This window comes from Calidris pugnax, unplaced genomic scaffold, assembly GCF_001431845.1.
Source record: "Calidris pugnax isolate Ruff unplaced genomic scaffold, ASM143184v1 scaffold17, whole genome shotgun sequence".
NCBI lineage: Eukaryota > Metazoa > Chordata > Aves > Charadriiformes > Scolopacidae > Calidris > Calidris pugnax.
In genome coordinates, this window is record NW_015090794.1 from 1,510,786 (window position 1) to 1,581,328 (window position 70,543).

A 70,543-nucleotide genomic window follows, 5' to 3' on the forward strand; every position below is an offset into this window, starting at 1 on the left:
GGGGGGGGTGTCCCCGGCGGCGTTTGGTCCGCGGTGTCCGTCACCTCGCCTCTGCCTTATTAACCTTCATCGTGGCGGTGTGGGGTTTACTCTATTTTTCCACTAATAACGTCGGTTTGGAAGATGTGTAGTAGTGCTTTTAATTATTTTATTTTTTTTAAGTTTTTTTATTTTAATACATACATTTTTTCAGTCTTTGCCCGCAGTACACGGTACAGATTGGTCTTGGGTAATCAGTGTGCTGCATTATGTTAAGCATTATTGTTGTGAAGTCTGTTGAAGAAAGAATTATCGCAGGTTACCCACAATGGAAGTTCCCTCTTTTAAAGCCAGAAGACATATTGATAGCGTTTGGTCTCAGTTTTATTTGACCAAGGGGTATGTAATGCTTCCCCCCTCCCCCTTCTTAAGTATGGCATCATCAATGGTCTGAAAAGCTAAGTTACATTTTAAATTTATATCAATTGGACACGTTTGCTTTCCTTAATCTACTAAGAAAATATCCTGAATGGTCTACACACACATCCATTTTCAACAGGAGGCCTACAGTACTTATTCAGGTTGTTAAGGTGTGTTGCGGATGTTACGGGCTGTAGAGGCTGACTGTAGGAGTTCAAAATGCAAATCAGGCCACAAGATTAAGTTTTATTATTCTCTCCACTGGAATACATGTTTTATGGTAATATGGAACTCTTGCATAATTCCAGTGTGTTGCTGTGTTTTGTGAGAGACAAGGTCATAGAAAATTGAATTGTTAGGATGTAAAATATGGGATGTTAGAATGATTTTTGATTAAGAAATACAAATATATAGCAATGATATCTTTAGCAAAATACAGCCTATTTAGGAAGTACTTTTAAAGATGTTTGTCTTGGCTGATTCTCAGATAAATTATTTTCTAACAAACTCGTATATAATGTTTTATTGTGAAGAATCAAAACTTTTGATAAATTTTCTTTTATGAACTCAATGTAATGGTAAACTAGCTAGATAGAGTTTCAAAGATAATCTCCCATATATTAAATATTTAACTATGTTATCAAAAAATATCAAGTACAAATTAACCATGAGTATGCATTCCTCAAGACGAATTCTGATAAGGCCGAATTTACTGCAAGTTAAATTTCAGGAAGTTTGACTTGGGGGTGCTGATTGGAACTTCCTTGATGCCATAAAGTAACTATGTGAGGTCATCCTGCTGTGACAACAGTTCTCCTGTGTGGTAGCTTGACTTTTATACGTGCTGACCAATATAAAGCTGATATCTGCCTTTAAGAAATGAAATATAATGAGATACCAACAGGACGAACCTCTCGCTTTAGAAAAAAAATAATTGACCTGTTCCCTAGGTAGGGGCTAAGTAGTGTTGGATAATATTTGGTCAAGAAAAGTCCCATCTGTGAGTTACCTGGTGGTCCTATCCTAATAGGAGAAGAGGTACCTGAGGCCTGGGTGTTGGGTACGCTGGATGGTAATGTTCATGCTGTTTTTCACGTCTATTGCTCTTACAGTCATTTTTAATGAATAGTTGACAAACATCTGATGTCCAGTGCAAGCAGTGCTGTATAATGCAATGAGCATAAATGAATTCAGCTTGTACTGACCGCATCATTATTTACATAACTGGTTAATCATGCTAATTTTGTTCCAGCTGTCAGCCATTCGATTGCTTAAAAAACTTGCAGCTTTTAAGAAGCCTCAAATCTTGGATCACTGCTGTGAAATGCCAAAGGCTTAATTTGTTACTTCATAAAAACGCTGATAGTCTTCCTTGATACAGAAATTGGTGGTTTGGTTTTTGGGGGTTTTTTTTGAGAGAGAAATCATTAAATGATAATCTGTGTTAGTAGAAATACATTACAGAGGAGTTAAGGTATTGATGATCTTGCTTTTCTTAGGTCTCCTATGTAGGATGGGAAAATGACTATTGGTTTTACCTGATCTAGAAGAATGTAAGTTATTCTAGAATCTTTATTTAATGACTGGTACTCAGGAAGCAACTTCCCAGTCTTCCAGTGCCATATTTGCAGAGCGCTAAATTGTCCCTTGGGATCTGGCTAATAGAAAATGAAAGGTGCCTGGTTTGTGTGAACGTCTGTAAATGTTCTTTTTCTACTTTGCCTCTCTCTGATCTGTGCAGGGAAAGTATCGAAACGTACTAGTATCCTGCTGTCTTAAGTGCTTCAAAGAACAGCGGGTTTTTTTGTGTGTTTCAGTAGCCTGGCTGCTCATTAAGAAGGCATGAGACACCATGGAGGAGAACAACATGTATGCTGTCCTCTAGAATAAAACCTGCTAGGTCTAATTGTAGGTCTGCTAGCGTCGGTATACTTCAGTTTGGTTGCATACTGGTATGTGCTGAATAGTAGACCATAAAAAGTCCCAGAATTAATCACTTCAGGTGGCCGTTAAATGGTTGCTTTCCTGTTCTGGACGGGTGAGGGGAATTTAGAATGCTTGTGTGTCTGAATAAGTGAATTCAGAGAGGGTAAGATTCAGAATCTAGAACTAGGTGGTTGTTGCAGTTGAGCCTCTTGGTGGGTGGTGCAGAAGGTAGAAAGCTACACAAAAGCTGGTATTGCTTATTTATCATTTTGCAAATAACACTTTTGTCTCTGGTTTTCATCAAATTTGGAATTTGGTTGACTTTATGACAGTGTTCCAAACTATTGATAAAAGGCAAAATACTTGGATTAAACAGTTCTAAAGTGTGTTTTGTGGGTAACGGGAGGTTGTAGGCAGTTTTTAATGAAAGAGTAGCTTAAATTACTGAGATTGAGTTCCTTCAAACTGTAGTATGTGTGTTCAGAGTTACCACAAGAAGTTAAATGTGTGTAAATATCTAATAGTGGACTTTGTATGAATGATTATATTAATTAGAAAATTAGTATAAGAGTCTTTTGTGTTTTCTAGTTGCAATGTCACTGACAACTGGAGATATTTACCAGAATTTGAGTTGTAATCTACTAATGTGCATTTTTATATGGAAATACTACTTTGAATGGCTATGCTTAGCGAAATGCTTTTCTTCTGTATAGAGAATTTTTAGGTCTTTTTTTTTTTTTTGGTGTTGTTACAAAAATTGAACTTAAAAAATCGATCTCGGAACCAAGTCCCTGTACTGTGTTAATTGTTAATGGTGTGTATATCTGTTTTCGTGTCACCCGGGGCTGTTAACATAAATGCCTCTGACTAGTGCCTTGAGCTTGCGTTCAAGGTCAGACTCGGTCTGTTCTGTTCGCGCTGCCTGTGCCTTGGCTTGTGCCCCGACTCGCAGGAGCCAGCTCTTTCCAGGTGGGGAAACACGAGTTTGCAGCAGAGGAGAGAGAGCTCAGGCACGAACAGGTCCCCTCTGGCAGCGCCAGCGCAGGCGGCTCCAGCAGCGTGACTGGGTAAAACCAGTCCCAGCCCAGAACTGGGTACGTCTCTGCGTTGGAGGCTCCGCTTATCTAAGTTTTATGGTGGAGGTGGCTGGGTAAAGTTCTCCAGAATCTCAAAGTCAGTATGTTTCATTGTCCTGATGCATACAATTTTATTTCCAAGTATTAATTCTCTTCCCATGGTTAGGAGTGGAGCTCCCTGAGCTGCCTAAAGTAATTAGTTGAAATTTTTGCATGAGGCCTCTGCAGTTTTCTTCCACACTGTTGACTGCTCCTGTCTTTCCTCCAAGTGCTGTTTTATTAATGTTGTCTACAGTTGCTGAGTCTTCTATCATGTAACTGTATAATAAATACTAAATGTACAAGGCATGAGAAGTAGAATAGCTCTGGAGGGTGACCCAGGCAGAACACTTGCATGCAATCTGCTTCTGTAGATGTGGTACAAACCTGTTTTTTCTCTTTTAGTCTTCTCTCTATCTCCTCCTCCTTTCTTGCCCTCATAATTACCTTGTACTTTGCACAGGTATCTGTCTGTTTTAGTGCTTGTTTGAATAGCAGTCCTGGTTCCTCTCTCCAGTCAGGTCATACACGTTTCCTGTGGCGTGGATTTGATCACCTTTAGACCCAATCTCTTGGTGGATGTTCTTTTTCAATGGAAATTTCTGATCTTATCCCTTGTAGTAAAATATTAATCTGTGAATCATTTGCTCTTTTATGCTTATAGTGCAGCGTTTATGAACAATACAAATTAAGTAAATTTTTTTTTAAATTCAGAGCTGCTTGTTAGTTTAAAAACATGCCAGGCACCTTACCTAGAGGTGTTTTCTGTCCATCCTTCAAGATAGAAATCAGAAGACTGACTTGCCTTGTTTGTTTTTCGGTGCAGCAGTAGTTACACTCATGGTCCATGTCATTCTAGAATTGACTACTTAAAGATAGATGGTGGAGTCTGGGGGTCATGGCTGAGATGCCACATCTGTTCCTCTAGAGGAATTCAACAGCCAGACGTTGATTTAATCTCCCTGCAGGATAACCTTATAGAGACTTTCCTGCAGTTCTGAGGCTGTCACTTACATAATGTAATGTCTTCTAAAATCAAGTGGCCAGTTTTCATTATTTAAAGGCAGAAACCCAAGCAGGGGGAGATCTCTACTTCTGCTTGTTGGGCCCGTTCTCTTTGGTTGAGTTTTGCCACCGAGAAATGGTACAATCTACGTTGTACTCATGGTAGTTAAAAATGTCAGCATGGGCGACAAAGGTGCTAATGATGTCAGGGAAGTTCTTTTACATTTTTTTTCTTTACTCACTTTGAAATCATATTAATTTCTAGATTTGACATCAATTTAGTAGTTTCTGAACCTTTACAAGGGCAATGGTTTTTTCATAGCTTTGCTTGAACAAAGACATTTTAAGAATCTTAATAGAGAATCGTATAATCTTATTACAACTGCTCCTGACTGTTTAAATCACTTCCTTGTACTTAAATAACAATCTGTCACCAGCTATTTCTTGATTGTAGTTTTTGTCAGATGCAATTTATCCCCCTCTGTGTTTTTGTTTAATTTTTTTTTCTGATTGTGCAACCCTTAGGTTGGCAAGCAATTTCTTTCCCGAACAGTTCTTCTGACTTCATTGGGACTAATCGCATGAGTAATTGCTCACTGTTGTAAGGGTTGTGCAGTTCACAAATAAGACCTTTGTTTGTAGGACCTCATGGACAAAATAACTGATATACACAGTTCTAATATTCCTTAGGGAACATCAAGTATTTTTAAAGGTAACTTCCTCCCCTGAAACACAGATGTGAAGACTCCCTCAAACATGTTTCCTTGTCAGTAGGAAATCTGTTCTCCAGTGGCTAGTTGTGTGTCGCTGACTGGGTGAACAGGCCCCAAGCAGCATTTTAGTTCTGTCATTCTCCTGATTTTTATTTATTTATTTTTTTTCTTTTAATAGTGAGGATTCCTTCAGCCAAATCTGTTGACCCAATTGCTGCTGCAGCTGCCTTTCTACTAACTTTCAGCTCTGTTTTGGACAGGGATGAGGCTTGTGACAACAGCAGTAGGCATAGATGTTTGATCCAACCTATGAAATCAGCCAAAATTTAAAATCATTAATTAATCCTTATCATTTGGTTCTAAATTGAACTATTTTAATATGCATGTTCTCTAATGGACGGTCAAGTAGAATGTACTCTGGCATGTGGTAAATGTAAAGGAAAGCACTTCAATAATTATTTGAAAAACAGAACTTTAATGTTTTTAATTATTCAGTTAGCTAATTAATCGGTGAAACACCCTGCCATTTTGTGACATTGCTTGAATGTGACTAGTAATGTCCATCTAGAGGGAGATCTGAATCATGCATTACCAGCAGTATTCCCATCCAGGGAAGATCTGGAGAACCTTTAAAACATCCCTGCCCCAGGTATTTCATCATTTGATCTATAATGACCATTTGAAAGCCTAAGACTCACATATGTTCTGTTATCTAATGAAATATTTGCCTTCTGAGCTCATGCTGGCTTATTGCAGGGCTTTATGATTGCTTCTTGCAGTGATTTTATTATCTATTCCTTCATTTATTTATTTATTTATTTATGAAAGGGCTTGGAATGCTTATTACTGATGGGAAATGTTACTATTTTTTTGTTGCTGTTGTTGAGCAGAGTTCATCAAGTTAAACTTTGTCTACCAATTTAGGAGAGTGTTTCTCAAAGTGAAGATAATGCCTCTGTTGGAATGTTTTTTGATAAATGGCATAGGTGACACCAAGTACTTTTCTTTGAAGTATGCAAATGCAGATCAGAAATCAATATTTAATATTGTAATTGTAGTTTTTGAGAAGCTCTACAGCTTATGTATATTTTTAAAGCAGAAATTTCTACATGCTACTCAGAAGAACAGGAAGACTATAATTATTACTAGACAGCAATTATGCGGCCCATGTCTTTTATACTTTTTCAGCAAAGCAACTGCTTTCTGAAGATTTTAAGAGATTGGTAGCTGGGTGGCTCCTTTGAAAGATATTTGTGTTTGTATGTTTACTGCTTGTTTTGGGAAGATTAAATAAGGAAGTAAAATACAGAAATGTTTATAATTGGTTTTACTTGGCTTTCAGAATTTTTAAATTTTAGAGAAGCTGAAGTATAAAAGCTTATGTGGCAGCAAAATCACTTTTAAACTATTTCATTGCAGAGAAGCACTGAGGTATATAATGAAAGGATGTGAGGGTTTTTTTAGTCTGCAAAACTGCTTAAGTGTTGCATTTAAAATTTACAAATCGCTGACCCTTTTGTGAAACACTGAGACAGACTGAAACGTCTGCCTTTTTTATACGTTTGGCTACCTAGTGAATAATCTCCTTTTGCCTATCCTGCTGCTTTAAGCACACTGAGTATTATAATTGACATTTTGGTGTCTATGTGCCAACTAATAGTGTCTGCATATATTTAATTTCACAACAATATGAGCATATGATGCCTCCAAGAGAGTATTTACATCGGCTTTAAAAGACAGAACGTGTTCCAGATCTGAAGATGTGTGATACTGGGGAGGGTTTGGAACTCTCTGCTGATGTTGGAGGCTGCTGAAATGTTGAAGAGGTGAAGAACAGCAGGATAATTTTCTCATCTATCTTCATTATACTGGTTTTAATATGCTTTATGAGGGGCTTTCTGTTCCACACTTTTTGGTCTGGATCAGGCAAAGTCTGTAAGCACGTACTTCACTATGAACGTGGGAGGGATTTGTGGATCTGGAACTGGTCGTTGACTTACAGTCAATGCTCAACACGGCACGTGGTTTCTTAGTGCTGTTAGCTTTCCAGGTGTAAATGCAAGAAAACGTGCTGGAACATCCTGAATGCAGAAATATTTTTGTTATGTACATGCCAGCACAAAATTGTGTCTGGATTCTGGATGCCTTGGGACAGAGCCAGATTTTTAATCTTTTTTTTTTTTTAATCAGCTTGGATAGTGTATATATACTATAGTGCCTTTTCCTGTCTCTGGAAATACTGATTTTTCATTTTATTTTAAGAATGGGTTTAATTTTCTTATTAAGATGAAAAATAAACTTTAAAGGAGGAGGAAAGTCTTGTGCTTGTTGTTTGTTTTTTTTTCCTTGTTTTTGTCTTTTCTCGGTTTCTGCTTTATAGAAAGGCCTGAAATATGCCAGCAAGACTTTGTCTCTTTTGTCTCACAAATTCAAAGTTGAGAAATTGGGGTCTGGAGGTGGTGAGGGTAAGAGAAGGGGAGAAACATGCTGGTATAAGTTGCCTTGGTATTGGTACAAGGTGGAACTTTCACCAGGGAGCAGGACCGGTAAGTTACGTGTGTGTGTGTATGTCTGTGTAGATGCGTGTACATATAAACCAGAGCTTTAGCTGATCAAATCTATAATGGTAATGTTGTTAGTACAGGTAAAGCTCAAACCTTTACAATTAAAAAGCATTCAGTGCCTATCAAGATGCATGAAACGGTTGCGTCTTTAAATGCCCTAAGGCTTGTGCTTCTCTGAAACCAGAGTAGTCTTTTGTCAAAACCCCTATTTTAACTGTTTTAATAAAATATGGTGACTTTTGCATTTTCTCCTTTCATGGGAAACCAGAGTAGAAGAGAATTAAGCCCCGCCTGCTGCTTACATGCTAAACAGATGCAAATAAGAGCCCCCTCCCTTCTGGTTGCATCCTCTCTCCTCATGGGTTTCTACATTGTTTTGATTAAAGCGGTTCTATTGCCAACTCCCAGCCCAGAGGGCAGGTGAGAGGAAAAAAATCCTTGATTACAGCTCAGTGATTAACATATCTTTTTGAGTTTGTAATGTCATCATTTCACAGAAAACAAAGTTCCAGCAGCTTCAGAGTACAGCGTTTGTCAGGAAGGCAAACATCAAAGTGGAAAAAAAAAAAAGAGGAGTTTATTTAAAATATAGTAGAAAGACTTAAAACATTTGTGCTAACCTATGAGAGCTATTAAAAATTAAAAAAAGCCTTTGAAGCTAAGCATTAAAGATTTAATAGTATTAATTGAATTAAGCCGTGGGAGTTAAGGATATGTAGACACATGTGTAAGTGTATGTATTCTAAGACATTATCTATATTAAGGAAGCTAAGGTATTGAAAGTTGAATTAATTGTACTTGGTTTATAAAGGCTACCTTAACAAAAACCTTTTTATTCTTGGACTTAATTAGGCTAGACACCATTATAACTGAAAGTGTAAACAAAAGTGCAGTGTACTTACTATCATTTTAAAACCTGCAGTGAGGCAGAGGAGACCAGACTTGGCATACCCGAACAAGGCAAAACAAGCAGAGGACTTTCTAATCTACACTTTAAGGATAATTAAGTCTGTTTTTTTAAAAAAACAAACAAAAAACCCTTTTCACTGTTACGAGAACAATAACTTAAAACCATTGTACTCCATAATATGGTTTTGTCTCTTTTTTACCCCATGATTCTCTGTAGTTGCAGCCCGGTTTCGTCCCTCCTCTTTTACCCCATGATTCTCTGTAGTTGCAGCCACAGGGGTGGGCTTTTTTTGGTAGCAGCACTTTCATGTTAGTTCATAATGTGTTTTCTCTTAAGATTGACTGATTTTGGTTGTTTTCAGCTTTTCTTATGTTTAGAACTTCTCACTGTTCAGAAAACTCCTTGCTCAAGGAGGAAGATGGTCTCTCCATAGCTTTGTAAATAGGTAACAAAGGAAAAATGAGGGTCAAGTCACTGGCACTGTAACAATCACAGTAGCCTGGTGTTGAGGGAACAACATGTAGGGGTTTCTGGGTTGGTTTTTTTAATTTGCAAATTGAAAACTCAATTTAAAACTTACCATATTTGACCTGGACGTTAATGAGCAGGGAAAAGCCAGGTCCTTACATCGTTTGCAGAACAATGAGCAATGAAAGCTTCTTGCAAGTGTGCAGGTGGCTTGGCTGAGGAAGCTGATGTCCAGAGGGGAGCAACACCAGATGGGATTTGATTGGGATGGAAATACTCGTGTGTAGAGACACCACCAACCTCATGAAGAGGGATAACAAAATTGAGGGTGATCTTAATACATTCATTTTTTCCTCCTTCAGGAAGATGGTTGCTGACAGCGTAGGGCTGGTTGTTTGAGCTCTTCTTGCTGTAAATGTAGTTACTAAATGATTCAGCATGATACTGTACCCACGCATTTTAGCAATATTGATGAATTCATTACCCTTCTGTTAGCTGATGGATGTTAATGGGCTAGAATTTCTTCTGTGCATTTGGACTAGATGGAATGCTCTTGAAAAATGATTAGAAAATGGAGTGGGTGAGGTTTTAAGTCGCTTTCATGTTCTGTTTATAAATCTAAAGAGAGAGAATGTTTTTAATGACTTCCCTTAAAACAGTGGCTTAAAGAATAATCAACAGTGCAGGGATATCAGGCAGCTATGGGAGGTACAGATAGTAGTAGTACTACACAGGGGATTTACTTGCCTTTTTTTTTTATTTTTACATGTCTCAAGCTATAATCAACTGCTTCAGAAATATCAGAGGCTTGAATTTTGGATTACAAGTGGTAGGTATTGTCTTCTACAGTTGGACTTCTTAGGGAGTATGTGGAGTCCTAAGGACACGCATGGAGTTGCTGGTTCCAGGGTATCAAAGCTAAGAGGGTATAACATGTTCTGTGCAAGAGCCCACTGGAAGAAAATGACCTTTAATAATGGAACAGGCACAGATGCTTTTTAGTAACAAGTCTTTGTCATCCTCTTTGAGAAGAGCAAGCTAACTCCCACTCAAATAATTTTCCGTCTAAATATCCAGAATAGATAAGAGAGTAGGTAGAATATTACTGCTGAAGGATAGATTCAGAAGGAGAGAGGAATTTTTATGATGACAGCTGAGAATTTCTGTATATCTGCATGGGAGAGTGTGGGATTCACTGGTATCTTCCAGCCATATTTTTCTTTTCCTAATTCCACAAAAATCTACAAAATAATAATAAACCAAAATAGTAACAAATCTTTGCATTTGTATGTAGGGATGATTCTTGTTAGTGCCTGAATCAAGGAATTGGAAAGTGCTAAGCAGCATAACGAAGAAAAATCCTTATATGAAATGTGCTGAATTTTTTTTTTTTTTGGTCTTTTAGTGACTCACTTCCATCAAAGATGAACTTAAGAATATAGCTCAAAATCGGGAACTGGGGCAGCACAGAAGTAGAGCAAAGTGACTAGCAGGATTTTTGAGTGCTGTTTCCTGGTAAGCATGACCCAGACTAAATCTAGGCTGCTGATGGCAGGGTTGCTGTGCCCTCTCCTCTGACTACACGTACTTTCTGCCCAGCAGCACTCCTTGGGGTGGAATTGCTTCTCCTGCCGGGGTGGTGATGGTAGACAGCTCTGCTAGGAAGAGAGAAAAGAGGTAGGGTTGTTTGGAAAAGATTTTGGAAACTGTGGTGTGTAGAGAATGAAAAGGTAAAAGGTATGGAGGAATAAGAGGGGAAGCTGAACAGCAAGTGTTGCAGGACAGACAGGGAAAATCAGTGTGTAAGAAGGGTGGGACCAGGTTTTTAAGATGTTAGCCAATTTTGAAAGAGTAAACAACCAAATTTTCTTTTCTGTGGCTGTCTTCAACACCAAACAAAATGGATATGTTACTGTTACAAGCACCTACATAGGAAAAGATTTCCCAGAAAACCCAGTTCGCTGTTCTTGCACTGTTACCTACTGAAAGCAAACCCCAAATCTAAGCCATCGTCTTTAACTTTACCACCAATTTGAGCTTTCAAGGTGCAGCTTTACATTTTGCCTCGTGAAATGTAACTGTAGATTGCTGTTGGAACGAGTGTTACTTCCTCTATTTGTGGTGTACTTTAAAGTAATTAGAGTGACCTTGGGATTAATTGGTTTGGTGACCTGATCTGTCAGAAAACCCAGCTCTCCATCTCCCCCTCGCCTCCCCCGGTTTGTCAGATCAGCTCACTGAACCCATTCTATCTCCCGATCTGGCGTGAGGGGCAGGAGGTGACGTGTGACGCAGAGCAGGTAGGAGCGGGACGTGCCGTGGGGAGCAGCCCTCAGCCAGCTGAGAATCCACTCTAACGTGAAGCCACGTCCTCAGTTCCTCTCTCAGCCCGGCTGCTTGGCTGTAAAGCCTCGTGTAAAACCCTGGGGTTTGGCCAAAACATTCCTCCAGTGGGGTGCAGAGAGGATTTTTAGGATATATGTTTCCTGCTTTACAATTTTATAGCGATTTAATTAGTCGTGAGCATACAACTTCATGCAGCTTGATTTCTGAGGGTTAAACTAACCTTACGTTAATTGTTACAGGTTATGATAGTTGAATTAAGACCGTGTTTTGACTTTCAAGGTGAGTATGAAAGTATGGTGGCTCTGAGGATGGCACTTGAAGTTTTATGCCATGAATGGACCTCCATGAATATACGTAGGATATTAAATCAGTCTCCTTTTTTTTTTTTACAAGCTTGTAGTTTGTGCTGGCAGCCAGTAGACTTAATTTAAACTGCAGAAAATAGTATTGTTTTGCATGTATAGACAGACACAGCTTTGCAGATCTTGCACTGTTCCTTGAACAATCCTTTTTATTAGAAATTCGTATCATAAAGTATAAGTATTAATTATTCTCTTGGCTTCTACCAGTAGTAACATGGAGAGTTAAGCTGTTTTTTCTTCTCTGTGATCTTTGTCATACTGAGCATTTGCCTTTGGCCTACTGAATTTATTAATGTGGTTTCATGTCTGTGGTGTGTAGGTGGAGAGGAGAAACTGCACATGGTGACGTCTGCTTCGTAATAATGAAGTGCAAACTGAATTTAGTTAATGAAATCATTGGGTAATTGTAAGTAGCAGGTACCTTCCCAAAATACCAAGTCTGATATGTGAGCACAGATATGTATGAATATGGTAGTTCTTGTCAGCTTTGGATTTTAAAAATTGCAATTGTGTAACAAAACACTGTGGCCTAAAGAACGTAGCTCACATTTTGTGGTCTTGCAAGCTTTTAGGTTGTATTATTTGCAGTTCTTCCTGTGTTAAAGCTATCTATCAGGGCTCTGAGCTGTTGGGAAAGAAGATAGAATGGCTTCCCTTTGGCAGGTGCTTGTCACCCAGTAAGCAGCCTAAGTGACAAGGCTGGACTTTTCTAATTAGTAATAAATTCTAAGACCCACCCTCTGGCAAGAATATCAGATATCTTCCTCCCTTCCAAAATGAAAATATAGAAGGAGAAGTGTCTCCTGCTGTCTTTAATTCAGTTGAAAATGCTGCTCAAACATACCTGGTAAACTGAATTTGAACTGTTACCTTTTTAAGGCACACGTTGGGTGATTTAGTTGGTTTTTTTAATTTTCCCTACTCTATTTGTGCAAATAAAAGAGGAAGTGCTTTCATTCAAGTAGGTAATCCCCAGAGAACAAACTCCTTTTGAGAATTTGGGTAGGTATTTTCACTGCTGTGTTGGATTAATTTGCATTTAGAATTTCTGGTTCAGTGCGTAATGGCTTGACCTTACGCAGTTTTGTAATTCTGCAATATTCTGTTATTTATTATGCACCCGGTACTTGCTGTATTACCAGTGAAAAAATAAACTGAGATCTGCTGCGTAAAATGCAGGTAGTACTGTTGATGACACTTGACCCAGCCATAGAAGGAGGAATGTGTTATTTTTAAAGAGATGTTGTCAAAGCTTGTAATCCTAAAATTAGACCTGCAGTGTAGGTCGGATTTGGATCGTTTGCGGTGATCTGCAGGGCTCTCACAGAGGCTGTATTTGCAGTTAATTCCCACACCATCGATGATTCCAGCTGCAAAGTCAAATGGAATTGCAAATGTGAAAGCACCAGCAATTTTGGGTTGGTGGGTCCCCCAGTAAAGTGTCCAGGTAGCTCTGCTGTGTGACTGTGAGACCAAAGTTAGATTTCTGCTCCTTCCCCCCCTTCTTCCCCCCTTTCTCTAGACTCTGCGAGTAATGAGATAAGCTCTCCATTGAGCTCAAATGCTGCCCTGGTAATTTAAGTAGACACATAATAAGAAAAGGTGTTCTGAAGAAAACTTAAACAATTTTGTGTTTATAAATCTCTTCTACAGCTAAATGGTCGTACAAGCTGGAGTTAGTTTTTCTCTGAGTCTGAGGCGTGACTGTAAAAATCAGTGTAGAATCTAACCTTGGGATTCATGAATATGCATAAATTTGAAGGAGAATTATCTTTCAGCATTAACTCTTTAAATAAAGAAATAATTTGGCCACCTGCTGTCTCTGAAAGCTGACCTTGTTCTCTCATTTGTAAAAGGGAGTGGAAAGCTTCCAAAACTTTTAATTTTGAACCATTTCCTCTTCTCAGAAATTACACTGAAGAAGACAAGCATTTAAGCCGTGAAAAATGGAAATTAAACCTTTCTTCTGGAGTTAGCCCTGTTCTTCAAACTAATTGCCAATCTGTATTTGTAGCTCATTTCCTAAATAACTTTGAAGGTTGAGGAAAGGCATTGATGGTAATTTCAGTGTCTTCATTTTACTGTTTTATTCTCATGAATTGCTGTTTTCTCTGCTGTACAATAGCAAGAGAGAGCTAATAAGTATGCTACTTGTTGGCTTTTATGTATAGTGCCAAGCTTCTTCGCTCCTTTAGTACTCTTCTCCAACTGACCACAATGTACACTTGCCCCTCTTCCTGTTTGGTTTTGGGAACAATATTTGTGTTACAGTAGGATATTATATTGTAGGCAGTGTAATGATAGCTTCTGGTCATCCAGTTATTCTGTAAGAATTATTTATGAAGGGGGGGAGAGCAAAAGAAAATTAACTGTGTTTGAAAATTTCTCTAGAAGCGTGGGATTCAGCATAAGAAAAATCTTTCCTATTACTTTTTCTGGATTATTGTATTATTGAATTTTAAATAAAGGCTTGTGCTGAATTTTTTTTTTGTCAAAGATTTTTGGTTCCTGTTTGTGGAAAATGAAGTTTTCTAAATGCACAGGGGGTTTGGATTTGTACACATAACGAGCTATCCCAAGAAAACTGGGATGTGAATTTACAGTGGCAGGCAGTGGGAATCCTTTTTCTTTGCCATAAATAGAAGCTGACTTAGTGTTACGGTTGGGGTTGTGTTTGAGTGTGTGCTTTTTGCTCGGTGCAGGTGTGGTGTCAGTGTCTGTCTGCCTGGGGGAACTTCTGCCTTAGTCAGCATCTGGCAATGCTTTCCTCTCAGCCTGGTTCTTTGCAGACTGGCAAGAAGCACTCTCCAGGCCCTGGGTTCTCCGATTTATCCTGGAATACAGGTCCTCGAGGATTGCCTGCCTCTATCATTCCACCCTGATAGCAAGGAGAGCAGATCTCTAGCTATTTGTGCAAATTCACACCTTAGAGGTAAGGCACATGCTTTGGCTTTAGACATGGTGGAACTTCTCATAGCAGCTGCTTCAGCATGTCTTGGGTAGGAGAGGATCTTGGTGGCTCTTTACAGATTTATATTTCACTTATGTTCCTTTGAAATTATAGGGGGGTGCAAACATCCCACATGGTACTCTTTGGATCCCTTGATACTGAGGGTGTGCTTTCATAACACAGAGCTGTTCAGTAGCACAGCTGGCTTGAGATAGCCCACCTGTGCCCCCAGTGTTGCAGGGTTTTGGTCTCTTGGTTGCCAGCATCGCTGTTGAGAACACTCATGAGAACCTGCTTGGGCTGTTTGAGTGTATTTTCTGGTGATGACCACAAAAATCTCTTTGTGTAATTGTTTTATGAATCTTTGGATGAAAACTTGTAGTGATCTTCCTATGTATTTAGAATCATAGAATGGTTAGAGTTGGAAGGGACCTTAAAGATCATAAAGTTCCAACCCCTCTGCCCTGGGCAGGGACACCTCCCGCCAGACCAGGTTGCTCCAAGCCCCATCCAGCCTGGCCTTGAACTCCTCCAGGGATGGGGCAGCCACAGCTTCTCTGGGCAACCTGGGCCAGGCTCTCACCACCTTCACAGCAAAGAATTTCTTTCTGGTATTTAATCTAAATCTCCCCTCTTCTGATTTAAAACCACTACCCCTCGTCCTGTCACTCCACTCCCTGACAAAGAGTCCCTCCCCAGCTCTCCTGTAGCTCCCTTCAGACACTGGAAAGGGCTCTAAGGTCTCCTCGGAGCCTTCTCTTCTCCAGGCTGAACAACCCCAGCTCTCTCAGCCTGTCTTCATAGCAGAGGTGCTCCAGCCTGATCATCTGCGTGGCCGTCTCCTGGACCCTTTCCAACAGGTCCATGTCCTTCCATGTATTTCATGAAAGGGGGGATATTTTTATGTAATTAAGAGACTGCCTCGAAGTTACAGATTCACTGAATTAATAACTCTTCCCAGAAATTTGCTTTTTATGCATGTTACTTACAGTAAATGTCTAATTTAACATAGATGTTGTCTATAATGTTAATTAAAATTTTATGCAAATTTCTGGTGAACTGCTTATGTTTAATGTTAATTTTCACACTTTTTATTGGCCACTTGGTATTGAAGGCTTTTCAGATATTTCCAGTCCATATTTAGCTGGACTATGTATATATTTACCTTCAGGATATGAAGGGCATTCTATCAGTGCAGACAAACCCTGGTTTGAGTTTTACATTCCAAAGATCTGAATGGATTCTGCTGAAAGCCTCTGTAAGGTGGATTTGTATGGCTCTTTCTTTCAACTAAGTTTATTAAGGACTTTGTGGCTTGGCCTCATTTCTGTGTTAGTCTTAGCAAATTAAAGATGGTTTCCTCATGTAGATTTCATTTACTGAATTTAATCTCTTGTGAGGGAGAGTTGTTGAGAAGTTCAGTCAAGAATTCCTTTCTGTCTGCGTATTTTATCTAAAAAAGCACCAGGAGAATTCGTGGGGGTTATTTGTGTAATAGAATTATTGGAATGGGAATAAAGAAATGGGATACTCCTCTCCAGGTTGCCCTTGATAGTACAGGTAAGCTTCACCCTCTTGTCTACAGAACTCTGTGTTTGCTGTTCTATCTATTTAAAGCTGACAAGCTAATTATAAAACAGAGAAAATGGCTTGTAGGTACCAGGGGAGAGAAAATGAGGAAGACTCACCTTAACTGAACACGACCAACAACTCTCTCTTCCCCTCTCTGCTTAACCATTTAAAGAATTTTTTTTTCAAGCTGATCACCTTTCTCCTGTCATTAGAAAGAAACGGCAGCTTTATTCAACTAGTCTTACTTTGTGCTTTTTTTGCAACTGTACTGTTAAAAATGCAAACTCAGATTTTTGCTGAAGTTGCAAGTGCATTGTACTTCCTTGTGGTTTGTTGTGAGAAGTTAATTCACTGAGGTCTCTGGAAAAAAGAAGTCTAAACATTTGATGTGAGTACGTGATCATGCGTTAGGAATGGTTTCTCACTTCTATGCAGTAGGGATATTTGGCTTTTTGATCTCTTTAACCTTAAGATAGGCTGTTATGGTGCTCCACGACCTGTAATAATGGAGTAAAATGTATCCTTGGTGGAGTGTAGAAGCAGAGAGTTTGTAAAGCAGATGCTGAAAGGCATACAGAGCTCTCAGTGCTCTTGGGTTTCGCTTTGTTGGTAATTCAACTTATAAATCCTAAACATAAACCTAAGCATTTCTCAAATACAGGGTTCTCTCCAAACCATTTCTACGGTTTTGCTTTGTTGGTAATTCAACTTATAAATCCTAAACATAAACCTAAGCATTTCTCAAATACAGGGTTCTCTCCAAACCATTTCTGCTCTGAGTGAGGCTATGGTTTTTATTTTGCTTCTTGCCTGTCTTTTGCAGCAAAACCAGCAATATTTTTCCTTCATTTGGTTAAGCCTGTGTGGAAAACACTTTGGTTTCTCCTCTGAAACCAGGTGTGCGGGTTCCTAGTGTGTGTGATGTAGTTGGTCATAACAAAGGTTCTTCATTTCTGGTGCTGTTTTTTGGAGTTTGATGGCTTTATTTTATGTTTAATCAGCTCCTTCAAAAGTGAGGCCAGTGTTGGATGGTCTTTGCTCTTCTCACAGTCTGCCTTGCTGCAAAGCTTGTGACAGTGTCGCTGTGTGGCCTGATCAGCTCACCAATGTGACAGAAAACAAACCAATGCTAAAAAGCTAATTTTCTATGAGATTATAAGTTGATTAGTTTTGCTGTGCTGCTGTGTAATTGCTAGATTTGAGGCGAGAGAGAAAGAGGAAGCGGTTGGAGGGTTGGGAGGCCACTGGGTTTGGTGCTGCCTGACCATGAGCTTGGGATGGCTGAGAAATTGCACCCTCGTTGTCTGTGTGCCTGCTTGTGTTGTGATTGTGATTAATTCTTTGGGTATTTATTTCATTGGCCAAAGTTAGTGTTGTTTAGGACTAGTAGGTGTTCCCACGTACTGTAAAATACACCTTTCCAAATATTATGTGTGGTATTAAACTGATTTTTTTTCAAAAGCTTTATGCAGTTTTAACAAGTAATAAAGCAAACTTCTATTTATTTTTTTCCTTTGCTTGAGGAGATACACGTAGGTGAGGCAATTGCTTGTATTACTTGACTTTGAAAAACATTTCAGTAAAGCCTCTCATCCCTGGCCTTTAAAGAAACAAAATTGTCATAAGAATGTTTTTCGTAGATTTATAGTGGGTTAAAGGACAGGAAACAGGGTTAGGAGTAAATGGTTGGTTCTCACAATGAAGGATTTTACCCAGTGAAGGATCCTGCCAGAGGTCAGTGCTCTTGCAAATACTTCAATTTCCAGATCATTTCTAAATAATAAGGTGGCCAAATTGAACCAAAAAAGTCAAGTTTGAAACGAATCTTGAACTGAAAGGAAGGAAGAAAGATTGAGATCTGCTGAGTGATACAATGGCAGATGAAATGACCTCAATACATTTGCATTGGGAGAAGAAATGACCCTGTTTCATGTGCACGAGTAAAGGCACAACTACCAAAAGGCAAATAGACTTCATAAAGGATTTGATAAAGAATGGGAAACCCAAAGCAGTAAGTGACTATGTTGTGAGATAAACTTTTATTACTGCCAAATCTGAAATGTGAAGTGCTTGGAACTGCATATATCTCAAGAAATAGAAATGTAACAGATGCATGGAAAGACATCAGGGATGATTGGAGATACGGAGCAGCTTCTAATTAGAGGGACTGAATTTCAGAAGAGGAGCCTCGGTTCAAGAGGTTCAAGAGAAGGCCAATTTCTCTGAAATCACGAGTAACATAAAGAAGCTGAAGGTGACTTGCTCTTTGTTAAAAAGCATGCCCTCTGTCTACAGCTCAGGGAATAAATGTCCAAGTTTAAAATAAGCTGAAGTACCTGTTTGTGCAGCGTGGTCACTGCCCCGCTGCCGCGTACTGGCTGAGGGTGAAACTGGAAGTACAAGTGGCTTCACAAAAGGGCTTGGTAGAGACACTGTGCCCGTCACTGGCTGGACACAGGTTGAATCTACGATGTCTAAGCTGCTGGTAATATAAAGCAAGGGAATATAGATGTTCTTTTCTATACTCTTTACATGAGGGTTTATGTCTGAGGATGTTGGGCTTGGTGGACTTCTTATCTAACTGGTTTAGGAGGTTTCGTAGTTCTCATGGTTTTGATTTTTTTCATGGTTTTTACAGCTTTTCTGGTTGGGTGACGTGCTCAGTCCCTATGGGGGGGTTGCATTTTTCTGATCTGGGATCCATATCATCAGTATAGCCGTGTTCATGTTTAGGTTGGCACTTGTTTCCTCTGCTGGCTCTGGTTTTACCAGATAAAGAAGTTGTTGCCTGCAGCCTGCTCTCAGTTCTTTGTGACCATCTTTCTACCAGATGCTGCCACCTCCTTGCATGACTTGTTTCAGCTTTGTCTGTGAACTCCATTATTGAAAAAAGGAAATGATTTAGGTTAAATAAGTAGTGTGTATGTGTTTGGGGGGAGGTTAATTAGTTTTATTGCTGCCCCAGCTTTTGGGACTGATACATTAGAGAGAGACCACAAGGGTGGGTGAGCCAGCAGGTTTGGACAATGTTAACTTTTGGAGAGAAGCAGCACTTGTGAGAACCTGGGAGTATTTATATAGGATCATCCTGTTCAAATTCTGCGTTTATAATGCACAGACCTGTAAATGCCCTGGGAGAAGATTTCTGTTGCTACTAGCCATCTGACAAGACATCAACAATCTTCTACAGCTGGCTTTAAATATTGGGGAAAACACCAGGATGATGCAGTTTACGGAAACTTTAGTGTTGATCTCACTTAAAAGTAGTTTGCCATGATGCCATAGTAGTTTTTTATTCTGCCAAAAATTAACTTTAGCGGAACAAAATAAAATACAGTAACTCATTGGGCCTGTTCTGTAGTAGTTTAACTACAGAATTAACAGAATGGTTTTCTAGGAAGGGTTTATGTCTTTATGCTGAGCGAGTCATAGAGCTGCATGTTGACCGGGTTGACACGTAGTTCTGTTTTCGTTCTAAGTGGCACAGTAGTCATTTGAAGAATGATAATAACGTTAGTCTTGAGATCTGTGCTTTCCTTCTTTCCCCTGTCTTTTGTAAGTGATACTGTTGCTTCTGGGAAGTGTTTGGAGGAATGTTATTAGAGGACATCTTGAACGCACAAGCTGGGGTAACGTGGCAAGTTCCATTATAGAATCGGTGCTTAGTGTTCATGCAACTGGTGAATATCAAAGACTATTCTGTCTTAATGCAATAGCAAAATCTGCCAGTTTACTCAAGTAATGTATTCTAAAGCTTAATAGGCCTCTGTTTACTTGAAACAGTGACCTTAAATAAATAACTGAAACAGCTTTCCCTACAGAGCTTGTCCTTGGGTTTTCTTGCCAGTCGTTTTGGTTTTACGATTCCATTTTCATATAATTAAAAATTCTTCTGTGCTGTGTGAAAGACACACAGAGCAGAAACTGTAGATCTGATGAGTGTTGTCAAATGTACAAAATAAATACATTTGGGAAAAAAAAAATCCCCTCTAATCTGCTTAGCATTAAAGGTCACCTTGAGTTGGAATGTGTCGTTCTGGTGCTTGGTTCTCTTCCCTCGGCCTCAGCTGGATGCAGGGCACTGTTCAAGAGCTCTGCCCTGAAACTGAGCCTGCTTTAAACTCACCTGAAGTTTCAGAAATTGCTTGGTTAATTTTTAGGAAGTTTGCTGCTTCTCTCAGTACACAGATTCCTAGAGCAGTGGTACCAAAAGGCAGTTGTCAACTGCTAAAGGGCAGCTAATGGCTCCAAAATAGGGATTTTCCAATGTAGTTTCACCTCAGCTCTGCAAGCTAGCATTGGAATTCTATAATTAAAAATTCTAGGTAGGTTTTACCTTGTTGGAAACTAAATCCAAAAGTCGTTTCTTGGACTTTGCTTCTGTTTTGCTTGTCAAATTTTGCATTTGCATCAAGGTGAATGTTTCTTTGCTTTGGTCTTGTTCAGCTGTTCAGGTTTTTTAATCTTCAGTGTTTAATATTACTTGTGAGAAGAGCAAGTTGTTTTCCAAATCAGATGTCCTGAAGAAATCCATGGAGAAAATTCATCAGTTAACTCTAGCAAAATGTCTCAAGGGTGTATATAGATTGCTTTCCATGTAGGATTAATTAGAGACGCAACTAACGTGCTTTGTTTTCTTTCCTTACACAGGTTCTGCTTTTCATTTTCTCATGTCGTCCTCTTGAAGAGAGGAAATGATTGCAGTGGAACGTGTTACAAATCAGCCACTGATACGGAGCCTTCGCAGTTCAGAAACGTTCATAGAAGAGCAAATATAGCCCTTTTTTGTTTGTGTTCTGGAATCTGTCTTGTTAAAAAAGGGAAATAAAAATGACGACTTCGTCTATTAGACGGCAGATGAAGAACATTGTGAACAATTATTCAGAGGCCGAAATAAAAGTTCGGGAAGCGACCTCTAATGACCCCTGGGGTCCCTCCAGTTCTTTAATGACTGAAATAGCCGATCTGACTTACAATGTTGTGGCCTTTTCTGAAATTATGAGCATGATCTGGAAACGACTGAATGACCACGGCAAGAACTGGCGACATGTATACAAGGCCCTTACTCTGTTAGATTACCTGATTAAAACTGGTTCCGAGAGAGTGGCACAGCAGTGTAAAGAGAATATTTTTGCTATCCAGACGTTGAAAGATTTTCAGTATATCGATCGAGATGGTAAAGACCAGGGCATCAATGTGAGGGAGAAATCCAAGCAGCTAGTGTCCCTGCTGAAGGATGATGAGCGACTCAAGACAGAGAGGGCCCAAGCCCTGAAGACCAAAGAACGCATGGCTCAGGTGGCCACTGGAGTGGGTAGCAATCAAATCACCTTTGGCCGAGGCTCCAGTCAGCCAAACCTATCCACCAGCTACTCGGAGCAAGAATATGGAAAGTCTGGAGGATCCCCAGCATCTTACCATGGCTGTAAGTACAAGCAAGCATACATAAAAGAAGTTTGGTTTTTTTCCCTTTTCTTTTGAGAAATTGTGGTTTTCTGATTTGCCATCGGGCATGAGAGTAAATGGTGCCTGTTAGGAGGATTAATACACTGACTGCAAGGGGCTTTTTGCAGTGGCTGGCTCTTTATAGGTCTGGTCGGTGGCACTAATGTCTTCAAATGACTGGTTAAATGTTTATTTTGTAGAGAATGTGTGTGTTGACGTAAATCAATTTAAGAAGCAGTTGTTTACTGTCAATTCCCAAAGGTAGCATTGTCAAGCTGCTTTTGTGAATGTGTTCCAGTGTTTGATGTGATAGGCCCCTAGTCTCAGTAGGGAGATTGTTAATGGATTTTTTTGGTTTGTTTCTAGTTTTAAAAGGATTGCTTGAAAAATTTGTTATGTTGAGGGTCTTTTTGTTAAGCATAATTCAATAAAAAAAAAGAATATTTTCTGGATCACTTTGCTAGATGTTTTCATTATGTTGCTGCTATTTTATTTTAGGAAGAACATTGGTGTTTGATTTCCTTTGTTGCTTGCTCAGCAGTTCTTGGAGGAGTAACTCTTTGAATATATATCAGTGTTTAAATATTTAAACTATCGGCATTTGGTATGCAAGTATCAGTACTAAATACTATATTTCATTCTTAAAATACAGTGATGCGGGAAGAATGGATTCTTTATACCACTGCTTGGGGGAACTCCCTGTCATGTTAGGAAGAGGCCTGATTTGGCACTAAATCCTTCTTAATATAAGTAATGATCTGATGAAAGCTGCTTTGGCTGGAATGTCGGTGGTTGTGGTCTAATTCTGAAGGAAAATCTTTTCTTTAAATGAATACTTATAGTGTGTGGAGGACTGTAGCTGAGCCAGTGTGGTGAATCGATTGAACACCAGTTTTTAGGAATCTTAAGTTTGTCATGTCCTGTGTCCCAAAGTGCTTCTCAAATTATAAATACGTGAATGGTGTCAGTACCCCTGACAAGTACAGACGTTTTCTGTGGAAGGCAGTAGGAGGCAGCAGGAAAATTGAAGCTGGGATAGAGAAAATCTCTCTATATATAAAGCTTTGGAGAAGAGTAGGAAAAATTATTTTTTTCAAACAGAAATTTTTTTAGGATGCGGGCTTCAGAAACAGTGCATGAAGGTTTCCAGGTATGAGAGTTTTTATTTTGTCTCTTAATTAGCAGTGGAATAACAAATGTCTTAGTTTTCTGTAATAACCATATTTGAGCATTGATTCAGGGTGACTTTCTAAATATATAAAGCTTTGGAGAAGAGTAGGAAAAATTATTTTTTTCAAACAGAAATTTTTTTAGGATGCGGGCTTCAGAAACAGTGCATGAAGGTTTCCAGGTATGAGAGTTTTTATTTTGTCTCTTAATTAGCAGTGGAATAACAAATGTCTTAGTTTTCTAATTTGAGCATTGATTCAGGGTGACTTTCTAAAGAAGAACATGTATGTTGTTATCACAACAATAATTTTTTTTTTGAGGTATGTAGACCTCTGTCAACTACAACAAAAGTTCCTAATTTAAGAGAGAGCTTGAAATATTGTTGTTTTTAACTTATGCTGATGGATTGAAATAGTAGTCACTAAGGTATGCTGAGCACACCTTTGGTTTGTTCCACAGGGTTATTTCTTCATCAGCGCTAAACTTTAATTAGAGCATGTAACTATTGTTTGTCATTTTAAATGCTACCAGAGGCTTCAAGCTATTCCTCACAGCGAGGATTGAGCAATGCAGGGTGTGTTTTGAGTTTCTGAATTGGTGTTCCTTGGACATTTTAAGAATTTTGATGAGGGACTAGATATCAAGAAGCAAGTTTGGTTTTTCTTTCGGTACAAAGTGTTGATTTACTGCATCCTCCCATTTGCCTGCATATGACTTTGCTGTGTATTCCTATTTGCAGGATTATTTTTGAAGTAATGATTTCTTAATCTTTTTTTTTTTCTTTCTCCTTCCCCCTAAGCATGTATCTAAGAAGCTTTAAAAATCTCAGACTTTTTTTTTTTCTTGTTTAGGTTCTTCCTCTGTTGTAGACTCTACTGGACTTAAAGTTCTATCAGCAAAAATACAGATAGCTGTTAGTTTTTATGATCTGTATCTTCTGAAGTTTCAATATGTTTTTTATATGGCTTAATAGAGTATAGCAAAGGAAACCAGCACCTTTCAGAACAGCTGTGCTAAGTGCTTCCGATAATGGAAAACTTTCTGTAGAGCTTTGTCCTTTATCCTAGGAAACGAGGAAGGAGTTTCGTCAAAATCCAGACATTTAATCTGTTACATAAATGTAGGGTTATTCTTGTGCCTTCTAAATTTAATAGAAAAGATGCTTTTCATTATTTAAAGTGAAAGAGATTGTATCCATCATGTTTTCTGTTATTCTCTTAATGTTGCCCTTCTTTTGTTCTGAAAATGTGGATTCAGTGAAATATGTAAAAGGAATTAAGTTATGCTGAGCTCCTGGGAAATACTCTCCTTATAACAGTTTTAAGATGCTGTAGTGTATATTCTGGTAGAATTGTCTTTCATTCCTCTGAGCCTTTGAAGAGGAGATCAGAGGCATTTTGATTTGCAATCTATAGCATGAGATTTGCCTATTAAAAATGTACATCTACCTTCTTGGCTAAATATTTAGCATGTCTTATTAACATTCAAATCTAAATAAAGTTTGAGAGAGTGTGACAGCCTTTTACCAACACAGCGAAACGAAATGTTTCATCTCTCAGTGTTTTGGTATTAGCAGATTTTACTTCTCCTTGCTCTGTGCGATGGGTGGGGATTGCAGATTTTGCGATTTCTTGGCTGAATGCCTTCCCCTTACTTGAAAAGATTTGTTTGGCTGTAAAATCTCCTCATTTTTAATACTTTCTTGTGGAATAAAAGAAGCCTGAGCTGGCTGAAAGAGCTTAATAGTTTCTCCAGGACAGATCACTAGGGGAACAAGTAACTTCCAGTGGATAATGTGTCGGGATTGTGTGTGGGGGATCTCTTCCCCCTTCTGTCAGTTACTGAAAGTGCAATATTGAGTAAGTCAGGACCCTTTTTTGTTGAGTTTCTTCAGAATGTTGAATTAGCTGCACTGTACAGCATTGACTGTAAACACTGCAATGCTCAAACTACTGCTCTTTAGCTTCTTAAGCATATGTGTAGGCTTGTGTCTGAGAGCACATGTAAGAATTGGGTTTTGTATTTGATGTTGAGCCAGAAAGGCTTTTCTTGTAGAGTTGCTGGTCTTTGTGTCCTACACTTATCCCTTATGAAAAAATAAAAGCAGTATTGATAGTCTGTATAGAGTGAGAGAATTCAAGATGGAGAAGGATCTCTTGACTGTTGTGCCATGGTCCCTCGCTGCTGCAGACAAGGCACACTGGCAAATAAGGACATTTTCCCCATTTCCTTGCAGATATTTTCATCTCGTCTCCAACAGTCCTTTAGAAACTGTGGAAAGTGTAATGGTGAAGCATGATAGTTTTTAATAAAATCCTTTCCCCCAAAGCTTTGCCTTAATGACTCTGTTGGGCCTGAAGATCTCTGTGCTGTAAAGCTTGTATAATTCTAGAGAGTGCATTATGGCATGTGAATGTTACTGACTGTTGACTCAAACATTTGTAAAAGTATTAGTGTGTTTTTACTATCTAGTCTCATAATCTGTAAATGGAAGCCGAGAGAGACATTGTAAAGCTAAAAGCAAAAATAAAGCTCCTCCCAACCTCCAGCTTGTAGCAATTTCTGACATACTGGGGACAGCTGGCTATTTTCCAGCCTAAACCTGGGGGTAGTGAATGTTCAGGTTAGGAGCTAATAAATATTCCATGACAAAATACATAAAAGTTTTTATTTATTTTGGGGAATGTGTAAATTGTATGGAGTTGCAGGAAATCTGGTAGGTTTTATTTCACGCTAAGGAAATGTTCTTGTGGTGGTGCTGGAACTTAAACCTACTGGGGAGAGGAAGGAATATAAGATTAATATTTGAAATATTTTGGAGCAGTAGTTTCCCACCTCTAATCTGGTTTTGTGTCTAAATACTGTCGCTGGACAACAGTCACACAGTTTTGAAAATTAGGCCTCTTATTGCTCGCCTTGTTTCATCTACAGCTGCCAATGACCACTTAAATAGGATTCTGGATTTATGGTCGCATGGGGAAAAGTAGGGTGTTCTTAATATAGACCTCTTAAGTCTGAACTGTGATTCTGTTTCAAGCCTGGGAGTGCATTTCTTAGAGTTACTGGTCTTGATAAAGTCCTTTATTGAGGAAATATCTTTTTAAAGTATTCTTTTAGTGGAGGTTTACACAGGAATATTACTCAGTTGCTGCGCTGGAGCCATCAGCATGTCAGGAGCGTAACCCACAGTCACTGCTGTGGGCCAGACAGTTTCAGGTACTTGCAAAACACTTTGCTCAAGCACCTTGGGCCTGTGGAAGCTCTTAGGAGTCAGGGCAGGAGTGTAGGAACTTGACTTACCTTATTCTTTCTGAGCTGTCCTGGGGACAGGTCAGTTGTGCTGCCTTCAGCAGACCTGTCCAGGCTTGTCACAGTTGAGCCGTGGCCGCTCAGAAGGCAGGCAGGGAGGTCTGCTGCAGCTCCTTATGGCTGCAGGAGTCAGAAAAATGATGGAAAAATCCTCAACCTGGAGGGAAGTGACTGATCCAGCCAATTCTTTGACACCCCTACTCCCAGCAGATACTATGTTTGAATGTTTCAACTTTAAAGGACCCCAGGAAAATACAATTCCTCTCCCTGCACTACCTTCATGTTTTCAAACCAAATTTATTGAAGCCTCATTTTTTAAAGAGATCCAATCCTAATATGCTTAAACCAGGACCTACCTATGCTATTTCAGGTTGTGCACGTGGCCTTTCCTTTGGCCATCTGCTGCTTTGGGTTTGGGTTACACTTAGAAATGTTGGCAGAGCCAGACTGGTGTGTGTTTTAATGCCCTGATTTCATTTACACAAACTCAGCAGAGTAGGGAACAACGCAACGTGCACACTGTGACCTGATTTTAGAGGAGCACTTTGCCTGGAGGTAGGCTGCTTGGCTGAGAAATCATATTCATTATACATACAGCCTATTTGATAAAAGATTGGTGAAAGATGGACTGAAAAAGGCTTTTATGGATCTTGTGAGATGTCACGTCTGTTAACCTTACCTGTAAAGAGTTTTGGGAGCAGTTGTCTTTAGCTGAAATGAGGGGTTTTAATATTTCCAGTAATTATTCACATTAAGTTGACTCATTATTTAAAAACAGCTTTGTGAAGCATCAGTAAATTGGTGTTTACTCATCTATTTCAGCTTTGTCTCCCTTTTTGCTTGGAGTAGATAAAATTCAGAGGAATTACTAATTCGGGTTTGACATCACAGGAAGTTCAGAATGCTCCTTTTTAAAGTTGCCTTATAATCTGTTCTGCATCTTTGCAGGTTGGAATACGTCTCTGGCCTTCCATCTTAGTCAGGGATATGGCATATCATCCAGCGCTGAATCTGGCTGAGCTGCCTGAATAATTTCTGTAGTTTGAGGTGTTGAAGGAATTTGGTTGACTCCTGTGTTATCTGACAGGTGTCCCTTGACAACTTGATTTAATCCTCTTGGCATACTTTTGTTTTTCTGGTGCTCTAAGCCAAGGTGGGAGATGCAGTCGGTATAATCAGGCTTCTGTAGTTGCAATAAATTACCTAACTATGTTTATTAAGATGAGTGTAGTGATCACCTGAGAGAAAAAATGTTCTTTGACTGAAACAAGCCTTAAGGATTTGTTCAGTATTAAGTGAATTTCACAAGTGCTCTGTCTGCTTCAGTGCAAGTAGGAATCGTGCAGTAGAATGATCAGCTCCACCTTGTTGCAATAATAGGTCCTATTAATTTTCATGTTTTATTTGAAAGGTCTCTGTAATTCCCAATGGAAAGGTGAATTACACAATTCCTTCTAGATTAAGCAGTTTGCACATAGCCTTTCATGAATTGAGAGGTTAGATTGGCTTTTTGAAAGTATCCCACCTTTATTTGAATAGTCTTTCATTTGAAGACTAGCAAATGGGATCTCTGCTTCGTTCCCAAGTGAATTGCTATCAGTTTCTAAGTTCTTACCTTGATATTATTCTAATTTTTCAAGTAGACCTCGGTTTTGTCTACTTGTGTAGGTGTACTGATTGAGGAAGCAGCTTTCCTGAGCAAATGTGGCTAAGAATTCTGGTTTTAAGAATGCTGGCTGCAAATTATAATACTGGGACTTACTTTCCATGGTGCTCTGTGTCATCACCTGGTGTAGAGTGACATTTAAAAAAAAACAAAAACAAACAAACAAAAAAGTAAACCAAAACAAAAAGACCAAGTGCATACTTCTGAATTAAAATACCCAGTCTGATTTTTATCATTAGTGCAGGGATTGACTGCTTTCTGGCTGGGTATTGTATATAAGCTTTAACTCACCAACTTAACCAAACCTATAGATGTCTACAGAGGGCTTTTAAAATAGCCAAAAATATTGTAAATTACCAGTGAGTACATCTGAAATACGTCATAGCCTGTTCTAGAGGCAGATGGCGGAGCCGAATCCTGCTTTAGTGATTAACTGAGGTTGGAGATGATTTCCTTGCGCTGCAGCTAGAGCCTTGGTGAGAAGAGAGCCCTGGTGACACGTCTCCCTGCAGCAGATCCCCTCACGGTTCTCTCCTGGGGGGTGCTGAGATCTCCAAATTCTCAAAGCAGTGACAAAGCGGGGTTTAGCAGGTCAGAATTGATCTATTGAGTCCCATCTTACATAAACATCTGAGTTAACTGTCATGTGCTGGGGGATAAGAGATTCTTTGTGTGGCAGTGATACTGTTACTACGGCAATAACCTTTATGCCAGATCCGTGCTGCTGAAACGTTAATGCAGGATGAGGCCAACATAGAAGGGAAGTTACAGTACTGCAGGAATTTAGGAGTGAAGTTACTGGATAAAACATTTCAGGCTACTACCAAGTACAGTGGGTTCGCTTTCCCTTAAACCTGTTTCAGAAAATATAGATGGTTTTATATATATCGAAATATTGATAGTTTTATAAGCACTGTAGAAGTTTAAATGTAAAATAGCAACATTTTTATCAATGTTTTTTAATGTGAGGCCCAAGGTAGAATTTCAAATTGACAATTATTTCCTTTTTTTTTTTTATAAAAGGAGCTCTAAAAAGCCGTTTAGAGTTAATAAAACCAAGCAGAAAGAATTGCCGAGAAGCCTAAAAGTGAAAAGAAATAAGCTTATATCTGTGAGACCCCTTATTATCTGTATTCAGATCCTGGAGCTGCTGAATGCTGGTCTCTGTTGGGAGCTGTGAGGTGATGCTGGTCTCTGCCAGAGCCAGCCTGCCGTTCCCATGCCAGGCTGGGAGGCGAGGACCCACCACGGGAGGGTGAGACAGGAGCAGGATCCAATCCTGCTTCTTGCAGTGCTTTAATGCAAAACCCCTGCGTGCTGGTAAAAGCTGAAACCAGTGAGTGCTTTCAGTAAGTAGTCCTTCGTGTGGAAATGGGAGAAAACTCAACAGTTAACCCATTTCACATCATTTTCAAGTCATTCTACCGTCAGCTTCTTAGTTGTTAAAGAATGTAGTTATGTCAACAGAGATGGAAAAGCTCCTGTGCAAAAAGGGCAGGAAATCACGTTCTTCCCCACAATTGCAGTTAAAGAAACAAAAGAGCAGAAGGTACCTTCCTGATTGTAGTTCAGGCAACTTGGTTGCTGTCCCATTTGTATCCTTATCCAGCGCTTTTGAAACCAGTTATGACTCTTTCCTTCTACAATTCCTGCTTCCAGACGCTTCTTTCTATTTGTATCTCAAATTTATTCATGATCAATTTATACCATTAGTTCTTGCCCCTTTATATTAAATAGCTTTTCTCACTCCGCAGTATTTGCAAGCCCGATGTATTTAGCAACCATTAAACTGCTTGATTTTCTTTTTGCAAAGATAAACATGTGAAATATTCCCCATGCTCAGAGGGAAGCGTTTCCACATCCGTTCTGTTTTGAAATCATCTGTCTTGGATTTGAATGACTGGAATTGCATTTGGTATGTTGAATTCTGACTAATGGTTTGATGCAGTAGTGCTGCTGCTGTTAATGGCTGCATTAGGTTAGTGCCTGGGAGTTACGTGTTTTAGTACCAAAGAAAGTTCTCTACATCTCTGTCACTTGCAGTTGATGCCCTCAACTCGTAGAAGATGGTCATTAAAGAAATTGCTTTCTTTCTCTGTATCATCCCGTTTCTGTTGTTCCCTTCTCAGTCATCTCTTTGGGTTTTTTTGATAGTTCTGTTTCTCCCTCTAGTTTGACAATCTTTCTTAGCGTTATCTTTGCATTTTCCCATAAACTCTTGCATTTATTTATTACATAATTTTTCTTAAGATCGGTCTTAAAGCCAGTTCTTGAGAAACTGTTACTGAATTTCCTTGGTGATAAACAGTGTGATGTAACCTCTTCTTCAGCTGGTTCTCTACCTGTTTCAGTTCTTAAACTACCCTCTGTTTATCAACAATGTCCTATTTAGCTTTGCTGAGGCCATGTAGATTACTGCTTTTCCTTTTGACTGACAAATCAGAGAAAGATCTGTGTTTTTCTGTATGAGCTACCTTTTGGTAATCTCATGTTGAGTTTTATCCTCTTTTCTTTTTAATTCTCTTAATTTTCATATTTAAGAACATTCAAAATTTACAAACATTTTAAGACTATTTTCCATGCTGTCATGCGTCCTTTTATCTGATGTCCTGCTTATTCCTACTTTAATTCTGTAGTAGTCCATATAATATACTGGAGAGCCTGTCTGTGACTGTTGGAGCAAAAAGGACTTGTGAAACAGGCTAAATTTAGAGACTTTATATGAGAAAGAGTCTGAAAAAGCAGCCGAATTGAAGTATGAGTAACATCTTAGTAAGTGTGAAGTTAGGAGCTTGCTTGTTTGGCTTGAAATCTTCAGGATCAGCGCAACGTGGAAGGAATCATTCTGGATGATAAATTAATTTGTCCATTTAGAAATGGAGTGGGATGGGATGGTGCAGCGTGTGTGAGGTGGAAAGGTCATTCCTCATTTATGGAGAGTCACCTTCCTTCTGCTCTGCTGGAAGAGAGGGAAGGTTGCACTTTTTGTTTTAAAATGTCAGTTTGGCCTAGAAGTTAGGGGGAAACAAGACTTCGTTATACTTTAAGGATTGAAGTAGTGACTGAAAAAGTGTTTTGTTTGTTTGTTTTAATTACAGTTTGGCAATCTGATTTTTACATGCTGAGCTGACCTAGTAAGAAGAAAAGTGATTTCCTCTTTAGTTTAGTAAAATATATATTAACATTTAATAATTATCATTCCAAGCATTAAATGCAGACTTCCTTGCAAAGTAAGATAAAACTTCTGTATAAATGAGAGGAAAGACAAAAATTGTTTAATCACTGCGTAGTGATAAACCTATTAGTGTTCCCCCATTTGGATGGGAATATCTGCATGCTGCTGTAGTGAAACCATCAGCAAAAGAATATTTGTGTATTGAGAAATGGTGTATTTTAGCTGTCAAGCTTGACTGTTACTCAAGGAGGAGCGAGGGAGATTACCAGCTGCTATTTAGCTAATAGAGATCTCCATCCAAAGAAAGACCCACCAACAACAAAAAAACCAAGCCACCCTCCAACGTATATACCAAACTTGTTTTTTTTTTTTAAACAGAGAATGGTACAGTATTTTTGTAAATGTTGAGTATGAATAGCTGGCTTGTTTTTCTCTGAGCCTGCCTGGCAGTTAAGAATAGTTCTTTATCTGTCCCATTAAGACCGTATTATTTTACAGAAAAGTGGGTGGTATCCAATTTTACCCTGGTATTGGCCAACTCCCAGCAAATTCTTACTGACACTGGAAGATGTAAGAAACATCAACAAATATTTTCTTGAACAATTAACTCTATAATTTTTTTTAAGTCAGTGTCCTGCCTCCCGAAGCTCTGATACACTGAGGCAGGGTCCGTAGCATTCCTTGGTGATAACTCTTGATATGACAACCCCACTAACACAAAAAGCCTTTGCTTTCCAGGGAGGTTTTTCCTTTAAAGCAATTGAGCTGCCTTGCAAAGTTGTCCCTCCTTAATTGTTCTGGCTTGTTAACATCAGCCTTGGTACCAGCTTTGTCTCTGAGAGTTGAGGGAGCTGATGGTGGTCAGCGAGTTGGTGGCCCCTGGCACCCGAGAGACATGTAGACGTTTTGGGCCCTTTGAGAGTAGCTATGTGGAAGTGGGATGGTCTGGTGAGAGCAATAATCAAACTTGTTATATTTTGTGTTAAATTTGCTGCTTTTTTTTATCTCCAACAGCTACGTCCCCTCGAGTTTCCTCGGAGCTCGAGCAGGCACGGCCTCAGACGAGCGGCGAAGAGGAGCTCCAACTGCAGCTGGCGCTGGCCATGAGCCGGGAAGTGGCGGAGCAGGTCAGTTCCCGTGTAGGTTTTCCAAAGTGTTTATGCTTTGATAGTTGAGACTACAATCCTGTTTCTTTCAATGGCAGCTTGGCTTTGCTCCAGGTGGACTAGGGGGAGAGAAAGGCCATTTTGGAAGATGTTGCTCTTTTATTTTTTTAAATTTTTTTTTTTTTAAATCTCTTTTAAAAGTAACTGCAGCCTCCGAGCTGTTGAGACTAGTGGAAGACAACAGTCACTTTGCAAGAAGACTTTGTGTGGGAGGATGTTAATCATCACATTACTGAAGATGTTTTCAGTTAGGAAGAACTGAGAACATGACTAGTCCTGAAAACCTTCATTAATGGGGCCAGCATAAGAAACATCAGTGAATTCTGATTTGCAATGAAATCTTGAATGATCTGCTCATTTGGTGAGATTGTCTGGAACAAGCCAACTCCCAGCAAATTCTTACTGACACTGGAAGATGTAAGAAACATCAACAAATATTTTCTTGAACAATTAACTCTATAATTTTTTTTAAGTCAGTGTCCTGCCTCCCGAAGCTCTGATACACTGAGGCAGGGTCCGTAGCATTCCTTGGTGATAACTCTTGATATGACAACCCCACTAACACAAAAAGCCTTTGCTTTCCAGGGAGGTTTTTCCTTTAAAGCAATTGAGCTGCCTTGCAAAGTTGTCCCTCCTTAATTGTTCTGGCTTGTTAACATCAGCCTTGGTACCAGCTTTGTCTCTGAGAGTTGAGGGAGCTGATGGTGGTCAGCGAGTTGGTGGCCCCTGGCACCCGAGAGACATGTAGACGTTTTGGGCCCTTTGAGAGTAGCTATGTGGAAGTGGGATGGTCTGGTGAGAGCAATAATCAAACTTGTTATATTTTGTGTTAAATTTGCTGCTTTTTTTTATCTCCAACAGCTACGTCCCCTCGAGTTTCCTCGGAGCTCGAGCAGGCACGGCCTCAGACGAGCGGCGAAGAGGAGCTCCAACTGCAGCTGGCGCTGGCCATGAGCCGGGAAGTGGCGGAGCAGGTCAGTTCCCGTGTAGGTTTTCCAAAGTGTTTATGCTTTGATAGTTGAGACTACAATCCTGTTTCTTTCAATGGCAGCTTGGCTTTGCTCCAGGTGGACTAGGGGGAGAGAAAGGCCATTTTGGAAGATGTTGCTCTTTTATTTTTTTAAATTTTTTTTTTTTTAAATCTCTTTTAAAAGTAACTGCAGCCTCCGAGCTGTTGAGACTAGTGGAAGACAACAGTCACTTTGCAAGAAGACTTTGTGTGGGAGGATGTTAATCATCACATTACTGAAGATGTTTTCAGTTAGGAAGAACTGAGAACATGACTAGTCCTGAAAACCTTCATTAATGGGGCCAGCATAAGAAACATCAGTGAATTCTGATTTGCAATGAAATCTTGAATGATCTGCTCATTTGGTGAGATTGTCTGGAACAAAAGGGTGACCTGATACAAAGCAGTAGAATCTATAAAGAACCTGGTTTACAATAACTTGACTCCTAATCTATCACACGGGTTATGTTACTGTGGTAATTCTTAGGAGGGTCATTCTGAATTTGAAGTAAATGCTTTAAAGTTTACTGCATATTAACGTATAATAGAGTTGTTGAATCTCAGCTATGAGTGAAAATTCAAATCAGCCTACTGAGTGTCTAATATTGTAGAGGCTTCCTGTGAAAATTTTACCTTACTGCTGTGTGTTATGCATTAGTATCTCTGTGCTTGAAAAGGGAAACTGTCACACAGTAAACTTTGTTATTATTGAGCAATAAAGTTAAAGAAAGTTGAAATAGCTTAAAAAATTGCAGGGGAAATGCCAGCTGGGGAATTAGTCAACTTCTGAAAGCCGTGATGCAAGGAAAGATATTTAAAGTAGTTGAATATACCATAAATGTGGTAGTTTACAGATGTTCAAAACCTACAAAATATGCATAGACGTGGCTGGATTAATTCACTTAGTGTTCTTTATAACAGTTGCATCAGCTATGGAGGGAAGCTGACAAAAGCCAGGAAAATTGAAGTTTGAATCACTACGTCGTCCTGTGGTGATTTCAATGCTCAAAAACATTACAGTAATTTAGAGAGGGGTTATTTACTTTGTCTTTAAGTTCTGTGATGTTTCTGGCATTGTAACTGATTTTTTGGAAAGAATGTTTCATTTATACCTTTCCTATTAGGAGTAAAACAACATCAGGGTAAATTTCAGTCAGCAAAAGGGATGTTGTTCTGATCAGACTGTTATGCTGGTGTTAAAGGGTCAGGGTGCTCCTGCCCTCCTTTTGAGGCAAGAATCACCAAAGAAATGTTTTCCCCCCAACTTGTATTACATACAAGTTACAGCAAATAGTCCTGGCAATCCCTGTGGTGTGTGTCACTCCTAGGGTGGCAGGGAGGACTGCCCAGGCCTTCCCTGGCGGTGTCCTGCCCAGGGGGTAGACATCTGGAGGGAGCAAGCAGCCCAGTCTAGGCTAATGGTCTATATCAACAGTGTTGATTTCCTTTGCAGGAGGAGCGCCTCAGACGCGGAGATGATCTGAGATTACAGATGGCTCTGGAGGAGAGTCGCAGAGACACAATTAAAATTCCCAAAAAGAAGGAGGTAGTGCCTTCGACTAAGAAATTCCCGGTTATGCTGCCAAAAGCTGAAATACAGTAACACAAAATAGCTTAATACTGAGCTCTTTTATGCTTTTGGGATTGCTTTGTTGTATAGCTTAAAGCTTCTTCCATGTGGGTTAAATTTCAAACTACTAGTCAATGCAGGTGTGTAAAAGGAAAAAAAATATAATAATAATTGCTTCTTCACTCTCATGGGTTTGTAGTTCAGATTGGTAATGCTCTTGATTAAAGCTCAGATTATTCCTGCCCTCAGCATACCACTTTGTTGGACCTAATGGATGCCCTGCCCTCCTCGGCACCGGCCCCACAGAAAACAGAGCCTTGGGGACCTCCTGCTGTTGCAAACCAAACTGATCCTTGGGGAGGATCCACAGTTGCAGCTACTGCCTCTGACCCGTGGCAATCATTTGGTAAGAATAAACTGGCAGAAGGAATGCTTATTTAAAAGTCTTTGCTTTTTAATGTTGAGATTTTCAAAGCTAAGTTCATGGAATCTGTTTCTGAAGTGAAAGATCCAGTGCTTCACATCTTAAAGAGCAATTAAGTCCACTTTTTTCTTGTTAGCTTTTATGCTGCCTGTGTAGTGTGCTGGTTTCTAGGTGAGCCAAAGTCTGTCCAGGGAGCTACTCCTTTGCATAAAAAAGTTGATGGTAACTGCAGCCTCCGAGCTGTTGAGACTAGTGGAAGACAACAGTCACTTTGCAAGAAGACTTTGTGTGGGAGGATGTTAATCATCACATTACTGAAGATGTTTTCAGTTAGGAAGAACTGAGAACATGACTAGTCCTGAAAACCTTCATTAATGGGGCCAGCATAAGAAACATCAGTGAATTCTGATTTGCAATGAAATCTTGAATGATCTGCTCATTTGGTGAGATTGTCTGGAACAAAAGGGTGACCTGATACAAAGCAGTAGAATCTATAAAGAACCTGGTTTACAATAACTTGACTCCTAATCTATCACACGGGTTATGTTACTGTGGTAATTCTTAGGAGGGTCATTCTGAATTTGAAGTAAATGCTTTAAAGTTTACTGCATATTAACGTATAATAGAGTTGTTGAATCTCAGCTATGAGTGAAAATTCAAATCAGCCTACTGAGTGTCTAATATTGTAGAGGCTTCCTGTGAAAATTTTACCTTACTGCTGTGTGTTATGCATTAGTATCTCTGTGCTTGAAAAGGGAAACTGTCACACAGTAAACTTTGTTATTATTGAGCAATAAAGTTAAAGAAAACAAAAATCATAATCTATCAGTTGAAATAGCTTAAAAAATTGCAGGGGAAATGCCAGCTGGGGAATTAGTCAACTTCTGAAAGCCGTGATGCAAGGAAAGATATTTAAAGTAGTTGAATATGGTAGTTTACAGATGTTCAAAACCTACAAAATATGCATAGACGTGGCTGGATTAATTCACTTAGTGTTCTTTATAACAGTTGCATCAGCTATGGAGGGAAGCTGACAAAAGCCAGGAAAATTGAAGTTTGAATCACTACGTCGTCCTGTGGTGATTTCAATGCTCAAAAACATTACAGTAATTTAGAGAGGGGTTATTTACTTTGTCTTTAAGTTCTGTGATGTTTCTGGCATTGTAACTGATTTTTTGGAAAGAATGTTTCATTTATACCTTTCCTATTAGGAGTAAAACAACATCAGGGTAAATTTCAGTCAGCAAAAGGGATGTTGTTCTGATCAGACTGTTATGCTGGTGTTAAAGGGTCAGGGTGCTCCTGCCCTCCTTTTGAGGCAAGAATCACCAAAGAAATGTTTTCCCCCCAACTTGTATTACATACAAGTTACAGCAAATAGGAAATGTTTTCCCCCCACTTGTATTACATACAAGTTACAGCAAATAGTCCTGGCAATCCCTGTGGTGTGTGTCACTCCTAGGGTGGCAGGAGGACTGCCCAGGCCTTCCCTGGCGGTGTCCTGCCCAGGGGGTAGACATCTGGAGGGAGCAAGCAGCCCAGTCTAGGCTAATGGTCTATATCAACAGTGTTGATTTCCTTTGCAGGAGGAGCGCCTCAGACGCGGAGATGATCTGAGATTACAGATGGCTCTGGAGGAGAGTCGCAGAGACACAATTAAAATTCCCAAAAAGAAGGAGGTAGTGCCTTCGACTAAGAAATTCCCGGTTATGCTGCCAAAAGCTGAAATACAGTAACACAAAATAGCTTAATACTGAGCTCTTTTATGCTTTTGGGATTGCTTTGTTGTATAGCTTAAAGCTTCTTCCATGTGGGTTAAATTTCAAACTACTAGTCAATGCAGGTGTGTAAAAGGAAAAAAAATATAATAATTGCTTCTTCACTCTCATGGGTTTGTAGTTCAGATTGGTAATGCTCTTGATTAAAGCTCAGATTATTCCTGCCCTCAGCATACCACTTTGTTGGACCTAATGGATGCCCTGCCCTCCTCGGCACCGGCCCCACAGAAAACAGAGCCTTGGGGACCTCCTGCTGTTGCAAACCAAACTGATCCTTGGGGAGGATCCACAGTTGCAGCTACTGCCTCTGACCCGTGGCAATCATTTGGTAAGAATAAACTGGCAGAAGGAATGCTTATTTAAAAGTCTTTGCTTTTTAATGTTGAGATTTTCAAAGTTAAGTTCATGGAATCTGTTTCTGAAGTGAAAGATCCAGTGCTTCACATCTTAAAGAGCAATTAAGTCCACTTTTTTCATGTTAGCTTTTATGCTGCCTGTGTAGTGTGCTGGTTTCTAGGTGAGCCAAAGTCTGTCCAGGGAGCTACTCCTTTGCATAAAAAAGTTGATGGTTCCTCACAGTACGTGTTAAACTTGCTACGTCAGTGGAATTGGAGCTGTTTTTTTGTTGGCTTTGAATTTTTTTCTGTTTTTTGAGGGGGCAGGGGTTCTTTGCAAATGGAATTTTTTCCCTGAAGACTAACGTTTTTTGTTGGCTTTGGATTTTTTTCTGTTTTTTTGAGGGGGCAGGGGTTCTGTGCAAATGGAATTTTTTCCCTGAAGACTAACAGTTTAGTTCTCTCAGTTTTGCTTCAGGCTGGTGAATTTACAACCTCTGCTATACAGTGTTTGAAGGTAATTTGCTTTAGCCCATCACCATCAAGATTCTTGATGAAAATTTTGGATTTGAGTAATGAAGTGCTTTTGGTTTTGTTTTTTTCCTCCTCATGGTGGCATTAAAGGCACCTGTGTAGCTGCTGGGCCAGCTACAGTTCATTGTTCTAAGTGTAATCTGTTTCTTTTTTTGGTGATAAACTGCAAGCATGAAATCAGAAAAAGTCCAAGTTTTGGGCCCTGAGGCTGTTCAGTGTATTTTTCTGTGGCTAAAAACCAAACAAAACCCATGTTCTTTAAATTTCATGCTCAATATATCATTTTCTGACCACATTTTCCTTGCATCAGTTGCAATTGTATCATTTCCTCTCAGTGTCTCCCAACTTTATTAACGCCATAGAACACCCCCTTGTTCCACCTTGCTGGTTACTTGGCTCCCGACCATGGTCTTGAAGATGTGAGATTTATGAATTTAACTGCTAATAAGAGTGACTCATTAAATTGTATTTCTCAAATCCTGTGCTTTGGCATTTCAGTAGAGATAATGGAAGCCATGGGAAGGTATCTTCCCAAGGGCTCTGTTTTTGTGTGCTCTCTTTATGAAAGAAAAGACATTTTTTTTGAAAGCTTCCGTTTCTGGGAAGTGCTGTCATTAGCATTTCTTGTGTGGCATTGCTCGTAACTCAGCACTAAGGGCAGATAAAGGAAATGTAAGTACCGGTGTGGGAATAGTTGAACTTCTTTGGAGAATTTTAGCATTTCCTGCTCTGAAGCTGAAGCAAGACTGTGCCGCCTGTTGATGAAACAAAGACCAACATTGCAAATTGGAATTTGTGCCACTGTGTGTAGCACTGGATTTGTTTTCAAGAATATCGTGGTGCCACGGGGGTTTGTACATAGTTTTGAAAAATGAAGCAATAATTCAGTTGTAACTTGAAGCCCACATGGTGGTTAAAGATAATGGCCGTGTACGGCATGCGTAATTCTGTCCTACTCTTGGATTATACAGTTGTTTAGTAATTAAACCATGACTGGTTGAGAAGTTTCGTTGGGAAGAGGAAATGTGTTTGCATGTACTGTACACAAAGGCAACTGATCGCTGTAGAGTTGTACAGGATGTGCATTTAAAGCACTGGGTTGCCATTCCTGTGCTCCAATGGCCAGGATGGATGTCAGGGGAACAAAGCAGGAGTGATACCTTCCAACACTGGCCTGGCCCTCTGCAAATCTGAAATGTGATTTTTCTCCAGTGGTCCTGGGGTTGATAAGCCAAAATAGTTCCATTTAATGGTAGAAGGAAGAAGTCGTCACCTAAGCTGAAAAGCCATAAATTAGTAGGTTAGTGAGGAAGAAGAAAAAAACTGACAGGAAATTGTCTGTACTGAGGCAAATTTCTTTCTCTTTCCTTTTCCCTTTACTGCCTTAATTTGTCATTTTAGAGTAAGAAGCCCTAACTGTGTGCACAACCTGTTGATGTACCAGCAGTTTGGTAATCTGAATTTGTAGGAGTGAAGAGTTACCAGCATCTTCCAATAAAAATGGGAATCCTGAACATACAGGCACTGGAATTTACTTGTGCTTGTTGTTCAGTATGTATGACACATGCTGAGGCTTATCAGTATTCCTAATGTTGAACTGCTTTACCTATTTATGTTTATTATTAGTTGACAGTAATGGCTCATAAGAGAGATTAATCTCCAGGGAAAGCTTTCCAAAGTGGAACTGTACTGACTTGTGTTCCTGGTGCCTCTTTTTGCAGGTGCCAAACCAGCTGCTTCTGTTGACCCTTGGGCAGCACCAGCAGGATCCACAGCTCAGTCTTTGCCCAAAAATGTTGACCCTTGGGCTCCTGCTCAGCCATCATCTACTGCAGCAAAATCTTCTGTGGATCCTTGGGGACCAACACCTGCGAACAAACCTCTCTCTACTTCTGGTGAGAAATGGTCTCATCCCATATCCATGTTATTTGAGTAATTAAGGTGAAATCGGAATGATTTTCTTGCATTACTTGGTTAAAAGAAGCTCTGGGCTGAACAGTTTGCAGTACTGTAAAATAAATGGGAGTTGTAATAGCTAGCGGCGAAAAGATCTTCAAATGTAATTATTCTGACTTAGAGCTCTGAAGTCTTGTTACTTCTTCATGCTCTGTCCCTTCAACGTTCTTTTATTGGTATGTATGTGTGCCTGCATGCTGAGCACTTAGAACTGCTGCTGCCGTTGAGTTTTTAAATGGGTTTTATCTTTAATTAGACAAGGGCTTAATTTCTGGCAATGAATGATACTATAATTTTACCTTTCATCATGATAAATAGCTATGCAGATGGATGTCTCTGCAGCCGTAGATTGACAGGCTGAGCAGCTCCATGCTCTGAGAAGACTTTTAGAGGTGCAAATGAAGGTTTGTTACTGCAGACTGAGGGTGTGAAAGCTGTCCCTGAGCCCTTGTGCAGCAAGATGCAGAAGGTGCTGATGTAATTGTCTATTCATGCTCTGTAACTAATGCAACCTTGATGAATCTTAATACCTGGTATTTTCATGTTGGCACCGTGGCTAAATGCATCCTAAATACATTTTCTGCTACTCATTCATCTCTCTACATAATAAACAAAGGAGTCTGAGTACTGCAAAAAGTTGCCTAAGCAGCTTTTTACTGGGCAAAGGGCAATAACTGGATCATTATGAGAATAATTCTTTAACCGTGGTGGGTCTTTGTTCTTGATTAGAAATATTATTGTTATACACAATCTTCACTCTTTCTCTTGGGGTTTTGTCTTTTCGTGCTCTTAATGGAGTCAAGTCCATACCTTCGTTTGCTGGAAATGTGTTCAAGGTTAAAACTAAATTAGAAAAACACTTCAACTAATTAAAAAAAACAACCCCACACCAAACTTTTAAAGCTTTTCAGGAGTGTGATTACTGTTCATTTAGGTGTGTTTTTTCTTCCTCCATTTTGAGGTAAGGGTGCGTCCACATTTTGAAAATGTTGTGTTTTTATTTGTTGCAAATTCTGGTGCTTTAGCTAACGGGGCCTTACCATCTCTCCATGGCATAGATAACCTTTTCTATTGCCTTCCTGCTCCTTTTAACCAGAAGCGTAAGTCAAATCGTCACTTAAGTTACAGCAATGAGACATTTGTCTTCTGAAGTGTGTTTTACTTGTGGGCTGATTAACGCACTTTGTAGTTTAGGCTGTAAATTAGTTGCTGTTCTCTTCTTCCATAGCAATAGATGCCTACCTATACATCTGTCTAGTGCAGATAATAAAAACCCCACATGCTAAGGTGTGCCTTACATTGTGATTTAAAAGCTCATTGTTCTGGATTAGTTCGTGAATACTGTGAGAAAGGACAGTTTTCTGCCATTATCCTGGTCCTAAGGGAGAGTAGGAGAACTCAAGCTGAGCTGAACTGCTGTCCCGGAACCTGACAGAGGGGCTTCTTGGTAACGTGAATGGGTTAGAAGTTGCTTTCAGTAGGATCAGGTGCGTGAAGCAACCGAAGATCTGTTAATGACAGGGCTGTTTTGTTGTTTTGAACAGGAAGTACATCTTTTGACCTCTTCAGTAATTTGAATGGTACAGTTAAAGATGATTTTTCTGAATTTGACACACTTCGAACTTCCAAAAAGCCAGGTATGAATCAAATTCTTAGCATGTGGCAATTGGGGTGATGAGTCTCAGCAACAAATGTCTCTATTCTTAAATTTTATTTAAAAAAAAAAAAAAAGAAATTGACTTTCACAAGGGAAAAGATTAAAGCTGGTGATAATGCAGCAGTAAAAGCTTGTTGTTAACATTTTGGCCTGTGCATGAACTTATGGGGAATGGGCCTTTTGCATTGTAAGCCATAGATTTTTCACTCTTTCATTGCATTGACCCAGAAATTTGACTTCTAAATTTACAGTATCCGATGTGTTTGGGGTATGGCTCATGCTCAGAGAGCTAAACGTAACAGCGTTGACTGAATTTCTGAACTGTGTAAATTCTAGTGTGTAACAATAGCAGGAAGATGAGCAAATACACTTCTGTGAATGTTTAAATTTATTTTTTATTTAGTAATTAGTCACTAAAATAAAAACTGCCAGACCTTACCAGATAAGCACTTTGATACTATGTGCTTTCTGGATGGTTCTGCCTGAAGGAATGGTGACCAATTCAAAGCTGGGCTAGGCTTTTTTAAGGCAAAAGAGCAAACCTGAGTGGAATCTAGGTAGGAAGGATGCAGCAGTGGTGGAGCAGGGGCAGGAGCCAAGGCGTCTGAATGTGTTTTCCTTGGAGACTCTCAGGCCCATCTGTCGCAGCAGAGCTGTGAGAATATTCATCAGGGCAAATCAGGTAGCGCCTTCAGTAGAGCACTGCAACTCTTAACTGCAGCTTCTTCATACTCTTCTAAAGAACATTTATCTGCTTGCATGCTATGAGGGTGTAACCTGTACTGAAACATTTAAATCTGACTAATACAAGCATTAGATCTTAAAAACCTTTTCTGTTGTCAGAGACTTCGGGGTTTTCTTCGCTTGACTGTGTAGATTAAAGTTTTGTTTTTTCTCTTTGTATTTCAGCTGAATCAGGTTCCACTTTGCCATCTCAGCATAGCGGTACCACGAGTCCCGATCTCTTTGATTCCCAGCACTCGAGTGTGACATCAGGCAAACAGAGTGCGGCTCGGAAAACCCCTGAGTCTTTTTTGGGCCCCAACGCTGCTTTGGTGAACCTGGATTCGCTGGTGTCTAAGCCACCACAACCTGTTACTTCACTGAATCCATTCTTGGCACCAGGTCTGTTTCTGCACATTCCTTCAGTTTTCTATTTTAGCTTTTCCTTCCTGTAGGAAAACTGCATAACTGGGTTGTACTTGATTTAATGTAGGGGTGGTTTGGGCTTGTTTTTCTTGATTACTTCAGCCAACAGATCGTGACTGAGAGAAGGAGGGTGAGGCATCAGGGCGTACTGCTGGCCCCTGAAAGCACAGAGTTCCTACTCTTGCAGCTGATCTGGCTGAGCTTTGTTCAAGCAATTTTCTTTCCACTTTTGCACTTGCTCTCTCAAAATGATCTGTGTTAGAAGGCGGCTTTGGGTTATTAAAAATGACTGAGCTAAAGCTGATTGACTGTCAGAAGAGGCAAGATGTGAACGTGTGCCACTAGAGAATCCCTTGGGAGGAGAAGAGGTAGTAGATTCTTGTGGAAGCAGGTAGGAATTACCCTTTTGCTTGTGCTTCATCAGGCACAGTAGCATCTTGGACTGAACCAGAGGTCCCAGATAGCAAACTCTGCAGTAGAATTTAGTGAGTTGCTTGTTAGGCTGTCTTTAGGCTGGCACAATAAGCTAGCTTTGATCAAAACACACTCTCAGTGTGTTTTGAAAAAAAATGGACTATTGCAGTTCCTTGTAAATTGGCCTCTGTTAGAAGTGATCCTTAACTTACAGCAGACTTAGATGGTGACAATGAACACGGGGAAGATGTATATATTTTTTAAAAGCTGTTCATCTGCACTCATACGTTCTGTGGTGCTGGTGTGGTGAAATACATTAAAATGCTGTTGCAGTATTTATTTTCTTCACTCTTCCAGTTAAAAAAAAATTAAAATGACAGTTTATTAAACTCCTTGGGTAGGAAAAAAACCCAGTAATTCTGAGCAGCCTTGGCAGTGTTTAGCAAGAGGAAGTCTGTGTATCTGCCATTACCGGTTACTACAAAAAGTTTATAAGGGGTCACTGGGCCATCCAAATAACGCTATACATATACGGTGAAAGGAATTTGTAGTGTTGGCAGCAGTCCAAGGAACCTCAAACGCTGGGAAAGTTATTCTCTGCTTTTTCTAGCACCGCTGTAATTCGGAAACATCTTGTTTACTTTATGAATTCTTGTCAAAACTCAGTGCCAGAAACATGCACGGTTTCTAAACGGAGTTGACTGGATGAGAGCTGGAAGCGAACACACGAGTCTGTGGAAGCCAGATTGCAGTGCAAGGAGCACAGAGAGCCTGCAGTTCTCTTGCGTAATACCAATTTTAAGTAGCATTTTTAAAAAAATAATTAGTAATCTGGATGTCGTGGTTAGGCATGTTCTGGATAACCAAATTTAGAACCTGTCTCTTCTGTGACTAGTATCAGAAATGGAAAGTGTTGATCAGCAAAGGGATGTTTTGTGGCAAGGATAGCTTCAAGGAAGCGGACTGTACTTGTGCACCAGTACAGCCCCAGTTTGCTGAATGGCATCCACACAGGTTCCTCAGGGTGTTTTGGGGTTGGAAGCACGTGGGGATGTACAAAAGGTGTGTTCTTTGACAGAACAGACGATCTCCAAAGCCTCGTGTTTATGGAGGTGCGATCTGTTCCCCTCTTCCCCTTCTTCTCTCAAACCCAGGTGCCGCTACAGCACCGACTCCAATCAACCCCTTCCAAGTGAATCAGCCTCAGCCCCTCACTCTCAACCAGATGAGAGCGAGCCCCGTGATGGGAACCAGCCCTTCTTTCAGTGCTGTGCCACCGATGAGCATGGAGCCAATACCTCTGTCTTCCATGGCCCCCGTGCCCGTGGGGATGGCACCGATACCAGCTATGGGCACTGTGGCCTCCATAACCAGGATGGGCCAGGGGCTGAACATGAGCATTGCAGGATCAATGACCCAACCTCTTCACAGTACAGGAATCCCGCCGTCAGCGTCCCAGCCTACAAATACAACTAACCCTTTTCTCCTATAAAGACCCAATTAAAGGAACTTTTTCTTTTCATAGTGTTTCCAGGCTGAAGTCTTTACAGCGAAATGAACGTGGCCTGTGTGGACTGAACGGTGTGTAAGAGACTTGGAAGTAGATTTGCAGTTTACAGTTATGATCTTTGAAGAGTTGTCTCTACTTACCAGTTAATCTAAATCTAGTCTTTGCTACAGATGGTACCTTACTTTGGCTTGTTGAGCATTATGTGAAATGTTCAGACTTTTCACCAAAGTTAGATTCTGCCCATTTTGTTACTTTGTTAATCATTTCAATACACTTTCTAGGGAGAACCTGCCATTTTAAAACTCCGTTGGCTATTTTGTAGATGTCAGATGATGTGCTGGATCCTGAAATTACTATTTACCTGCATCTGTCACTTCCTATTACCCATATGATAGACCTGAGATTCAGAGTGCTAGTGAATGTTTTGCACATAACTATACACAGTTCTAGACTGTTGGTTCACCCATAGTCCTTACTCTTAGAAGAGAACGATTCGGAGGGCCCAGGTGGCTGGTTTTTATGCATTAAACATTGCAACGCAAAAATCGCACTGCTTTCCTATCAGAGGTTTGACTGAGAAAGCAAGCTTGTCTCGAAAGGAAAATGAGAAAAAACAAAAAAAACAACAAAAAAACCACCCCAAGAACATTCTCAAGTTGTCGAGTATAACGTGTGCTGTTGTATGCGGTGTTGAATTTGTACACTACTCCGAGGACTCCCGAGGAACTCTCTGTGAGTGGCATGCTGCACTCCTGCTGAGTGAGTGTCCTGCTCTGTGCTTGTCCAGTACCAGCTTCGTTCGGAAGTTATCATGTGTATTTTGTTTTTTTATTTGACTTACGATGTGAGTTGAAAGAAAGAAAGAAAACAAACAAACAAAAGAAATACAGCGGGACAACTTTGAATTCAGTTTCACTGGGGCAAGCTTTAAAACTAATTCAGGCTTAACCTTGCTATATGCAGTTACTCTTGTATACTTTTGCACATATTTTGTTTAGTACAGTTTCATATTTGAGTTTGCAGAGTTACCTAATAGTCCTTTTTTTGCTAATTTTTATAATGTGGTTCTTATTTAACTGTCTGGTTTTGATAGATTTATCAAGTCTGGCTGAAAAATTAAGATATTGGCAAATGTCATTTCTATGGTTTTAATGCCCTCTTATTTATGGTTTTAGCTCTTTGTTTCTGTAAAGAGAGTTTAAAAGGGAAGATTAACACTAAAATATTTACTTTTAAATGAAGTATTCATAATGCAAATCAAAACAAATTCTCGTGACTAATTATTTTTAGATGAATTGAATTTGAGCGTAACATGATTTAAGACTACATTAAAAAGAAAAAACACTAAAGTCGCCTTTCCCTTGATTTGTTCCCGTTTTCCGATTACCAAAACGGACAGAGTTTAGCCTTTATGAAGATCAGAAGAGAGGCTGGTTTTTTTTCTTGTAATACTTCTTGAGATGTTAAAAATTCTAATGTACAAACACGACGCATTAATTTTATTGACTAATTTTTTTCTTAACGAAAGGTGCACTCCATATTAATAACCGGTTCCATTTACACCGTATTAATTGTAAGCTGAACTATACATTTTTTTTTTTTAACTTGCATGTCTGGACTCCTCGGCACTAAAAAAAAAACCACGCTCAGGTTTCTGGTGGAGACCTGGCCCTTCTCAAAGACGGCGACGTTTCCCAGCTCTGCTTTGGCGAAAGGGATGTCCCAGTGCTTGCTACTGCCTTGAGGGCATCTCTTGGAATGAACTGATGCATCTTGGTGGCCTTTCCCTAATTAGGAGGGGGTAAAAAAAAACAAAAAAACAAACAAAAAACACAACAAAAAAACAAACTACAAAACAAAGAAGCTGAAAGAAATTGCCAGAGTTTTGTGTGTTGTGGGTGTCATGATGCTGTGTGGGGCTGTGCCGGTCTTGGGTCCTGTGCCGCGGGGAAAGAGGGGCTGGCTGACGTGGAAGGGACTGGGTTATATCTTTTGGGTGAGTAGGGGAGGCTGAGAGACTATCAAATCTAGGGTACAATCACAGATTTTAGCTGTGTAGGTCAGTGTAGCTCTATTAGTGTATGGAATGCTAAATGTGTGGATGTTTCTATGCAGATTGTTCTATCCTCTTGAATACTGTTGAATTTGCAAGTAGGATTCGGAATATTCATCTGCTCTTGTTTATATAGGAGGAAAGAGAATTACTGTCCACACCCAGTATGTCTTTAAAAAACAAAACAAAACAAAAAAACCATTCATGTTGCCTTTCAGAGTAAGGAAAAATACTTTACTTTTTTGTTGTTGTTGAAGTTATTGAAAAGTGTAGACCAGGAAGGGTGTGATTCTTGCAGATGGGGGAGGGTGGGGAGGGTGGGGGAAGCGCTTTCCAATTGATCTGTGGCAAGATTTTATCCGTCATTATTTTTCCAATTTAGTTTTATAAACAGTGGAATTGAAGTCACTCGATGTTTTTTCCCTTAGTCTATCACCTGAATGCATTTGCAACAGTGAGATGGGGCACTGTCTATTCAGCCAAAAAAAAGTTCTAACGGCGTTAAACACTAGGTAACTGTTTCTGGAAGCAAGATGGGGGTATTTAAATTGATGAAGTCATCTACGGTTCAGAGCCATGATCTGTCACCATGAATTTGCTAACAATGTGCTGTGGGTCTGGTAGGGAGCCCTCGCTTAATGAAACTGCTGAATGGCAAATTGTTGCTTTTTACCAAGCCACTTCTGTAAGAGCTGTATTCCTTTTACATTTTATATATATATATAGATATATATAGATATGTATAGACATATATCGCACAATAAGCCATGAAAAGGCACGCTGAAGAGTGCTCAGCCCAGACTCTGGTGCTGTAAAGCATTAGGCTGAGGATGGACCGTGCCGAGATTCCCAGCCTGATGGGGGAGGGGGGGGGGTTGTGGTAGGAGCCGAGTTCAAGGGAAAAAGCAGCTGGTTTGGTAAATCCTGGGTTCTGGAGGATTCTCGGTTCTTGGGCTGGAGACGTGCCCATCCCTCCAGTGCCCTGTGGCGTGGGGTGCTGTACCAGTGACACCGGTGGGTGCTGTGTCTCGCCAGGTGAAGCTTCAGTTGTGCCCAGAATGGTAGTAAATCTCTCTTTTTTTTTTTTTTCTTCTTCTTTTTTTTTTTTGGCGATAATTTAACTGCTCTCCAGAATAATTCTTCCTCCCTCCTCACCCTCCTGCTGCTTTTTTGCATGGAGGACGTGTGCGTATCCCATCACATCTGCTCTGGCGTATTTCTCCAAATGCATTTCCCTTCTTCCCCTTCTTTTCCTCACTTGCGAATATTCAAAGTGCTTTTGATTTTTAAAATGTTAGTATCCCAAAATAGCCTTACTGGTCAAATTGACCAAAGATAAAGTGTTAAATATTTTGTAAAAAAAAAAAACAAAAAACTCTTGGCATAATTTTAAACCCAAAATAAGCTCAGTTATTTATTCAGTTTTATACTATATAGAAACTAAACTACATTGAGGGGATAGGGAAGGAAAACCATGGTGGGTTGTGGTGTTTACAGTCTTTTTGAAGTCCCGTAGCTAAGACACAACTATTGTTATCCATCTTCCCTTTTGCTGTTACAGTTTCTAATGTGTACTGTATGTATTAATATTGCACAAATTGTGGAGAAATATATGGTTTATTTTTCACAGCAGAATCTCACAAGACTCACTTCCTTTACAAGTGTTACAATTTAAATATTTACCAAACTGTTTTCATAATACTGGGAGCCGGCTGCTTTTTATGAATTTGTGCTGACTATTGACATTATTTACTGTATAAATAATTTATCATTTGTACTATTGTATCATAATGTCTGTATCTTTGTGTCATTTTTCCCGAGCGATGTCACAAATGTGATATTTAATAATGCCATCAGAACAGTGGAAAGACAAGGGGTTTGTAGGTGACTGGTCAGAATTAAAATTGTATTGCTTATATTCCAGCCGTGTTGCTTTTTCGAGACTCTGCGTAGTGTTTATAATCCCATTGGAAAAAAAAAACCCAAAAAACAAAAAACCAAACCTGTTGCTGCCATGTTCGGGTTCATTTTCCAGAAAGTTGATGGATTGGTTGAGATAACTTAAGGTTTGTGCTCCAAGTCGTAGGTGCCAGGAGGAATCTCACCGTCAGTGAGAGTTAATGCTTCTTGTACGTTGTCAATGTGATTTCTTCCACGCGTTCGTCGCTTTCCTGGGGCAGGCCTGCTCTTGCCATGAGACAGGAGGGTTTCTTATAGATCACTTAAATCAGAATCAGTTGAGACCTTACTAACTCAATAAAAATGAAGACTTGTTGTGTTGCAGGTGACTGAATTGCTTCTTTCAACCACGTTACCCTTTAAACGGCGCTTTTGGAGGGATGGTTGAGTGCTGTCTCGGTGGAGGCTTCCGTATTTATGTCAAGACAGAGGTCTGGGGAAGGTGTGACTTCCAAAGCCATGGAATGAGGGTTGGGGAACTGTGAGAAAATGGATTTTGGGAGTCCTCACTTCCCATTTTTGCCGTAGTTCAGCCTCGCCCTTCCCGAGGTCTTGGCTCTGTCCCATGGATGGAGTGGCCTTGCAGTGGGGGAGCAGCCAGCCTGCCTCCAGCTGGGAACTGATTTCAGCTTCTAATTCTGGATGGTTTAAATTGAAGGGTACTTCATTAGCGGGCTATTTCGAGAGCCTGCCTCTCCACAGCCCTTCCAGGTTTCCTGTAGTTATGGTTTGCTGCCAATCAGACTGATCACTAATCAAATACTTAATTTCTTAATGCTGAGACTGCAGTGGTGCTGGAGACCTGACTGTTGGAAAGGCGGCCCGGGGGGGGAAGGTGTCTGTTTGGTTTCAGGCCTGTGATGCAGAGCTCTGTGGTGGTGCCTCCCTCACACCCCGGTGTCTGTGCTGCCTCCGGTCAGGTCTTCACTTCATTTGGCTTCTGTGTTTGGGCTGATAAGGAAAAGAGGAAAAACCTCCTTTGCCAGGGGTGGCTGCTCTGGTACCCATTTCTTTTTGTGCCCCTCCTTTTCACAGGAGGATGTTCTCCCCCCATCCCGTGCAGGAGGGCTCTTCTGTGTGTCTGTCCATTGCTCCCCTACCTGGGCTCTCCTTCTGGGATCAATTCTTCACTGTTTTACTCCGGCTTCTCAAAATTGCACCTATTAAAATAAAGCTGCTCGCTACAGAAAATATTTAGGAAGGGCTCAAAGTGGAAAACTTTGTGATGACTCTCTCATACTTGTAAAAAAGGAGGTGTAAGCTGCTGGGTGTTGCAAGGGGGCCTGAGCTGATAAAGCCTCTTGTGAGAGACCTGGCTGTGGCTGAGCCTTCCTCTGACCTTGGGCAGCTGCTCTGCCCCGGCCCGGGCTTCCTCTTCCTCTTCTGTGAAGCGAGGTGGTATTTTGCCTGCTCTTGGGGAGGAAAAGGGCTGTCTGGATAAAGTATTATCTAGAGGCTTGCCCTCATCCGCCCCGGTGTTGCCAGAGTATTTTTGCTGAATGTGTACATTGCTGTTTCCTCGTGTTCGTCCTGGGCCGAGTGGTGCAACTCCTGCTCTCCTGCTCCTCTCCGTTGACCTGCAGGAGAAGAGTCTGGGCCAGCTCCTGTGCTGCCTTGGGCCACATTCTTGCCAGTGGTGTTTCGGAGAACCAGCGTGATTCATATGGCCCCTCACGTTAAAAACTTCTGCTTTTTCAAGGTTAGCTGCCATCTGCCTTCCAGGTAATCTCCTCCCTGTCCTGGGACACAAGCGAACACCGATTTCATAAAGACACAACAAGTTTTGGGGCTTAGGATTATCAACTATCAGGATTATCAAGAGCCTGGTGTTGTACACGGTGGTAGCAACCCTGTCTCTGCAACCCTGTCTCTTTGTGTTTTGCTGTCAATCGATTGTACCCTCTAATTATTGGAGACTTGGGGTTTCAGTGAATTCCCTTTGGTGCTTCAGACGTCCCGGCCGATTACCCATTAGGGCGGTTAATTGGCAGCGGTCTGGTGATCAATGAGGGGTTGGCGTCCTACCAGTGTAACACAACCCAGCTGTTTGCAGAGGTTAAAATTGTAAACGATGAATGGGGGAGCGTGGTGGTGCCCTGGGGAGAGATGGTGTGTCCTTTGGCTTCGCTGGGGGGAGCAAAGTGAGTTGGGGACCCTCGGGGACCCGGTAAATATCTCATTGAAGAGATGAGGGGAAAATCTGTCCTAGGATTGCTGGTGCAAACTGGGTTCATAAGTAAACTGGTGGCCAGCAGAAGTGTTAGCTGTGATGTGCGTTGAAACTCTGGTCGAAAATGCTTTTAAAAGTACAAAATGTTTTTAAAGCACCTGGGCATCTTCATGGCCAGCAGACAGCACAGGCACCCCCTAACACACCCGTGTGCGGAGGGACGAAGGCTGCTGGGGGTGGATGAAATGCTGGGGGTGGAGGGAGCGGGTATTAAAAAGGTCATCTGTGCGTGTTCAGCAAAGCTAAAAGCAGCCTGGACAGTGTTACCTGGTCTGTTCTTGTGTCATTCGTTGAGCAACTGTGTTCCCCTTCTCAGGTGAAGGAAAATCAATGACGTTTCAAATGGCTGGAATAAAGCAGTAGTCACGGTGGAGTTTGTCTTCTCAGCTCCCTCCCCTGTTGTTGCCTGATGTGAACTCTCAGCAGGATGTCGGTGCCACCAGCGCTGCGGCTTGAAAGCTTGAAGATGCTCTGGGAGATCCTCACAAGTAGGTGCAGCATCATCGTTTTTGAGCTCTGTTTAAAAACTGGGCACTGGAGCTGCTCTAGATCAGACCAGAGCTCCATCTGGCCCAGGTTCTGCTGCTTTGCTGGTAGCAAAGACCTTCCTGGAGCAAAGACATTGCGTTTATGGTCACAGATAGAGCTGCCCAATAACCCCTTTGTGAAACCACGTACTCTCCTGGCTTCCATGAGAGCCTGTGGGATCACACTGCATAGCTGAGATAGGCAGGGGGTGGAGGAGAACTTCATGCCCAGCTGCTGGAGCAGATGGAGGCGAGGGCTGAATGCCCTCCGTGGGATGGTGACTCAGTGTGGACTTGTCCCACCAGCCACATTGTCACTAACCCATGTGGGATTGCCTCTAGTGCTGTGGCTGAACCACCTCTCCTAATTTCTAAGGTGGAAAATCATTAGACACCTTCCCTGTGCCACACCAGGGTGGGAACATGGAATCTGTGACAATAGGGCGATGAGGTCCATGTTCTTCTTGAGGGGTTTTTTGGCCGGAGAATGAAATTTGTTGGTTTAACCAAGCTGAAGGGAGCTGGTTCTGCTTTGGTATAACAGCACATACAGGAGGCTGTGGGCTGGCTGGGGTTGTGTTGGGTGACGGCGGTGGGGGGGTTTTATTTTTTGCTTTTTTAATGTCTTCATTAGCAAGTCTGGCTTTAAATGTAGTGATATTCTCCGAGGTGAATTTGAGCACTTAAATATCTTGGCCTGAATAGAGGTATAAAAATAGAAGCCTACAGCAGTTAGATGCTTCTGCTGATCTTCCCTCTGAAGGACAAGAGACTGAATTGCTTGCACCCCATCCTCAGAGCGGGCACCCTCCTTCTCTGCAGCCTCCCTCCTGGGGGCTCAGGGCTGGTTTTGGTGGCCAAAGGATGGTTCTAACAACATTTGTGCCCTGAAGATGGCCAGGAACTCAACTTATCTCAAGCCTAGCCCTCATTAGCTGCTCCACAGACTCTGTTCTGCTGCAGTGGAAGGTGCTGGGTGCTCTCTGCAGGCTGCTGGGAGCTGCAGTTTTGTGTTGTTTTGTGGGTTTTTTTTTTTCTTGCTCTCCAAATGTAGAGGTTGTTCTGGGTGCTGTGAGTGCCTCAGCTCCTGGGGTCTAAGCTCACTCATGTCTTGCCTCCCAGAGGACTCCTCAGATGATGGAAAAAATCTCAGGGGTCCTCTCTGCAGTGCACACCCTGTGGGTGAACGGGCAGAGGAGGAAAGGGGCTGAGCATCCCCTGCAGGGGTGCAGGACAGGCCGCCTTGATGTCTCTGCTGTGTTCCTGCTTGGGGGTCCTGTGTCCAGGACCACGGATCCAGGGTGTTTAGCCCCCGCCATCTCTGCAGGTAGTGGGTCCTGGCATGATGCTCCAGTGGCCTTGGCAGACATGGGTCATCCTGGGGGTGTGATGGGATGAAATGCTGCCAGTGACGAGCCCAGGAAGAGCTGGACCTGAAGCTCAAATTTTCTTCAAATCTGCCTCTTCTGTGCTTTTTGGGTTTGGTTTGTTTTTTTTTTTTTTCAAGCCCAGGAAGAGTTGGACCTGAAGCTCAAATTTTCTTCAAATTTGTCTCTTCTGTGCTTTTTTGGATTTGTTTTGTTTGGGTTTTTTTTCCCCTTTGGAGTATTTCACAGGAGGGTTCTGCTCCTAATCTTCGGAGTATTTCACAGGAGGGTTCTGCTCCTAAAGTGACATGGCTGCTGTGGAGCAGTTGCTGTCGGCTTTAGTCCATCTGCAAGACTCTCAGTTTCAGCTGGAGAGAACTTCTATCTGCTGCAGTCCTGATGTTGTACAACAGCCTCACTCGTCTCGGGACGGAGATGGTCTCTCGAGCACTCACTGAATCAGATTCCTGGCTCGGTCCTGCTCCCTGAGAGGCCACTGGGGTGGCTCGTGGCCCCGGGCAGCGTTTGCCCCGTGCTCTTGGGACAAGGGGCAGTGGAAGGGCACCTGGCACCGTTGCATTGAGTGACTTTTCAAGTAGGAACAGGAAAACCTTGGGTGTCCTTGATGCAATCTCGTTAGCTAGCTGTTATTAGCAACCTCCAACATCTTCCTAGAGGTTGAAAACTGCCACGAGAGGGCAGGAGCTGACGCTGCAGTTCCTAGTTTTGGTAGAAAGGGCTTGCAAATATCAGTTCCTAAAAACTATCCAAATGCTTTTCTGTTTCCTGGAGGGTTTCATTCCCAAGCTGCTGTTCAGTCCCTGCCTTGGGCTGTCTCCCTCCCAGGGTGGCTTCTATGGTGATGGCAGGAAAACCCTCCCATGAAGTGAGCCTGGTCCTGTTCCTCCAGAGTGGAGAAGGGTTTCTGCAAAGTCCTCAGCTATCTCACAGACTTCATTCCACCTCTGGTGGGTCTCTGTTTTGACCGCCTCGAAGCCTCATCCGGTGTCAAGACGCATGTTCTGAATAAAGATTTCTTTTTTTCCCTGCCCATGTTGGCTGAGGGAGGTTAATGGCCAATTTCACTGTGTGGGGGAGACTTCAGGGGAACAGGACAGGAACTGCAGCACCAGCCTAGAGCCCCGTGCCACTGTCTGTGCTGCCGGGGCTCGGGGGCTTCAGTCGGGTTCTGAGTCAAAGGGAGAAGGATTAACCTGTAACGGGGCAGGGTGGTTACAGCCGCCTGGAGAGTGGGCGAGAGGAAATTATTTTGAGCCTCCGCTGGGTTTTTCTGGGTTTTGGCTGTTGTTGAAGCCTGGGTGGTTTTTAAGCTTTGACATTAACAGCCAGGAACACTTATGGGTCATAAATCCCATCCTCATTGATGTCACCTGGTCTTGCTGACTCTCCACCACTCCTGAACACTGCAGACTTACACCAGGGACAGATTTCCAGAAAATTCCAAGGGCAGCAGCAAATCCATCTCTGGGAGAGGAGCATGTTTCTGAGAGACATCAACAGTGGCTTCTTGCAACAAAGGAACAGCATCAAACTCGGGAAACACCCGTCGAAAACATCCCCCCACGCGTGTCCTGTGTGAGGAGCAAACTTTGCCAGACCGAAAATGTCCCGTCGGGAAGTGCTCACGAACTAAACGTATTTTTAAGGCCTTGAAGAAGGTGTGGGGAGGTTGTTAACGTGCTCAAGACACTGAGGAGTCAAAAAAACCACCCCAAAAAACCCAACCAACCCCTGAGAAAATAGGCAAAAAGCCCTAATACCACAGGCAGCAGCATGGGATCTGCTTAGTCACGTGTCATAAATACTGATTTAGGGAGTTTGGGGGGTGTGTGTATTTTTCTAAACCCCATTTTTTCACTGTGTTTTTTTTTTTTTTTTTCTTCTGAGGGTCCCTGCAGCTTGGCTGCGAGCATGTGGGTGTGGGTTCTGATGGCTCTCGGTGTGGCCAGGCCTCCAAGGACTTTTTTGAAAGTGGAGCAAGTGAGGAGATGGGTGGTGGTGGTGCCTGTGGATAAAATCCCTGCACCCCTGGGGGCACCAGCTCCGGGCTCTGACGGTGTTTGACAGGTTTCTCACAAGCAGAGTCTCTGCCGAGCAGTTTTGCTCTAATCAGAACGGTGCAGGTAACTGTGCTCAAGGGAAAAATGGTATTTAAGCCGTAGTAGGTTTAATGTTTGCCTTCCAAGTGTTTCAAACAGATATTTATCCTGCTGCCGTAGCTAACTGCCTCCCAAACGCTTCTGAAAAGGAAGCAGAATTCCTTGCATCCCCTCTGAGCCAACAGGAAATACTAATTTGGATTCCAACATTAACTCAGTTCAGAGATTACGACAGTGGCTGAAAAAAAACTACTGGAGGAACTTACTGGAAGTGCAAAACCAACAAAAACAAGATAGGAAAAAAGTAAAAGATGACAAATTATCTGTAAACGTGTTTGGAAAAGTATTTATAAATGGTATAGAAGATGCCAATGCTCACAGCAAAATTACAGTGATCACGTTATCTTTTCAGAAATTAATTCAGTCCCACTGCTCGGTAAGAAACAATAACTACCAATAACTACCAATAATAACCGGGTGTTTTGTCTGTTATTTCTTGTGTTTCTACAGTTTCAAGGTCCCTGGAGTTGGCTCACAGGGTGGTATCAGGTGAAGTCGTTCTCACAGTCATCTCTTGGTATTTGCAAACACAAGGGATTACACGCCCAAATTTAAATACGAAAATGACCAAGCAATTAGTCAGATACCATTGTAGCACACACTTCTTTCTCTTTTGTACCTGTAAGAATAGCAGATCCGGGATGATTTAGGGCTTAGAAATGCCCATTCTGGCACAAACAAATAAAACCCCTGGCAGTAGAAATACAAATAAATATATTTAGAAAACTGGGTTTATTTGGCCTAAAAGAAAAGTGCTAGCATTAGTTTAGAGGTGGATTTGGTGAAATAATTTCAGTTTCCAATTTCTACCACAGTAGTAAAAAGAATTGAGTTTGCAATGATTTTAAACACAGGAAAACTGCTACAACTATAAACTTCCCTATTCTTTAAGTATATAAAGAATGTACAAAAGGCTGTAATAAAAAATACTTTGTTACAGGTCTTAGGATAGCCTGATATGACTCATAAAAATGCTATATTTTATGTGATTACATTAATTTATATAATACTTAAACCGGTGTGATTACTGAAATAATTATACTTGGGTAATTATTCCAAAGCCTCGTGGACTTGTGTTTCTTTTGGAATAATGGTCTCAAGTGAAATTTTCTCAGTTTAGTCAGACACACATTTCCCTTTGCCACAAAAGGCCTCAAAGTGCTTAACTTCTCTGTGAGCCTTTAAGCATCCCCTGCCTGGGCTCAATATTTATGAATCCCTTCTGGCACCAGGGAAGGGTTCTCCATGTCGCTGGAGCTCACTTCATAGCCCAACTTCTTCATATCTTTGGTCATTACGTTGAAGGAAATGGTCACGAAGCCTTGAGATCGCACCCTCGTTACTGGAAGAAAGAAGACATGAATAAAACTGGTTAATGGAGGTTTTTGAATGGTTGCTGAACTCTTCACATATCCAGGTAGGACTCTTCTCAGCAGGAATAACTAGTCTTGTTTTTTAACAGAAGATGGATGGCCAAGCCGTGGCCCTGTTGGGTTACAGTCAGGACCTCCCAGGGACTTACCTTCTCTTCCTTCTCCCTGTGCTACCACTCTGGGGTCAGTAAATTCTGGGCGTCTCCCCGTGAACCAGCTTGGAGAAGAAAACAGAAAAGAATTAATTGGATACATTTGCTAGTGTTTGGATTTGATACAGTTCATTACATGCATGTTAAAAAATCCAAGGGGGGTTTAATGAGGGTCCCAGCTTCTGTTTGCAGTAGAGGGTTTTTGAAGACTGATTTGCTTTATTGCTGATCTACTTTGATCAACAATAAGTTTTGTCTTTCTAAGGAAAAAAAAGAAACCAGTTTCATACAGATTATGTTAAATCTAAGTTACTTCTGGTCTAGACAGAATTTTTCTACGGCAAAGATGTTTTTGAAACTGATTCAACTCTTGATTACCCAGAATAATCCCAGATAGAACTGGGAATTGTATTTCCATGTTCTGCCTTTGTTTTCCAGGTTGCACTAATGAGGCTATCCTTCAAGAAAAGCCCTGAGCTGCAGTAAGATTTAGGGATGGACGGTAGCACACCTCCTTGGAGACCAGTGACAGCTAACATGCTCTGTAAAATGTGACTAAGAACAAGAAGGACTTCTTTAAAAAAGGTATTTAATTATTACCTTGTAAACTTCTGCAGCATAGATGTGGACTCTGGAACAAACATAGCGATGGTTCTTGTATGTCTAAAACGAACAAGAGAACTTAGGAACTTAAGAAACAATAGTAACTAGAAAAAAAATCTGTGTTTCAGTTCCGAACAACAGGTTGTGACCTCACCTTCCCGGTGTAAAGGGAACATGAACAGCTCCATAACCTCTGACCACATCGTTGCCAAAGAAGTCAGGTCCGTAGACGCTCACTACAATCTGTGGCCCTGCAAAGGAAGGGGGTGTGAGAGGGGTGCCTGCTCTGCAAGATGGATCCCACCCCTCCCAGCACTCACAGCCAAAGGGGTTAGTGCTCTTGAAGGTAATGTCGATGGGAAAGTTCCAGACGAGCGTGCTGGGCGAGACGTCGCTCTTGGAGGTGATCTGGGAGATGCCCTCCTCCAGGCCCTGTGGGGAGAACGTGGTGTGAGGCAGGGGCCTGCACTAAGCCCATTTTAGGCGGGCTGCCGGTGGGCCTGGCAGGCAGGCAGGGTTTCAGGGGTGCACAATGGGGTCTTACCGCTGTGGGAACCCAGTCTTGGCCGTAGACGAAGCAGAACTTGCAGTAGAGATCGTCAAATCCCGGGAACTGCGGGGGAGAGAGGCTGTGATGGCGGGGAGTTACCGGGACTGGGGGCCAACCCAAGTCACCGGGCTGAGGCCCAGCCCGCCCTACCGGCGCCCGGGCGGAGACAGGGCCGCGTTACCGGGGCCGCGCTGCTGAGGCCCAGGCTGGGCTGTGTCGCGGGGGATCGGGCTCCCTGCTCCTCAGGGGGCCGGCGGGACCTCCCCACCCATGGCGGCCCGCTCACCTGCCCGCTCTCGATCTGCCCGTTGACCGCCACCAAGAAGACGCTGGGGCTGCCGGCGGCCGCCATGGCTCCGGGTGCGGCCCTCCCCGTTGCCAGGGGCCGCGCTCAGGCCGTTGCCATGGCTACGGACGGCGCGGCGGCGGGGACACACTTCCTCGGCCGAACGGCGCTTCGCGGAGCGCCCCCCCCGCCTCCCAAAAAACGGGCGGATCGCCCCAGAAGGCGGGCAGGCACCCCCAAAACGTGAGTAGCTCCCCCCCAAGGACCAGCCGTGTCCCCCCTATGCCCCGCAGCCTGGCTCAGCAGCCCCTTCACCCCCATGGCTGCCCCACCAGGCCTGAGGGGCTGGGGCTGAGGCCCACCGCCCGCTCTCCTCTGCTATTCTTCATACCTCCTCGTGTTTTGAACTTTCTGGATTTTTTGCTTTTTAAATATTAATCTATATTACCCCCACTAAGCGATTTTTAAATCGTAGCCGGGGGCTGATGGCAGGCACCAAGGACATGGCCACTAGATGTTGCTGCTGGCTGGGCTGAAGCGGCTCCCTCCGCTCTGAGCAAGGACCAGAGCCATGAGGTGCTTTCCAGGGAGGAAAAGCATTTGGGACACTTTTGGGGTCCCTGGAGGGTTGCCCTCCCGAGCCAGGCTGGTGTGAGGAGGGGGGAAGGCGGTGGGGTTGTTAGTGTCCTGCAGCAAGGCAATTATTGCCCCGGCCTTACAGGAGCAAGCCCTGACGCCATGACGCTGTTGTCTGGCACATCTAGTGGGAAGGGGAGGAGATGGGATTGTGCTGTTTTAATTAGCCGCTCTAATTAAAAGGAGCGGGGTGAATTTTGCCTGTAAACAAGGCAGACAAGTGTGCTGAGTCTTCGCAGAGCTAGAACCGCTGAAATCTGCTGACCAGGTCATAGAATCATAGAATGGTTTAGGTTGGAAGGGACCTTAAAGACCATCAAGTTCCAACCCCCTGCCCTGGGCAGGGACACCTCCCACCAAATCAGGTTGCTCCAAGCCCCATCTCGCCTGGCCTTGAACACCTCCAGGGATGGGGCATCCACAACTTCCCTGGGTAACCTGTTCCAGTGTCTCACCACCCTCAGTGAGGGTCTTGCAGCCTTACTGTTTCCCTGCAGAGACCATGATGGGACAGCGCTGGCCCATGGAAGCTTCACAGCCCACACATGTGGTGGCTCGGCCACCATCTGCTGCGGATCATCTCTTCATCTCCTTCCTGCAGCTTGGACAATGCTCCCCTTGTTGAGAACGATCCAAAGGGCATTTCATTGCCTCCAGGTCCTCTGGGGAAGGATGGAATGAAGCCCCATCTCAGAGCCTGTTTGGGTTTCCTGTGCTGTGAGCGTAACAGGTCAGAGACCTTTCACAAATGGGCTGAGCAGAGATGCAAACTAGGATGGCTGGGACAACGCCTCCGTCCTTGTCCTAATCAGCTAGGTCCATTTTTTTCTCCCTTCTGGCAGACCTGGAGGAGATGGCTTTGCTCTCTACAGTGCCACGCTGTGGACTCTTCATTGCAGGTGTCTTTCCTCAAGGCAAAGGGACACCCCAGGATGTTGCCTGTTCTGTCGAAAGGGGTGGTGTGGTTTATATTGGACTGAAAATCAACTACCATTACACTTTACAAATACCTTCCATGTTCCAATAGACACGTTCTCTGTCAATATCTATTTTAACTTGATTTTTCAGGTTTTATTTGTTCGTTTTTTGTTGTGGGTTTGTTTTTTTTTTTGTTTGTTTTGTTTTTTTTAACATTCAGCAAACAAATTTGGCCAAGAGAAGAATGGGAGAAAAGCAGGAGGGATGGGAGGGATTGGCTGAAATTTTATCCTTTCTCCCCAGCCCCTCAGAAATGCTTCAGAGAAACTAATTCATTTGAACTGAAAATTATCAGGGGGGGAGAAATAAAACAGTTCTCGACCAGCTGTCCGATGCAGCTAGCGAGGCTGTTTAATTAACACTTTTCTTGGCTACCAGCTACCTCAGAGCTAGCTAAGAGCCAAATTAAGGATTATTTTTTTTTTTCTTGCCTGGCAAGTAATATACAGCTGCTGGAGGAGTTAATATCAGCACTGGGAGACCTTCCCCATGACAGAGAGAAGGCAGCAGGGTTATTCAGCAGCTATGAGTCATCTGTACTTGCTTGTGGAAGGACTCTGTCCCCTCCCAATCATAGCAAGACCTTTTTTTCTTTCCTGCCTAGCATGCCAGTCTTGTTCTAATTAGCTGCATTTTTAATCTTTGTGAGTAGAATGAAATCCCAAGCAAGGAAGCAGTTTTACCCTGCTGGAAAACTTAATTAATGATCCATCAGAGAGTTTGATTTCCAAGCATAATGAAAACCTGTGGATCACGGCAACTCCACGGGTGTTACTTAACAACGTTGCTGTTTCTCTTGGCCATGTAAAAGGTTCACCTTTTCTCTTGGGCTTGCCCTGATCCTGTGATATGCGAAGGGACTACTGGGAAGCCTCCATGGGGATTTTGGGGCCATAGCTGTCCTCGCGGGGAGGAAGGGCACTCGCCTGCTGCTCTCTGACTTTTATCATCTCTTGCAGATGCTGTGCCCATGTCGGGTGCCAGCTCCAGAAGGATGATTCCTGCTCTCGCAAGCGCACTGGTATCATTTTAGCACTGATCTCTGTGCACAAGGCATGTGAAACAGTGAAGGGAATTATGTTTTCTTACTTCCCAGAAAGAGCAAGGGGCTGGAAAAATCCAAATTTCTTGGAGCTTTGTCAATAAGAGCTTCTGAATGAAGCCGATGTACCTTGACCTTGCTGTTGGAGTCGAGCAGGTTCCTGGGGAGATGGGCTCCCGGGGAGGCTGGAGCATGGTGCTCCTCTTGGAGGTGTTTTGTGCCGTTGCCGTCTGTTTCCATAGGGATTGTCTCTGCTCTTCTGTGGGTGAGGGCTGTGCTCGCCTTCGGGACTGGGGGAAGCAGATGGAAGCTCTCCTGGTCCTGGGAGAAGCTGTGGCAGTGACCCCATGATGGAGGGCAGTAGAGCTGGTGCTGTATATCTCCTACCGTGCTTGCTGCCCATCACCTGGGCTCCTGCAGCATAATTACAATAGCAGTAGTAGAGCCTTTGATGTGAGTGGCAGGTCCAGGCACTGCTGCTCGCAGTGGCCTCAGATGGAAAGTGCTTCAAAGTCCTGTGCTGCAGGGAGATACCCAGAAAGCAGGTACTTTGTCACGGTTACATTCTCGAGTATGATTAAACCAGCCCCGGGGCTGATTCATTGCTTCCAGCAGGCGCTCGGGGAAGGTGGGTGAGAGAGAAACGACAATACAGTGGCACAGCAGAAAAGTTTATTTTTAATCCCAAATATTTACGATCAACACCTGCTAAATGGCCAGTGAAATACATTTTATGGTGTCATTAATCTGCAATAAACCGGTTTTTATTTTTAGACTGTTTGCACAACGTTGCCAGCCTGACTCATCCCTGCCTGCGTTTTATCTCTGCGAGGAGGCTGCAGAGAGCTTCCCTGCCCTTTGTCTTAACAGCCTTTTGCTTCTGTTCTCAGAGCTCTCCCCACCTGCTGCTCAAATCAAACGGCACAGAAGGAGGATACTCTCACCAAACCGCGTATCAGAGGAGGATACTCTTGCTGTATGTTTATCCAGGATTTATTCTGGTGGGAAGGGGATTGGGTGCAGACAGGTGGGGGCCAACTTCTCTGTTATGTGTCTGAACGCTGCGAGCCGGAGGGAAAATGAAGCCCAAGGGGTTGTGGCTGCACCAGGAGGGTCCCTGTCACCCTGGGCACAGCAGGGAGGTGGCTTTGCCAGGACAGGGCCACGCTTTGTAACCCCAGCCAGGTATGAACCCAAGGAGACTGGCTCCATCCTCAGCTCAAGCTTCTTTTACCCCTATCCCTCCACCCCAGAGCTGAAAAGCAGGGCAAAAAGCCAGAGGAAACATTTCAATGTTCAGTATTCTGCTCCCCCTCGTTACGCTGGGTAATTTAGCAGGTTGGGGGCTGGCTCTGAGACCCCCCCTGCCCGTGTGGCCACCAGTCCTGTGCCAGGCAGAGCACCGCTGGGAACGGGAGGCGTCGCTGCCAACGGGCTGTGAAATGCCCAGTCTTCTATGAAGAATTAATTTGTATTGGAACTTGTTACCATTTGTGAGATTATTTTTTTTTTAATTATTTTATTTTTTTTCTGTTAATGAGGAAAATTAATTAAGGCCTCGGTCTGAGCCAGTCAGAATAAATTAACGTGCAGGGAGGAAGGGGGAGAGGGCGAGGAGGACTGGAGAGGCTGGTTCCCAGCGGGGCCATGGATTCGATAAGGGCATGAGGAATAAGAACAATAATGGTGCTCTGGGGAGAAGAGGAGAGGGGAAACAAGCTCCCTCCTGCTCGCCAGCCACCCGCCCTGGTGGTGGCTGCTTTTTTGGGGAGATGACTTGGGTGGGAGAGCCACTCATGCCTCCAAGTGCAGCAAAGCGGCATCAAAAGAAAGCTGTTCCAAGGGATTTCAATCAAATATTCAAATAATTAATCTGGTTTCTTTCCTGTGGTGTGACATAATGAGGGTTGATGGCATTTTTTTTTCTCTTTCCCCATGAACAGATATTTTTTTTTTCACTGAATAGATGGATGATCACAGCTGGAAAAAACCCCAACCCCAAGGTGTGAACACAGGTGAGTGAACACACATGAAGGGAGCACGAGGAGCAGCCCAGCCTGGTCACAGCCCCAACCTGGGTATAAAACCCTCCTGGTGACATTGCTGCCTGCATCGGGGTCGAAGTGGGGACCCCTCTTGTGTCCCTCAGCCTGGAGCAACCCCTCTTTGCCCTCCCAGCCTCCACAGAGAGCTCGTGCTGGGGCTGGCCCCACTGAAGGGGCTAAAACCCGTGGTGGGAGAAGCGGGGCTGCCTACCTTAACAGCATTTTGCTGGAGGAGGATCAAGCACCCACCTGGCACGAGCTTGAGTTATTCCAGGGCCCCAGTGGGATGGCAGCAGATGGACATGTTGAGTTGCTTAAAAAAAAAATAAAAGTCATGGAGATTTCAGCCCCTCAGACAGCGCCGATGGTGCTGGGCTCTGGCAGCCTGCACTAAAATGTCTCATTAAGCCCCCTCGTATGGGAGACGAGACAGTCCCAGCCATTAAAACACAGGCCTGTATTTAAAGCTTAATAGGGAAGGTTTAATGGATAAAGTCAATTTAATTATTCATCCTAAGAAAGCTTGTACAAATATCAAATGCTTATTAGTATTCATGCAACCTGTATGATCTCGCAACACTGACAGATTAAAGGTTGTAGCTAATTGCACTGGGGATGGGTTCAGATTTGGTGGTTGGGTTTTTTTAATGCTTTTTTTTTTTTTTTTTCTCCCCAGCCTGACAAAGAGAATTTCAGATCGATGCCATCCGAGATTTAACCTTGAAGCAGAGACCATCCGAAGGCTCTTGAAGTCACTTTCTGACGGTTTCCTCTGCCCCTTCCTCAACCAGGTGGTTTTTAATCCTCATTTGATCCCTGCTGCTCAAAGGCTGCCGAGGCGGCTCCGGGCCAGCGCTGCCGTCCCTGCGGGCTGTGGTTTTGCTGACACAGAGAACGATGGGGGTAGAGTCTGGCTGATAAATGGCCACCACTGAATCGTGATTAAAAATAAAGAGAATTTCAGATCGATGCCATCCGAGATTTAACCTTGAAGCAGAGACCATCCGAAGGCTCTTGAAGTCACTTTCTGACGGTTTCCTCTGCCCCTTCCTCAACCAGGTGGTTTTTAATCCTCATTTGATCCCTGCTGCTCAAAGGCTGCCGAGGCGGCTCCGGGCCAGCGCTGCCGTCCCTGCGGGCTGTGGTTTTGCTGACACGGGGAGCAGTGGGGGCAGAGTCTGGCTGACAAATGGCCACCACTGAATCGTGATTAAAAATGCAAAGTAAAAATCGATCCAATTAAATAATAATGACTTGCACTTACCGGTGCTTTTCACTTCCGATCTTAAGCAGCGCAGCCCTTGCCGACAGGCTGGTGGAAGTTGCTTAACGTTGCAGAGATTCAATCAGCAGGAAAATTAACACCCGGGTGATGTTAAGCTGTTTCTCTGTGCGGTTGGTGGTGGCCGGGTTTGGGCTGAGGACCCAGCTTGTGGTGTTTGTGCCTGTACATCCAGATGATCGTCCCCAAAAGAGACGTCAGGGAGCAAGTCATGCAAAGTAAAAATCGATCCAATTAAATAATAATGACTTGCACTTACCGGTGCTTTTCACTTCCGATCTTAAGCAGCGCAGCCCTTGCCGACAGGCTGGTGGAAGTTGCTTAACGTTGCAGAGATTCAATCAGCAGGAAAATTAACACCCGGGTGATGTTAAGCTGTTTCTCTGTGCGGTTGGTGGTGGCCGGGTTTGGGCTGAGGACCCAGCTTGTGGTGTTTGTGCCTGTACATCCAGATGATCGTCCCCAAAAGAGACGTCAGGGAGCAAGTCATGGTCACTACCTGCTCTTAGAAAATTCAGTTGGAGTTGATGCTCCCCATGTTCCTGCAGGTTCATGGAGGGAGTCGTTATGGGTCCTGCCAAGGTCCATAGGGTTTGGGAAGGTGTGGCTTTGTCAGAGGGGACAGGCGAGTCCCCTGCCCTGCAGCCACAATGCAAAGTCTCGTAGCCACCTCCAAGGCCACGTGGGCTATAAAAGGTGGTAAAAGTCACCTTGTCTTCACTAATTGCTCTCAGTAACAAGGTCCTGCCTTGTCCTTCCCTTGCACTTTTGCAAGAGTCTGAGATGCTCTTGGTGGGTCCCCGGGCCATCCTGGGGGATGGCTGCATCCCACAAGCAGCTGCAGTGGGAGGCTGTGGAGGCCAGGAGGCTGCGCCGGGGAGGTCGGGTCCCTGGGAGGCCGTGAGCCTCACCAGCTGTTGAGAGTGCAAGAGCCTGAGATGCTCTCGGTGGGTCCCCGGGCCATCCTGGGGGACGGCTGCATCCCACAAGCAGCTGCAGTGGGAGGCTGTGGAGGCCAGGAGGCTGCGCCGGGGAGGTCGGGTCCCTGGGAGGCCGTGAGCCTCACCAGCTGTTGAGAGGCAGCAAAAGGCCATTAAATCCCTTCTCCTTTTGGCCGAAGCAGCTCTGAACCTGCAGGTCCCAGCTGAAGCTTGTGCTTGGGGTGTGGGTGGTGTCTCAGTGCCTCACACCTTGCATGAGGGGCATCATGGGATGGCGACCGTATCCCAGTCTTGGCAAGCTGCCTGTACTTCAACTAAGCTCAGAAATAAGAAAGAAAAGGTTATTTTGATCTGCTGATGCCCCTGAGCTGAGATGTTTTGTCCCTGAGCTGTCCTGTGGTGTGGGTCGGGATGGTGAAGACTGATCCTGTGGTGTGTCCTTCTAACAAACTGCCAGCCTGGGCTGACCTCTTCATGGGTCTGACATTTCATTCCTGGATTTTTGTCTGTGGGATCCCCTGTGCTTGGCAGGGGCAGGTGGGGAGGATTCCTGGGAAAGGGACAATTCCCAGAGCAGCCCAACCCCAGTGCTTCTGAAGCCACCACAATGCTGTAACCGTGGGCAGGGAAAGCCTTTTTGCAACCCCCCCCACCCCGTGCTTCACACTCCTGCTGGGAATTAAATGGTCTGGTTGAGGCTTATTTTTAGTGTAATAAGGCACAAGTTTGCCAAAAAAGCTTTTAACAGCAGAGGTTCCTGCCGTGAATTGGATTTTTTCTTTCCTTGGCTGGAAACCCCTGCTCGAGCAGGTGACAAGTGGCAGAGGGACTGGGTTTGGAGAGACGCCTCTGCTCCAGCAGTGTGGGGAGGCACTGTCATTCCCAGGGATCATCCGTCCACTGAAGATGGGCCGTGGATGCAGCACACCCCCCCCTGCAGTGCCTCCCACCCCCGAAAATGTGGACAGAAGCTTTGGGAAGGCGATGGGAAAAGGCTCTTTTCCCTTTGTCCCTGCTCCAGAGCAGGCAGGAACAAACATTTTCTAAATTTATTCCTTTAAAAAAAGAAAGAAAAAAAGGTTTTATAATTGAAATTCTAAAAAATAGGAGACTTTCCCTCCTCTGCTCCCCGCACCGACTTTCCTACGGTTGCCTGTGGCATCCCAGGGCTCTGCCAGGCCAGGGATCCTCTTGCCGTGGCTTCAGCAGGGTTTATTTGCAGTGTTGGCATAAACCCTGCCCTGGTGGCAGTTTCCTCAATGCTCCTGCTCCACAAAATGTGTTGGTTTTTAACAAATTGCCTCTTTACAAAGGAGATGGTTCTCGCTGGGGTTTTTTGGGTGATCTTCACGAGTTTCTCCCAGATCCTGGGCTCCTGCTGCAGCGGAGCAGGAGATGCCTGTCCCATCCTGATCCTGGCTAGGTGATGGGGCCTCTTCTTTTCCTCCCTTTGCATTTCTGAGAGCATGAAATAAAATTGCCCCTCGGCTGCTTCTTAGCCCCCTGGAGCCTCCGTTAATGCACTCCCAGCTGTGGTTCCTGCTGCAAAATCAAGGCTTTGGTACCTGGATCTCGGATGCTCTGGGTATTCAGTCATCTCACACCGGTGCTGGCCCACGGCTCGGGGGCTTGGGCAGAGCCAGGGATGCAGGAGCAGATCTCCAACCTCATCCCCAACACCCTGCCGTGGCCCGAAGCCCTTCTGACTTGTTCCACGAGCCACCCCCGTCACCGTGCAGGGAGTTACCATCACGGGCCACCAGCTGGAACGCTGGGGAGGGGGTTTGGGCAGGGGGGACGCTGCCTTTCCCCGCAAAGCTCAATAATCACAGCAGTAACAGCAGGAGCAGCTGCGGGGAACAGGCCCCCCCCCTCCGCCGAGGGACATCCCGGGTGTCCCAGGTGCCTCCAGGCAGGACTCAGCCCAGCGGGGGGGGAATTTACCCCCTCCCTCCCTCCCCAATCTGCTGTCAAACTGCAACAAAAGGAGTTTGCCATCATCCCCAAAGCGCTATTAATAATTGCTTTTATGGCGATTTTCTGGAATTCCTCGCTATCCCACCGAGACGGAATAATTATTTACAATAATCCTAAATGACTCTTAATTACAGCGGCGCAGGTGCTCGGCGGCAGCCGGCACGAAGTCTCTTGACATATGGAGGCTCCTGCTCCAGGTGAGGAATTCGCCGAGCGGCGCCGGTGGAGCCGAGCGGGAGCTGGGAGCAGCTCCAAACGCCGGCGGGGAAGGGGCCGGTTCAGACCCAGGGCCCCCAGCCCAGAGACAAGAGGTTTTTAGGGGATGCCGAGGGGTTTTAGGGGGAGTGGGATGGGATGGGATGGGATTGGATGGGGGCAGCGGAACCATCCAGCTGGAGCAGGATCCGCATCCCGGCTCCATCCCGCTCCGCGGCACAAAGTCAGGCCACGCTTCCAGTTTATACAGTTTAATACATGTGAAACAAGATACATTTCCGTTTGAGTAATGGATGCATAAATAACAGAAGATATATGTGAATGCATAAATATGAGGCGGCATGGAACGAACCAAACAAAAACGATTGTTTTAATTTATTAATTATTTTTTTTCTTTTTCCTCCTGTTTGTCTTTTCGCTGCCGCTGCCCATCGCTCAGGCTGACGGCGCGTCCTCGCCACGGACTCGTTACTGCTCTTAATTAGCATCAGCTTTCCATCAGCTGTCCCACGGTGAGAGGGCCTGGATGAGGGGTGGGGAGGGGGCAAGGACGGGAGGCTAAAAATGAAAAAACAACCCCAAAACTGCAAAAAAAAAAAAAAAAAGAAACAAAAAAAAAAGAAAAAAGTGGTGTTAAGAGGTGAACTGGGTTCCTCCAGAGGCTTCTCAGTTGGAGCTGGTGAGAGTGTCCTCTGGGGGTGCGGGGGGTGCGGAGGGAAGACCGACAGAAAGAGTGCAAACGGGGGGTCACAGCTCCCCCCGAGGTCTCGAAGGTTCTGCTGTGAGGAGGACAGACCGTTAGTGAAATGCTCACCAAGAACATCACCTAAGACAGCTCTTTATACCTTTACATACTGGATCAATAACTTACTTCGAACTGCAGTAAACAAAATACATTTCTTAAATAATTTACTATTTATTTGTTTTGGTTTTTTTTTTAATTCCCCCTGTAAATTTACCTTTTTTTCATATTTTTTTTTCCTTTGTAAGGTAAGAAACTGTGTTTGTGCACATTAGTTCAGATTATTGCGACATTTAACCTGAATTTCAGTTCAACAAAAAAAAAAAAAAAGGAAAAAAAATAAAAGCAACAGGACAGTTGTACAGACAAGAAGAAGGAATAACTTATTATTGCACTGGCTACAATTCAGTAGTGATTTGGTTTTTTTTTTCTTTTTTTTTTTTCTTTTTTCTGTAGTTAGGACAACCTCTAAAGTACAAAAGGAAAATGAGGCATCTAAAGCTGTGAGAAGAAGCTGGTGGGATGATGGTGGAGGGAGGGAGAGAGAGGAAAAAAGAAAATGAAAGCGAAGAAAGAAGAGAAACATTTGGAAAAACGAATGGCCGTAATAATTAGTTCCACATAAAACCCGAGGAAACGCCACCCAGTTGCGGAGTCACATGTAATGCAAAAAACAGTATCGTTTCTCTATAAAAATATGTGCATTATGAAGAGAGAGTTTTTGTGGGTATATTTCTTTTTTTTTTGTCTTTTTTTCCTTGTTTTGTATCTCACAAATACATTATTTCTATTTATATAACTGCTGATATACAGACAATGTACAGCTCCCATCTCCCGGGCACTCCCGCGTAACGTGACATCTCGAAAAGGTGCCTTGTTAAAAGTTGAGCATCTTTTAAAAAAAAAACAAAAAACAAAACCCAAACCGACAAAACAACGAAACCCAAAGAGAACCCCCCAAATCCCAACCGCCACCACCTCGGACCCGAATCAATGTGATTGAGGCCGCGGAGGGGGGTGTGTGGGAGGAACGAAGCAACCCCCTGAATCGGCTCCACCTGCCCTTTAGAAAAGAAACCCCCAAAACCACTTTGCAAATCTGCTCCCCCCACCCCGAAACCCGTCACCGTTTCGTCCAGCCGTTTGTTTGGTTTCTTTTTAATTGTTGTTTTGTTTTTTTTTTTTCCTTTTCCTTTTTGCTTTTTGTGTGTGTGTGTGTGTGTTTTTTTTGCAAACCTCCACAGCGCTTAAGAACAAGTGACTGCGAGAAAGGACCAAGAAAAACCCCAGCGAGGAGCCACCCGGGTACCGGTGGCCACTCAGTCCCTTCGGTTTGGAAACCCACATTGGTGTCAAGCCCTTGAGACCCCCTCCCCGTTCCCCCCCTCCCAGAAAGCTATACTGGGTCATCAATGTCTTCTTCTGTTGCAACAGTCACTGGGACCAAGTCCTGCTTCCGGAGGGGGCTCTTAGCGATGCCCAGGAGCTCTTTGCTTTTCTCCACGTTGCTCCACTGAGTTTTTAAATGATCCGTTTTTTTCAGTTCGGAGGCGGCGGGAGGGTCCGGCCGGGAGTCCACGGAGCCCGGCGTGGACTGACCGCTGTCCAGGAGATCCGAGAGGCTGCTCAAGGAGCTGCTGTCCAACTGCTCGAAGGAGAAGTTGGGGATGGTGAGGTGCTCCCCGCGGCAGGGGGGCTGGCCCCGCCGCTCCATTTTGGAGGCCGGCTCCCCGGGCTGGCTCTCGGCGAGCTCCAGGGACTCTCTGTACGCCGGGAACTCGCAGGACGGGGTCCTTCTCCTCAGCATGCTGTTCTCAGAGGGCTTGGTGCGTGAGGCCGCCCCGCCATCGTCCTCCATGGGAGGATCTATAGAAATGCAGGGCGGGCTCATCTTCTTCTTCCTCCGGGCTCCGTGGATGTACTCGGACTCCGTCTGGATGTGGGATCGCTGCTTTTCCTCCGCGGCGTCCTCAAAGCTACAGTCCCCATCGCTGATGGAGGGGCAGATCTCGATGGAGTGCCGCCTTTGGTCGTCTGCCCAGCTGGGCTTGTTGAGGAAGCCCTTCGTATCGATGCTGTAGAACTTCTTCAAGTCCTTCTCCTTGCTGCTGCCCCTGGAGAGGCTGGTTGTGCTGCAGTTCTTGAGGGGCACCGGAGATGGGGCCGGGGAGATGAAGGGCGAAGTCGAGCGGCTCCCAGCGTCCGAGCGCTCCCCGCCCCAGTCTTTGGCCGAGCTGTTGATGTGGCGAACCTCCTCGTCAGCCAGGTCGGAGGGCTCGAAGAGGCTGCCCTCGGGGTTGGGAGGGCTGCCCCCGGGGGGGGGGGGGGGGGGGGGGGGGTGCCGGGGAGGGAGGAGGCCGTGGAATGGAGTGGGCTGGGGGTGAAGGTGCTCTGGGGCTGCTTTGCTGATGGTAGTGTCTCTCCAGGCTCTGCTTGCAGGCTGTCCTTGCGATCCGGAGTCTGCCCCTCCACGGAGTCTGTTCGAATGGCCTCCTGGAAGGTGAGGAGAGAGAGATGGGGCAAAAGCCTGGGGGGCGGTCCGCTGGACCAGTGGCACTTCCAGTGATAAAACATGGCAGGTGGCAGAATGACTGGTGGGTCTAACACACCCCACACCACCCCATCCCTCGACAAAACAACGAAACCCAAAGAGAACCCCCCAAATCCCAACCGCCACCACCTCGGACCCGAATCAATGTGATTGAGGCCGCGGAGGGGGGTGTGTGGGAGGAACGAAGCAACCCCCTGAATCGGCTCCACCTGCCCTTTAGAAAAGAAACCCCCAAAACCACTTTGCAAATCTGCTC

The 70,543-nt window shown here is 43.1% G+C and overlaps 2 protein-coding genes across 3 annotated transcripts; one reads left to right on the forward strand and one right to left on the reverse strand.

Moving 5' to 3' along the window:
- Positions 1-20,965: 20,965 nt before the first annotated feature.
- EPN2 (epsin 2) lies at positions 20,966-48,930 on the forward strand. Of its 2 annotated transcripts, XM_014936462.1 has the most exons (9): positions 20,966-21,755; positions 32,110-32,222; positions 34,724-34,816; position 36,857; positions 37,197-37,370; positions 39,633-39,806; positions 41,412-41,504; positions 42,434-42,649; positions 44,242-48,930. In XM_014936462.1, exons 1-9 carry the CDS (start codon positions 21,161-21,163, stop codon positions 44,577-44,579), a joined length of 1,797 nt encoding a protein of 598 aa, XP_014791948.1. In that variant the 5' UTR covers positions 20,966-21,160; the 3' UTR covers positions 44,580-48,930. The 2 variants fall into 2 exon arrangements, with proteins under 2 accessions (XP_014791948.1, XP_014791949.1); XM_014936463.1 differs by lacking the exons at positions 20,966-21,755; positions 32,110-32,222 and adding an exon at positions 33,126-33,235.
- A 6,696-nt stretch (positions 48,931-55,626) lies between these two features.
- Positions 55,627-57,980, reverse strand: B9D1 (B9 protein domain 1). Its single transcript, XM_014936236.1, has 7 exons — positions 57,878-57,980; positions 57,586-57,654; positions 57,362-57,473; positions 57,196-57,292; positions 57,039-57,101; positions 56,436-56,503; positions 55,627-56,255 (listed from the first exon to the last, which is right to left on the reverse strand). The coding sequence occupies exons 1-7, from the start codon at positions 57,941-57,943 to the stop codon at positions 56,116-56,118; spliced, it is 615 nt and encodes a 204-aa protein (XP_014791722.1). The 5' UTR covers positions 57,944-57,980; the 3' UTR covers positions 55,627-56,115.
- Between the last annotated feature and the right edge of the window lie 12,563 nt (positions 57,981-70,543).

Coding starts and splice junctions, on each gene's coding strand:
- EPN2 (XM_014936462.1), top strand. CDS start 21,161: ATGACGACTTCGTCTATTAGACGGCAGATGAAGAACATTGTGAACAAT. Junction 39,807..41,411: donor CAAACCTCTCTCTACTTCTG/GTGAGAAATGGT, acceptor TGTTTTGAACAG/GAAGTACATCTTTTGACCTC. Junction 42,650..44,241: donor GAATCCATTCTTGGCACCAG/GTCTGTTTCTGC, acceptor TCTCAAACCCAG/GTGCCGCTACAGCACCGACT.
- B9D1 (XM_014936236.1), bottom strand. CDS start 57,943: ATGGCGGCCGCCGGCAGCCCCAGCGTCTTCTTGGTGGCGGTCAACGGG. Junction 57,293..57,361: donor GAGCACTAACCCCTTTGGCT/GTGAGTGCTGGG, acceptor CTTCCTTTGCAG/GGCCACAGATTGTAGTGAGC. Junction 56,504..57,038: donor ATGCTGCAGAAGTTTACAAG/GTAATAATTAAA, acceptor TTCTTCTCCAAG/CTGGTTCACGGGGAGACGCC.